Raw genomic sequence first — 72,089 nt, 5'->3', positions numbered from 1 at the left:
CGTTGTGGATTTCTTGCATGGACTGCATCAACACGGCGCCCCCCCAGCTGCCCAGACAGCCACATGGTTTGACAAGCGGCAAGGGGAGAGAGTAGGCGAAACGATTCGCCTGATAAGGGGCTGGCAATAGACTTTGTCCCATACCGCTGGGCATCTGAAGCTAACGTGTGGAACACAACCAACTTCGTTGGGGCATCACTTGTTGTTAGGAGAAACGCTGTTACTACACAGACACTCCATGTGAACTACACTAACCAGCATGCATCTGCTCAGCAAGGTGTGAGCTCAAGGGGCTAGCACACCTTCCATTGGAGGAGGAGTGATGACATCACAGAGGGAGCGGTCTATTTCACAGCTGCATCTTGTTGGACCCCTTTACAGAGCACAGAAGTTCGTGAAACCGGCACTGAAGAGAGCCATTGGAGGCTTGAAACGCGTCTGCCTGAGCGTTTCAGGAACTTTGAGCACTACGCGCCTTTGAAAATAAAGCCTTTGTCAATTTACCCCGGAGCTGTATTGCGCTTTTTCTTCATGGGAGGAAGCTTTGGTTTGGATATATATATATATATATATATATATATATATATATATATATATATATATATATATATATATATATATATATATATCAGCAGAACGCTCGCTCTACTTCTCCTTGCTGAGCTGCTGGAAAAAGCGAGAATGGACCCAATTTGGTGCTTAGTAGATTTTAATATGCAAGCACACCTTCCACCATGACGCGTTTCGGCAGCTCCTCTGCCTTGATCACATGACAGCGCTTACACGGGGAGGATACATTTTTAAAGTGAAATTACATGGTCACATGGTGAGTAAACATGGAAAACATTAAAACATTACAACAATGTGTAATTTTAAAAGACAGACTTATAGGTTTTACAATTTTTTATCGCTAACAAGCCTTTTATAAAATTACCCACTTGTCATGTCAATTATTGGTAAACTCATATACCTTCATATTCATAGAGTTCTATCAAACGATTAAATAATGGCTTAAATGCCTAATACCTATATGTTTTCCGATTGCTTGTATAGATTGTTTTGCATGGGACCTGTGTGAAACTAAAATATACCCGTGTAATAAATGTTTAGAAAATTAGTGAAGGAACCGGTGTTAAAAAAATTATTTTAAGTGCAAATAAGTGCAAAAAGTGCTTAAAAACTTGTGCTGAGGGACTGTTAGACTATATAACCTCCCTCAGCATTTGGTTGAAATAATAGTCACAAGATTTGTTTTCTTATGTCACAGACTATTCGATGTCTGAGCTGACTCTTATGATAGATTATATCGTGGACTGGAGATGTTCATGTGCCATGCATTTGCTGGTTGAGACTGGTGTGGTATTATGAACAGACAACGTATGTACTGTAGGAGATTGGATGACTGCCAAATGTATCAAATCTCTGTTTGGGTATACTTTGACAAAGGTATTCCAACCAAACCCGACTTCTTTAAAAATCGGACACCGACACTGGAAATGCTTTCAGCCATCCGGCTTGGGTATTTATTCTTTTTCGTTACGCGTTTCGGCACAACTGCCTTGCTCACACAGTTTAACGCGAACAAATCGATTACATTTAAACCTAAGTCACAGAGTCACATGATTGGTTCCTAAATGAACATGGAAAACAGACTACTACTTATTTCATGTAATGCCGATTCAACACACAATAATTTTTTTCTTGGCATAGTGCCAAGTTCTCTCTTTTCATGATTTGCTTTAGTTCAAGAAAATCAAATAAATTTGATTATAAAAGAACCTACAATATTTCATATATTTACAATTAATCAAAGCATCCATTTAAAGATAATAGAGAGAGCGACATTATTTGAAACACAAGTGCATTAAAATATTGATTCAGCAGTGCAAAACTCGTATAATCCCATTTTCATAATCATTGCAAAGTCATTATAGGATCTCCTTGGGCGAGTGCCCCTATCCCGAATTCAATTTGTTCATTTTTCATTGTTTCGGTCGGGCAAATCGCAATGACTATTTCATGTCAATCCACTGTTGAGACCTTGACATCCAAAGGCAGAGGAGAAAAAGAGACACATAGTAATATCTTTGTAGGACACATACTTCATAATACAGATTAATTTCATTTCAATAGATATTATAATAGATATAATAAAGTGCTAGTGCTTTGCTCAGTGCAAACATACGTGCAAACTATGCTAAATAAAGTGCTAATGCCTCCTTATATGCAAAGACCGCAGTATAATAACAACAAAGTGCTAGTGCATTACAGTACTTTACCATAGAGAAATCCATAATAAACTTATTATTTGTGTCCTATCAATATTTGAAAATCTCCTTATGACAATGACTTTTCAAATTAATAGATAAAAGAAGCTATCTATTCATTTGTGACTTAATGCAGATTAAAATATTATAAAAAAGCTTAAAAAAAGCTAAAAATGATCGAGATGGATACCTCTATTTCAAATGTACATGTAAATCTTCCTCAACATTCATGCCATGTGGACTTTTAGTGTTAAACATCAGTATATATTTAGACTCCAGTTTCCTTAATTTCCTTTCTCTGTCACCCCCTCTTTGATCCTTGGAGATTTGGTCAATAGCAAAATATACTAGTTCACTAGTATTACCTTTGTGGAATTCGTTCATATGGCGGGCAACTACATAATTTTTGTCATTGCTGCCTATTGCCCTAAGATGTTGCAAAATACGTACGTGAACCATATGAATGGTACTACCTACATACATCTTAGGGCAAGAACATTTCAAAATGTAAACAACAAAGTCACTCTTACAATTTAGAGGTTTTCTTAATTTCCAAGGGCTGTTCAAGAGAGGTGAGGTTACCTGTTGTGTGTTCTTGCCATACCTACAGGCCTTACACTTAAAACATTTATGGAAACCAGGGCTTACTTTGAGCCATCCACCTCCTTTTTTGGTTTCCAAGTTAGTTTTAAACAAGTCATCTCTCATGGATTTGGCACGGTTAAAAGTCACCAATGGCCTTCGTGAGATTGTTCCTTGTAAAATTGGATCCTGTTTGACAAGGTGCCAGTGTCTACTCAGGCTGTCTCTCACCCTAGCCTGGTATGCACTGAAACCAGTGATCATACGGATCTCACTCTGAGTGTGCTTCCTCTTTTCTTCAGCTTTTTTAGTATCTGGTTTTAATAATGCACTTCTTTCCAAACTGTCTACTTTACATTTCGCCTGATTTAGTGTTTCCAACTTATATCCTCTTTGAAGAAATCTGTGTGTTAAAGCTCCCTGGGCCTGTCCCAGAGCAACCGCTTCACTGCAGTTTCGTTTCATTCTTACGTTTTCTGCGTAAGGGATACTCATTTTTAGTTTAGCTGGATGGAAACTAGCCACGTGCAGAATTGAATTTCCAGCGGTTGGTTTCCTGTAAGTACAAGTTTGGATTGAATTCTGTGCAATATAAACCTCTAAATCTAAGTAGGTTACTCTCTCTGTACTTATTCGCTCAGTAAATTTTAGATTTAAGTTGTTTACATTAATACTTTCAATGAACTTCTGTGCTGATTCTCTGGATCCGTTCCATATGATGAATATATCATCAATGAATCGGATCCATTTGATGACATGGTCTCTCCATTCACTGATATAGTCAACTCTGAGCACCTGCTCCTCCCACCAGCCCATGTGTTGATTGGCATAGCTGGGGGCGAAGCAGGTGCCCATCGCCGTGCCCTTGAGTTGTCTGTAGGTGTCACCTCCAAATAGAAAATGATTATTATTGAGACACAACCTACACATCTCCAACAGCATATTAGTATGTTGGTAGAGGTTGATCGGTCTCAAGTTTAAGAAGTGCCTCATTGCCCTTAACCCATCCTCATGGGCAATGCTGGTATACAGGCTCACGACGTCTAGTGTTATGAGGAGATAAGAATCTTCCCATCTTACGTTTTCCAATTTATTTAAAGAATCCTTAGAGTCCTGAATATATGCTGGTAATGCTCTCACATACTGTTGTAGGAATGAATCCAGGTATTTGGAGGTTGGTTCAAAGAGACTCCCTATGGCAGAGATAATAGGTCGCCCTGGTGGTTTATCCTTGTGCTTATGAATTTTTGGTATCAGGTATAATATAGGTACCACTGGTTTATCCACTTTCAAAAAAGAATATTCTGATTAATTAAACCTATTCCTCGCCATCTTGCAAGGTCCTTTTCATATTTAAGTTTAACTTCAACTAGATTACTTTGTGGAACCAATGAGTAACAATCTTTGTCTCTCAATTGTGCGGCTGCCTCACAGTTGTATGCTTCAAGAGACCACAACACCAAATTACCCCCTTTATCTGCCTGCCTTACTACTATATCTTGTCTACTTTGAATTTTAACCATCACAGATTGGTATTTTTTGTCAAAAGCTGTTTCATTTTTCAAAAATTCTTTGCTTGAACTTAGAGATATTTCCTTCAAGTCCTTGATTACCAGGTCAGAATACATGTCTAACGCATCTTCAGGGGTGTTAGGTGTGAAGGTCGATTTTGGTCTAAACATGGTAGCTGAACTATCAAAAACATCAAGACAAAAATGTTCATCTGCCTGACTAATCTGTTCTACCACACTCGCACCATCCCCTTCTCTTATAAGCTGCTGACAATCAAACAATACCTGCATGTCACCAACATCTAGGTTGCCAGGTTCTTCACTGACCACTTGTTTAATCTCGTTTCGGTTGGTGATTTTCATATCAAAACATTTTTTTAATTTGAGTTTCCTTACATATTTGAAGAAGTCAATACGCGTTTGCGTATAGTTGAAGTTTGTGCGCTTGCAGAAAGAGAGACCAAGTGAAAGGATTTTCATTTCGTCATCTGTTAATATGAGATCCGTCAGATTTATCACCGTTGGTGCTACTTCTTCCATCCCTTGCGCTGAAACTGCTTCTTCTTCCCTGATCGCAATTCCATGCCTGCCCCGTCTGTTTTTTCGTTTGCGTAATTTTCTTTTCTTTGAGTTTGAAACGATGGGCGTAGGTTTTGAGTCCGGTCCTGATATAAAAAAACAAATTCTTCAATTACAGACGGGGGGTTTGTCATTACCAATGGTTGTGATGTTCCATCTTCAGAGAGTGAGTCTACATCAGAGCTTGCCAATGAGCTTAGATCAGATACTTCACCTGGGATATTAGACGATGTGTTAATCGTTACTTGCTTGTTCACTGATGTATTCACCTTAGAAAGTCGTTGTTTGCGAATGGTATCAAAACGACGTGCAAATGTATAGAATGCACACACATTTAATTATATATATAATATATATATATATTGTAAATAACTCATTCAATTTTAAAATACATCTATAAAATATATTTATATATTAAGAATAATTATGCAATCATTACATATAAAATATATTTCTAAAGAATAAAACAAACAAAATATATATAAATATGTATATATACATATATTTATATGTATATTTTTATATATATATACATATAATACAAATACACACACATAACCTTAGCTGTGATGTAATGATACCTGAAAAGTAATAAATATAATGTTATTATTTTTTTTACAAACCATCACTTGCCTAACCCTGCCACTTTGACTCCTAGCTGATCCAGCAGGTCCTGCTGCTGGAGGATTATGTCGCCCTAACAGTGTGTCACTTGCTGCTGTGTGTAGAACACCGCAGTGTGGCAGTGGGTGCATGCAGCACCTCATAAGGGACACCTAGCAACGACTAGTTGAACTGCAGCTTGATGTAATAATTTCAATACTTTTGCATTTGACTTGTGAGGGACACCTAGTAACGACTAGTCGAACTGGAACTTGATGTAATAATTTCAATGCTTTTGCATTTGACTCTTGAGGGACACCTAGTAACGACTAGTTGAACTGCAGCTCTTTGTAGAATTATTTTCATATTGGATACCGAAATATTCACTGCCCACTGCTAATCTCGTCCCATAATGCTTTGCAGGTCCTTTGGTTGGGATTGTATTTTTGCCCATAACTGTGCTTGGGGTGGTCTATGAGGATGGGGCCACCACTGAATCATTCAGCATGACATGCTCTTTGTGTTCAAGGCATCTGCGTGCTCCTCCCCCTAGGTTAGGTAGGACCCCAAAATCATCACCTCTCTCATTGCCTGTTATTTTTCATTTTCAAAGTTCACTTTTGTGAATTCGTTATATGCTTTTTAGTATGTAAAGTTATTTTATCAAAGCATTTGTTGGTGCAGTTTAGTAGCTGACTCTGTTACATGGAGCAGGAGTTCATTGCCCAGGGTTACTTAACATGTAAGTGTTGTGCTTGCTCCTACTTCTCCAGGCCCCCCTCCAATGCCAGTGGGACTCTTTCCATCTGACTTGAGAAGGCAACTTTAAAGCAGGACTAACCTACTACCTGTATCTGACCCATACACCATATATGTTGGCCTGCACTTGTGACTTTCACCCAGTCTAGCACTACTAGATAAGTGTGAATGTCACTTTCTGCTCCTTGGTGTTATTGTTACCTACAGTTTCGAAAATTCATGTCCCTCGTTCCACTGACTGGGTTTTTGTCATTCTGGTACTCTATTTTCTTACATTAGTTTGGGTTTTTCTTGTTTCAACTTCATTACTGCAGTGTGCTGAGATAATACTTTACACATTGCCACTAAGTTAAGACTCAAAGATTTGTTCCAAGCTACCTGAAGGTTAAGCATGAGTTAATTTAGTGACTTTTATGATTCACCCTGTCAAAGATTGTGTTTATTACTTGAGTGGGATTTCCACCCCCTCTTAACTAATAACCCAATTTTTATACTGGGTTTCTACAGAGCTTGAGAATGATTAATAGACACAGAGATGATATAATTGGTCCTCCAACATGTAACTTAATGTTTTATATATGAATTAGTATTACCCACAATTATTAGATGTTGTACATATATATGATTTGTATATTGTAGATTTGTATATTTTTAATTGTAAATATTTTTGGATGTGTTTCATTGCAGCCCAGATGAAATACTTTCTAAGGGTCGAAACGCATTGGCTGGACATACACGTTGATTGTAACAAGATAATAGATGAAAAATAAAATCAGATTATTTTTACAACAAATGCTGATCAAAACTTGCTTTATGGACTGAATAAGAAATATCATGTTGCCACCACATCACAAAGATAGAAATGTCATTAATTGTCTCTGGATGGAGCAATCAAGGACTTCTCTCTATTTTTTATTTGTTGTCTCTCACAACCAGTTCTGTGAGCAGCCGCTCTCCAACTGGAATTGGTGCCCGGCTCACTAGCAGGAAAAAGGAAGGGCTAGGCCCAGATGTAAGCTGTATTTGCCTGTGACAGGTAATGCACCTTTTGACATTAAATACGTTTCTGAGAACAGTGCAGATTGCCATCCAATGAGATGGAAAAAGATCTCCCTACATTCAAACAAATGTCACCACAGGGGAGCCGTTAACAGTCAAGTGCACTGAAGACCGACAGAAAGGCACATTTGGCTTGGGCAGGAAAATTATAACTTTTTAAAAGTGTCATTATCAAAATAGTAATATCAAATCTGACTTGCCCATTAAGTCTGATTTTAAAGTATTATTAAAATGAGTCATTTTTCTAGCTACTTTCAAACTGAAGTTAAGTATTATAAAGTGCTATGATATAACCCAGTGTTTTGCTACAGGAAGCCAACGTTGCCACAGTGGAAAATAAAAGTGGAGGTTTTTCACTGCCAGGACCAGTAGCGGCTGATACCGAACAGGGGTGGTGCGGCGGTGGGTTAATTAACAAAAAAAACACTTACCTCAGAACGGCTGGCCGGCTGCCGCCTCCCTAGCGTCCTCTTCATCTTCCGGTCTCCAATCCTGCCTGGCAGCAGCAGCAGGAAGCACCCGGCACACAGGCTCCCCACAGCTAATAACAACGCCTATATTTGACATCACAATATTTTGTGACACAATATCTGTGTCAATTGATTTTATAAGTGATTTTGTGGTGGAATACCTACTGAATGTGTCATAATGGCAGTCATGTAAAAGAAAACTGTAATGCAGTCTATCCAGGCAGATCTCTGATTCGCCTTAATCTTTTTCTACACCTATTACCTCCTTGAGATCCATGAGATTACAGAGTGTACAATTATCTGCCACAGTCAACACAGGAAATTGTATTGAGAACATAAAAGAAAAAAATACCAACACAAAAAGAGACCTGAAGAGCTAATGAGAGCTGCCATCATACCACAAACTATCAACTGTGTGCTTCTTTTTCTCACACTTTCTCATCCATAACACTGCAAAGCCCTGCGTCCCATAATATGATAACTGTACCTAAGTGGTCAACAGGTTTCACATGGAAACACTTCCCATGAAGGCTTAAAGCAAAGACATCACCCTTTCAACTGCACACCCCACATATTGTTGAGTGCTATTCGTGTGAATAAGTGCTTCAGAGTCCCACATAGTGGTAGAAAACACTATACAAATGCTAAAACACACTACAATATATATTTCAACAGGAACAGTAACTCAATCAGGGGCCTGGCCATAATAGAGATTTGTCTTTGACATGCAGGTATGAATACCATTAAAGTCAATAAAAGCTGTGGCCCTGAGATCTACAATAAAAGCAAATAATATGTAAGGGCTCAGATGATGGTGAAGCTATAGAAATGGTATATAGCTTGCAGCACCTAATCTAGTTTCAATAAATAAAGCTTGTCTTTCCTCAATGGGTTGGTGAATTTCACCTGGATATAAAAACATCTGCTAGCTTCCTCTGTGCATTATTCATGGTTTCAGTTTTTAAATATATACATGAATATAAAGCTGCAGTACTTATAAAGCACAGGCTATAAACACCTTCTGGTAACAACAATAAACTACGCTACATAAGAAAACGATAAAAACATAATGCTACTACCAGCTTCAATAATACCCATACATTTATGGTGCGTGTAAGGCAGGTCCCAATAGGCAAACAATGCCGCAGTTCTGCTGGGATAATTTATGTCTCAGCAGAGCCTGCATCAATTCTTTTGTTGCAAGACACATCAGCAGCCAGAGGAGTAGTACAGTAGGCAAACACCCCTCTGGGGGAAACGTTTCACAGTCCTCAACTAATCATATTTACTAACCAGTGACTGGTAGCGATGATTGCATTCTGTGTGAAAGACAAGGGGAGCCATAGTTAGTCTGTTCCTATAGATTGAAGGGCAGTGTACATTGCGATGATATCCATAGTCAGACACACACTAAGGGGCATATCAGCAACACCCGGCGATAATTATCGCTCAGCGCTCTTAGCGTGAGTATAATTTTCGCCGGCTAGCGTGGATTTTTATCGCTGAGATAGCGTGCTATTAGCAACGCTTATCTCCTCAGCGATAAAGATCCTCACGCTAACTGCCTAACGTGAGATTATCGCAGGAAACCCAGCGATAATCTCACGCAATGTGGCGTTAGCTTGCTGATAGGGACTCACAAACTTAGCCATGATATCCACCTTCCATAGGATATCATGGCTAAGTCAGTCCTGTAGCAGGCGTAAGAAAAGTAGCGATAACAGGGGTTATCGCTACTTTTCCTGACGCTATGCTTCATAGCGTGGGGCTTGATGATAGGAGAAATGTCGCTTAGCGACATTTCTCCTGTCATGTTAGGTCAGGAACGACCACTTTGCATTTCATTAGAGATGCAAAGCTGGGGGTTAGGAATCCTGACGCTAAAGCAAGGTTTCACACGTTAGCGTGGCCTTGCTAATTAGGCGATAAAATTATCGCCGCTTTTCGGCTGAAAACGGCCGCAACAGCGGCGATAATTTTTTATCGCCTGCTTGGAAATATGCCCCTAAGAAAGGTAAACACATGCATTCAATTAGTAAGGAATACAACCTAATTAACTGAGCTCACGGTTTTTATTAGAGAAAATTCAGTTGCAGGTCTATTTCGTGAGGTAATGTATATAACGTGCAGGTGATGCAGGGAAAGCCAGCAATGATAAGACTTAAGCTGGCTGCCTCGTATACTTTTCGAATGAGTGCTAGGGAAACTAAACCTGGAAAACCCTCTTCCCAAATCCTGTACACACAGATGCCATATTGGCAACAGTAAAGACACGGGATAGATAGCATTATTTCTGACTGTGAAAATCGTAACAAATACAATAAATTATCTACAATATATTATTTCCAAGATTTACTAAAGTTGCTGCACTGCGTTGGGAGAATGGGAGAGAGCAGAACAGCGCCATATCCTTGGAAATACATGTGTTTTTTTGTCTTTTCCTGTGCTGGTGCATTTTAGCTGTCATGCTACAGTGCTACAGTTTGGTATATTTATTTATCCTGCAGAAAATTAACACACATCATTAGAGTAGTTAAAGTGTATATACAGATTTCTATGTTGAAGCTACACCTCCTAAGGTTTGTGATTAACATTTCAAGCACTTGTTTATAACTTTAGAGGGTCCTCTATTAACTATTTGTGGAATAGCAGCTTCAGGAAATAATTGTTCTCTTTGTATTGATCATCTACACCATTGCTTTGTTGCCTCTTCCTCCCATAAGAGTGGTTTTAGCACAACTGGGGCGTTTCCTGCCTTCTCCTCCTCCTCTTCCTCCTTTAATTGATCTTCACACCATGATGCACTCAACTGGATGTCTTCAATTAACTTGTTGCATGAGCAACCCCTAGGGCAATGAAGAGCAGCAAAAGTCCATGATCAGAAAAAAACACCAGTACATACACTCAAAATTACTTATTTAAAGGTGCGTGTACTTACTGGTGAATGGTACTTCCTACATATGGCAGTGTATCTTCAAGAATTTTATTGACATCTCAAATTTTGACTCATTACTACAAGCAAGCTTTAGTAAATTCATTAATCCTATGGAAAACAATTTTTCATTTGACTGAAGAGGAACCTTTAGTAATAACATGTGGAGCTGCAGCTTCATGAAAGAAATTGAGGTTTTTGCATCTGACTCAAGATGGACATCCAGTGACGCCTTGGGGAATTTCAGCTTCATAAAAGGATTCTGAGGATTTTGTATCTGACGTGAGAGGGACTTCTAGTAACGCCTTGGGAAATTGCAGCTCTGAGAAAGAATTTTCAAAGTTTTGCAGCTAACTCCAGAGGGGCCTGTAGTGACTTGAGGAACTGAAGCATCATGAAACGCTTTTGCATCTGACTTGAGAGGAACACCTAAAAACGACTAATGGTATTGTAGCTTTATGAAAGAATTTCAATGCTCTTGCATTTGACTATCGAGGGCCCTCTTGGAACTGACTCGAAGAGGACAGCTAGTAATGCTTTGAGGAATTACAGTTCTGTGAAAGAATTTTAAAGATTTTGCATCTGACTCGTGCACGACCACTAGTAGCGACTTGGGAAAGCGAAGCTTCAGGAAAGAATGTCAATGCTTTTGCATCTGACTCAGAAGGGATTTCTAGGACCGACTTAATGAAATGTCTGTTTGTGTACGTGTATAACTATATAATAGTATTGTGGTGCTCCACTGACATTGATATTTTGCTTATTTCTAATACAGAATAGGGCAGTATACTTTCATATAAGGGACTGAGATTATTTGCAAATATGTATACTGTAACTCCAAAGCCCGTTTGCTAAGAATAACTTTGAATGCACTTAGATATACTAGTGACTTCTAGTATTTTGTACTTGAAAGCTGACACCCTGATGCTTTACAAAAAAAAATATATATATATATAAGAACTTTTAGTCAACCATCTCTAGCCATTAAATTAACTAGCTGACCACTCCCAGAACAGTACATATCATTAGATGATCCCACTTCTATCATAAATGCATAAAATCTAGGAGGATTGATTATAAAACCTTCCACACCCACTTTAAACATAAACTTCCATAAGAAGGCACATGTATGTACCAATGTGTGCTAGTTCCTACATATGTTATGGTCTCATCACTTACCTTGAAAAAATAAAGATTATTTACATCTGTAATTTTGAATCATTTTACAAACCAGCTTTGTGAAATTAATTTATCCTAGGGAAAACAAGCACAAATTAGTAAAATAGCAAATTTGTGTATGCTATTGTATATGCCAAAGCCACCCACCCTCACTTTGATGAAGGTTATTTGATACAGTTGGGTATGATTTCAGAGGACCTCTAGTGATGAGTTGTGGAACTTCAGATTCATGAAAGACTTTGAACGCTTCTGTATTTGACTGGAGAGTGACCTCTAGTAACAACTTGTGGAACTGCAGCTCCATGAAAGAATTTCAATGCTTTTACATTGACTTGAGAGGGACTTTTAGCAATGGCATGTGGAGAGGTAGATTCATGAAAGAATTTTGAGCATTTTTTCTGCTAAAGAATTTTGAAGAAGACTCTATAAGGATCTCTGATCGAGACTTAAGGAACTGAAACTTCATGAAAGAATTTCTATGCTTTTGCACCTGATTCGAACGGGACCTTGAGGAACTACCTGAGGAACTGTAGCTTCATGCAAAGATGTCAATGCTTTTCCATCTGACTGAAAGAGGCCTCAGGAACGACTTAATGAAATGCGGATTTGTGTGAAAATATCAGTTAAAACATACTGTTTTAAACTAACAAAACCACTGAAATTCGCCAGTTATAGTTGCTATTATTCATGCCCTGAAGCAACTATAACTCACTTCATCCCCATGCATAGTTTTGTCATTAATGATGTAATTCCAAATATTGCAGTAATGTTGTCAATGATGTCTTAGAACATGTCATCAGTGATGTAATGTGTGGGGTCATTAGCAGTGCTTGGCAAAGGCATGAGGTGTAGTTACTTTAGGGCAGAAGTTGGGGAGTCTGGCACCCAAACTCCCACCGGCGTGTATGGCTGAATATGAGAGGTGTCAATTAAAGTAAGATAGAGCTGCTGACTTTGTCAAAGGGTCAAAATGTCAAAATATAAAAATTGGGACTACTGGCTTTATGAAGGGTTCAAAATATCAACATGTATGTACCACATGCATTTTTTTGTGAAACAATAACCAACAATTCTAATGAAATGTATTTTTCATTAATTCATATGGTTCTCTGTTTACTGTTCTCTGTTTAATAAATGTGATTGTCATTAAAAAATGTAATAAACTTAAATCATCACATCAATGAATCTTTGTTTGACCATTTTCAAGCTACAAATTGCAGCTATAGAATTGACCACAAGAGGCGCAGCACTCCTCCTAAACAATATAAAGTTCCAACCAGGAGTGCTTAAAAAGAATATGGTAAGCTTGCCTAGGGTCATTGGTTTACTGACTGAGGAGAATTACTTTTTTTTAAGTCCTGGTGGGCTGCTACGCCCCCCTGCTGCTCATTTTTTTTATTTTTATTATTTATATTTTGGGTGTTTCAATGCCCACCAGCGACACCCAGATATTTATCCTTAGTTGGTTGCTGCGTATGGAGTCCTAGGGCCCCCGTGGTCCTATGTGCTCCCCAGAGTTTGCGCAGGAGCTAGCAATTCATTTTTTTTGTTTGTTTTAAGTAATGGGAAGGTGGCATGAGGCTCCCCTCTCCAAGCCAACTCTTGCCCCATCCACCCCATCCCCCGGGGCTGAACTATATGTAAATGGAAGGGGAGTGTGTTGCCCCCCTACCCGAGTCAACAATAGCCCTGGGACCAAATCCTCAGGGACCAAGGATGAGTGCCAGAGTGCCCACTTGGAGCACCTAAAACACACAATGTTGGGGGCCAAAAGGAGGAAGTCCCAGGGCCCCTGTAGCCCTGCAATCTTCCCTGTATGCACCCATGCTGGGTGCAGTGGGAGCCGACTTTGCTCCTGCCAGGTGGCAGCAGGTTTTCTTCTCTGCTCCTGCTGGGCTGAAGCAATCTCTGTTTCCTTGTGAAAGAATTTTGAAGACTTTGCATCTGACTGTATTCCTGTCCGCGAGTACAGATGGGAGCAAACAAATGCAGCTGGTGCCCACTGCACCAGGAATGGTGCGGGAAGGGGAGCCAGCAGGGGCCCTAGGGTGCTGTCCATGGCCCTAAAGTTTGCATTTGCTGAGGGTGTCCCGGGTGGGAACGTGTGAGGTTCTCAGGGCCTCGTAATGGCCCGCTGATGGGTGCTGCAGGCCCCCATCCACACCCACTCTCATCTTTAAAAAAAAAAGGGGTCAATAAAAGGATCTTTATCTGAATATAAAGATGTGAACAAAAGGATCTTTCACCAAATATGTCTATCTATTGGTTTCTATTTTGCTTCTTCCTACCGTAGCTCATAGCATAACCCCGTAGGCATTTTACTGGCGCACAGAAAAAGTGCCACTTAAAAAACAGTGTCCCATCCATACATTTGAAAGCACTTAACTTAGAGTTAAGAGTGACTGCATGCACCTATACAAACTAGATTGTCTTCACAAGTCTCCCATAGCAATCAAGACATTTATTGAACATTGTGATATTGATTCATCAGAATTTATATATTTACTTATGCTATAGAAAATATGCACAATTTATTGGAATAGCAAAGGTGTACATGTAAGACGCAGCCCCTCAACCTTGTGAAGGAATTTTGAAGCAGTTGCATCTGACTCGAGAGGGCATTTAGTAACACTTGAGTTATTATAGCTTTATGACAGACTTGTTAAGCAGTTGCATATGACTTGAGAGGACTTCTAGTAAAGTGTTGAAGGACTGCAGACTTGTTAAAGATTTCAAGACGTGGCTTCTCTCTCTAGAAGGACATCTAGTATCATATCTTAGCTATGTGATAAGGTAGACCAATTGGCTTTGTCAATGTTGTTTTTATCTGCAGACAATCAAAGTCCATATTCATCTCAATGAGTTCTCACATATAGTCTGAAATTTGTGGCGTACCATTCTACCTAACATCTCAAAGAGTTCTGGTGCTGTAACGTTTTTATGAAGCACCATAGTATGGCATTAGAAAACAAATCAATATTCACATTGAGCTCATCGTTTTCATTTTCTAAAACGCTGAATTAACACATCATTGACAGGTATCAGTATGGGCCATTAACACATTAGGACCATTATTAATTAATCTTGTTTAGAACATAATCACATTGGACTATTGCTATTTCACTAGTCAGCAAATGATGCCCAAGTGCCATTATGATTATGTTCAGTTATCACATTATTACAATTGCCATTGCAACACGTCAGCACATGTATCACATTACAACACATGGGATTCTGTAAACCCTGTGTAAATACATGTCTCTAAGCATCTAATTTCTTCCTAATCTGCGACTAGTGACGCACCCAGTCACCGATTATAAAGAAAAGACGTCAGAACTCTACTATTATAAGTTATTACAGTCAACTTCTAGGATAACAATGCCTCCTGTCATAGCCAGAAGCCGAGGTGTAAGGCTGGTCAGGTCAAGGAGTATAATTAAAGCAGCTGTTTAGTAACAAAAACTGAACACTGCTACTCTTTTGTCTGCTCTTTCTTCTAGCTTACAATGACAAGCAGAGAATTTTTTTTGGGGTGCACCTTATGTAGTTAGAGAAAAGCTAGATTCTTTCTGCATGTTTCTATACATTCCGAGCTACAGAATTATTTTCTTAAATTAACTAATGAACTGTTTCTAATATCTGTGCGCAACAAATATCTAACAGGTTTTTGATGTGTTTAATTTTCAACTACACGTTTTATTTTTCTTCCCCATTCTTACAATCATGCTCTCTCTTCCATATGAAAGAGCTACACACCAAAGTTTGAAGTGGTTTCTGGAAAATGCGATGGTGTAACCATGTATTATACGAGATAAAGTATATGATAAGGATATTGCAAGTCACCTGGGTGTTCCATAACCTTATAAAGTAACTTGGCCTTTAGCCTCGTTTCTTTATATGGTTATGGAACACCTCAGTGACTTTCAATATACTTATCATGTACGACAGGGGGTACTTTGTCCCTTATATAATGATTGCCATTGTAACAAGTTATCACTTGATGACCAAGTGCCTTTGTACTTAGTTACAACATCATTAACAATGCTGGTATAAATAGCCACAGCCAGCAAATCAAGTCCAAAAATCTATTATGCAAAATCATGACCAGTTTTCCAAAGAGTTAACATTTTAATATTCAATAAAAGGAAAATCCTTTATATTTCCACTAAAAATACCTTTATGAATAGATAACAAAAGTCGATGTATGTTTATATATCCTAAGCATTCAGTGTATGCATTGTTTTTAATTCAGCCACTTCATTTTTTATAATTGAGATAGCGCCTACTGGAAAGAACTTAGCAAGTAGAACTACATTTTGAGTGGTTGGTGAGCATGACCATTGAATGGATCTCCCACTACCAGTGTTATTCAGAGACATTTTAATGGAAGATTTCTCAAGGGATTGTGTTGCCCTTGCAGTGTCACCACGCAACACATGGTCCTGCTTTGCTTAGTAAAACTAAAGTAACGCAAAGAAGTGTAAATCGCTGCCTTGCATTACTCTGGGAAGGTGTTCCATGGGTGGAGCATAGGTGTTCTCAAGTGTCCACCCCATGGATTTTGGCGCATTCCCAAATCTAACAAAACACGAGGGGAGCCTGTCTGATTCCACCAATTTGCACAGCCTCATTACTGAATGAATTAAATGAATTAAATTCAAATAGTTAGATCCTTTATTTATCCATGTTTTTTTCTTGTTTTTAATTTTAATCCTTTTTCCACGTCTGTTCAATTCGTTTCACTCATTCCAAGGTTTTACGATGGTATTCACACAAACACAGGAGCACCACGGAGTTCCACATGTCACATTTTTGATAAAAATAACCCAATGCATTTCGAGATTAGAAATCCCTTTGTCAGGGGCATCTACGATATAAAAGATCAACAATAATAATAATTTTACAATCTGTGTTATCATTATAATACCAATGCTACTTGCAACCAAATTACTTCCATTTTGCTCAAATTAACGTTCAATGCAACATTACAAGTGTGGATAAAGGCGCTACATAAAGATAACACTCTCCAAAACGTTGTTTTAATACCAAGCTATGTAAACCTGGGAATGTGTCAAAATGCTACGCCTTCTCAGGGGAGGGGCAACTGGGAGAAATATCTCTGAAGATTGTTTTTTGTGCAGGAAGGTTTCCCTTCCTGCACAAAAACAATTCTGCTTGTAATGCAGGCACCCATGCACCGGGGCTTAAGCATACCTGCGTTAGGGTACGGGAGCACATTGTGTGCCAGCGCAAGGAGGGGAGAGTAATGTGCCATATAATGTTAAATATGGTGCATTCCTGCCCTCTCCTGCAGCGCAGCAAGGTGTCTTGCTAAGTTGTGTTGTATGAAAGTATGAGAAATGTGGCCCTAAGTGTCTAAAGAGATATTTGAAAAATACAAGGAGAAGCGTGAGAGGGGAGGTTTAGACTATAACTTGGTAAAATCCCCATTTTACCACTTTTCAATGCACCTGTTGGACGCAGCTTCCATTGATACAGCAGGTGCAGTGGCACCAGGACCAAGAGGCCTGATGGGCCCCCTGAACACTGATTATTGCTGTATTTCACAGTTCAATGTCCCCCCCCCCCCGGCAGAATTTGGAGAGGGGCCACTGAATATCCAATATATCATTGATATTTATAGACTTTATGGTGAATGCCCCACCCGCGTGCAGGACCTTGCGTATCACCCCCTGGTTTAGAAAGAGTCCACAGTGGTCATTTTGTTCTTTGCACTAGGGCCCATGATGCACTGGCTACATCACTGAATGAAAACAGTCTTTCCTCTCCCCCCAGCAGTTCTGTGAATGACCAGACTTAAAACCGGCCATCATTTCAAACACAATGTTGGTATGTCACTGGCTCTGCTGCGACCCTCCATGCTCCTATCTCAAGGTCAATATCTGCCTAAGAAAATACACAGGGGCGCCAGTGGCGTAGCTAGGGGGGGGCGGCGGGGGCGGTCCGCCCCAGGCCGCACTATTTTGGGGGCGGACAAAGGCATTCAGATAAGGCTCGGCTTGCTTTCGTGGACGTTCGGGGACGGGCAGAGAAGGAATAGGACTCGGGCAATGTCCTCTTCTTTTTTGTGCTGGCAGCTGTCCCCCCCTCTCTTCCTATTATTCCCTCTCTTTCTGTCTTGCTCCTCACTTACTGAAAACCGTAACTTGAAGAAACGGTTCACAACCTCTTTCCTGCTTTCATTTAGTTGCTTCCCTGTGAAATGGATCCAAAAAAGAAAAACACTCTTGCAGGAAATGCCCTTTTTCTGACATTTTTCTATTTCAAAGTGCAGCGGGATGGAGAGAAATAGAAGGTTTTAAATATGAAAAATAAATAAAGCAAGACAGAGTGGTTGCAAAGTGGCCAGATTGGTTTTATTCAAGTCAAGTCAAGTCAAAAAAGCTTTATTTCGATAAAAATTGTATCATAAAAGCATTGACAAACAAACATAAAAGGTACAATTTATCGAAAAAGAAGCATATAAAACAAGTATTAATATCTGGGGATGGACTAACCATCTGATTGCTTTACACCAGCCTAAAATAAGTTGCAGTGTTAGTGACTTCATTAGTAATAGATTTAAAATATGATCATTATAAATAATTAATAAATATCAAATATCATTAAAAAAAAAAAAAAAAAAAAAACTAAAGATATCCCAAAAGCTTTTGTACAGTAAAATCAAGGTTACAAAAAATTGAACAGGATCATGTAATGAGACGGAGGAGTTTACTTCTAATGTTCCATGACCACCCCAGAAATTTAGCCACACCACAGACCAGCACTAGGCTAGTATCAGATCGTAATATTCTTAGTGCCACACGGTAGTTTGATGTGCCCAGCATTCGGCAAACGGGGCCTAGCCATCTACTTCTTGGGTTTTTGTATGCTGGGCATTCAAACATAATGTGTGCCGTGCTTTCCACCTTCCCCCTGCAACTCGGGCAAGTATCTGGGGTCTGGTGGGGAGGCTTCCATTTGCTAGTAAACTCTCGGGTTGGAAGTGTCTCAAGTCTAAATTGAAGATACAATGACCTATCCCTTGGTTTCTGTACAAAGTCTAGGTAGGACTCGAAACTAACAGCTTGTTTGTGAGTGTAAAAAGCATCGGCTAACCCACCCATGTTACTAAGCTCCTGACGGTCGATCCATGCCCAATAGGCTCTTTTAAGGTCTACCTTACTCAGGGGTGCCCCGTGCTCCCAAGCTTCTCTAAAACCTAGCAGATTAAGAGACTTCTTGATGTTACAGAGCCAACTTACTCTATGTGAGCCCAGAGAGTTCATTACTTCTCTTAGGCCCTCAGCATATTTTGCTAGCTCCGAAGTGAGCCAAAGGCGAGCCCGAAATAGCAGAGGGCGTAGCCTTGCCATGTCCTTAATTGAGCGCCTACCCAGGTCGCTTAAAAGGGGTTTTAGTGGAGTACCCCTTGGAAGTGAAACCAGTTCTCTCAAAAATGTATTCTCGGACCTGGAAATTTCATCGAGATTATCATAGTCCCAAAGTTCGGCTCCATACAGTGCCGAACCAACTGCTTTGGCCTGGTAGATAACTAGCGCGGGAGCGATTGGCTTGATCTGCGAGGAGCGATGTTCTTTTGCAATAGCCCCCGTGGCCCGTTTATGGTTTAGCAGCATCTTATCAATATGGGGTCTCCAGCTTAAACTGTCGGAAATTCTGATACCGAGATAATCAAATAATTTTACGTGCTCCAAAGGGGCTCCATCGAACGTGATGGCAACGTTGGGTGATCTACGCGATTTAAAAGAGAGAAGCTTGGTCTTTAGGGTGTTAATGGTCAATCCTCTCAGTTTGCAGAACAAGTGGAATCTATCCAGGGGCATCAGCTGGAATATCTTGCAAAAACTTCACCACCCCATTCACAAATAAGGAGAAGAGGGTGGGTGCCAATACACAGCCCTGGAGAACTCCTCTGTTAACTGGGATCTTTGCTGTTTTCTGGGCCTGGGTTCCCCACCTCACCTGTGCATAGTTGCCCTCGTGAAGACGGACCAAAAGGTCGAGGACAGGGGGAGGTGCACCCATGTCCTTCAAGACCAACCAAAGGCGATCACGAGGGACCAGGTCAAAGGCAGTCTTCAGATCTAAAAAAGCCAAATGAAGACTGCCCCTGCCGATCAGGACCACCTTCCAGTATAGTAGAAGCAGCCTAAAGACCTGGTCGATCGTGCTCGTGTTTGGTCTGAATCCTGCCTGATAGTGGGACAAGATGTTATTCTCATTGGCCCACAATGGGATACGCTCCAGCAGGACCCTGCCAACCACCTTCTGGCTAACGTCAATAAGACTTATTGGTCGGTAGTTGGCAGGGTCCTCCCTAGAACCCTTTTTGAATATTGGGATCACCTTTCCATGACTCAGGAATAGGCGATCCCTTAAGAAATACATTGAGCAGGATGGTAAAATATCCTGCCCAGTGTTTGGGGTCTGATCGAAACAGATCACCAGGAAGGCCATCGGGGCCAGGGGCCTTGGCTGGGACTATTTTGTTAATAGCAATCGTGACCTCCTCCTCCAAAAAAGGGTCATATCTCTCAGAAGTCAGATCGGCCAAAGCGGTGTAAGAAAAGGCCCGAGAGCTTTGAATATCCTCACCAGAATAGAGTTTTGAGAAATGGACAAACCATTCCTGGTTTGTAATGTGATTTAAAATTATGTCGGGGTCTGAACCTTTTGAATTTCTACAGAGATTCCAAAATGCAGTCCCGTCTCTAGCTAAGCTAGCAGCTTTCAAGGCCAATCAGTGAGTTTTCTCCCAGGCACACTTAGCTTTAGCTGATGGCTAAAATTTCCCGGGAATAGCAAAGAACACGGTGAGGCACGTCCTACTTCCTACGAGGGTCTTCCATCCATAGACCATCTTGACCAAAAGAAAAAAAGAAAGGAAAAAAAGAAGATATATACTCCAATATATCATTGAAAGGAGTATAATATATATCAAATCATCTTTTAACCACGTCTCCGCATTTAACCGGAAATCACCGGCGTATTTGTTGCTTCATCAGTCTTTCTCTCAATACGTCCCTTTTACCAAAGAATATCGGCTGATAAAAGCATCAGTCACAAGTGACTACTCTATCAGCGAGCATCATATCTCAACATTTTTCGACCTTTTTACTCCTATTGTTGTTATGAGAAAAATTGTGTGGCTTTCCTGACGAAGGCGCTAGTGCGCCGAAACGCGCGTCGAAGATAATCTATTGCCGCAACTTTGTATATCTTGAATGCTTATATTTTGATTTATCTTCCTTATTTTATATTGTGTTCATTGAATAATTTTTTGATGTTATTGTATCTGCATTTTAGTCTGTATTTTGCTAAGTTTTGTTAATATATTTTTATAAAATATGTGTATACTTTCTTAGAAAATGTATTGTGTTTTGGTCATATGTTGATTTAAATATAAAACACTATTTTATGTTGACAACAATAAAAAAATGATTTTTTAAATTGTATTACTATATGGTACACTGGCTCTTATTAAAAGTCTTTCTAATGTTTTTAGTTCTATATCAATTGACCTAGTGGCTGATATCTGTATCAATTTTGATTGCCTAGGAATATACTCTTCACTGTGTTTGTTGCCCTGTCCTAGGAATTGACCTAAATATTCTACAGGGGGTCCTTGTTACTTCCAAAACACTTAGCTTTAGCCACAGCCTTTCTATAGTCTGATCTAGCAATTTGTACTTGGTGACAATCCCTGTTTTTAACAGCGGTTATAAGGTTTTTCTTTCTAATCTTGCATTCAGAACTATACCAAGAGCCAGAAACTTTGTACCTATTGGGTTTACAGGTGAGAGAGGATGCCAAAAAGAGTGACCCTATCGACTCAACTGTGGCTGTGTGGATGATCCCAGCCCTTAAACTCCCGTCTGGTTCATCAAATGCTCTCTTGAGTTCGATAGTTTTTGTCAACAAAATCTCTTTTATTGTTATAAGTTTTTGCTCATCACAGGAGATTGTTGGCCATTTAAGATATCTTTTGCAATTCGATGGGGTGACTTCTTTGGTGATCATAATAGGGCTAGGGACAAAACTTGGTAGATCGGAAAACCATGGTCTCTTCATAGTCAAGCACAGGGGATTATGGTCACTGTCGATGGTTGGGACTATGACCAAATCCACTGCGTTTCGCCATAGTCTGCGATCGATCAAAATGTAGTCAATACGAGATGGGCTAGAAATTCTGTTGAAAGTAAATGCACCATGGGCATCAGAGGGGAGCCGACCATTGGCAGCTCTCAACCCAAATTCCAATGTTAAAGCATTCAGTTGGATTGCCACTTGCGTCCACTTCTTGACTGGAGGAATTACTAAAGGAGGTATACCCCACCTGGCGTCTTCCTCCTCAACCTCTAATAAATCTTCAGAGGCAAGTGGCTCATAGGTGCAATTCATATCACCTGCCACCAAAATTAATGAGTTTGAGGGACAGGAGGAAAGCTCCTCTCCGAAGGTAGAGACAATCGATGACTTGGTACCACCTTTAGTGCCTCTAATATATACATTAAAGAGCTCAATAGTGGGCCCCCCTTTTGGCCCTCTCATTGTTATGCGCATCACATCTGGTGATACGCTTTGTGTGTGACAGACTCTACAAGCAAGAGCGATGTTCACCCATATTATGAGGCCTCCTGAGGGGCGCCCTCGGCCGTTGGATACTGCTGGGACACAGTAGCAAGTATATCCAGACTTGTACAATGGTGTCAAGCTCCAGGTCTCTTGAAAAATACAAATATCGTGGGTTACGATATAATCATTCCAGTCTGGCAATACAAGCTCTCTCTCAAACCGGCAATGTTCCATGAAATAATTTTGACGTTAGTATTTAGTGCGTGGGGCAATGGAATAACAGTGTCCATAATATACAAATCGGGAGCTGGAAGATCAATCCCACCTTCCCCCTTTTTCTCACTGGGGACGTAGGAGATGGCTGTTAGAGGAAACGATTCACTAACCATATTAGAGGCAACGCAAGAGAATGTGCTAGATTTGGTAGATAAGTTCACAACAGGTGTTAGTCAGTCAATGTGTTCCAAGGTGGATTGGTCCTCTTTCTGTAGATCAGGTGGCACACCCCTCGTCCTAATTGGCTTGGGGAGGGTAAGGGGAAAGCGTCTAAATTGGATAGAGGATGAATCTGGGGAAGATGATCTATATTCAAGAGTTAGAAGACCATCGGCTAATAAATAATTAGCCAAGGTGAGCTCAATGGTGTCCGCAGGGTTGCCGTCCGTTCTTCGTCTAAGGACCCTAATTAGGTCATCTCTAATAAGAGATCGGCAACCTCTAACATGACGAATCCAGTGAGTAACCTTATTTTTTTTTAAAGAATTTCTTTATTATTTTTTTTCAAAACAGCACATTAGCCCCTCACCCCCCCCCCCCCCCCGGGGAACAGGTATCTCATATATTTTCCAAACAGAGAGATTATTTATACAAAAAAAAACCTGGAAGGCAAACAAAATTTTGCGGTATACGACATATCAATATCCAGTTTCCACAGTCAATTTTCTTGTGTCCAAGCAATCAATGGTGCCCAAATCTTCATACCCCTCTTCCTCTTATCCCTCCCTTTATTCTTATAAATGGCAACCTCCAGACTGCAAGTCGCTAATAGCCGAGCTCTCCATTCAAAGAATGAGGGGGGTATTGGATCTATCCAAGCTGAGGCGACACACATCCTAAAGAAGGCCATACCAACAAAAATCAGCCCCTGTTGCTCACTAGATCGAGTGTTGTTGGAAACACCCAACAATACTTCAGTATTCGTAATGTTAATTTTACAGTATAAAATCCTTGATAGAAAGTTAGAGATCTCAGAGAGGACTTTGGTTAAAGCGGGGCATGAAGCAAACATATGTGTTATATCTGCTGCTGGAAGAACACAGCACGGACATAACGTTCCATTCCCCGTCCCCCATTTTGCTATTTTTTCTGGGGTGTAATAAAGTGAAAAAAATGTTTTGAAAAATTGTGCCTGAAGTTTCATAGACATTAAATGAGTTAATGACATATCATAGGCATCGCAAGGGATTTGAGATGTAACCCCCAGTCTGGTCTGCCAGGTCATCATATGTTTGTTCATATCATCGGGTAATAAAACATTTAGTCCTGCATATATCTCCCCGATTCTCGGGGTCTTGACTAGTCTCAATTTTTCTATAATATCACACCGATGAAATTTAATGCGACCGCCCAATTTCTTACATAAGAAATCTCTCACCTGAAGAAATTTAAAAAAATCCTGATTTGTCAAATGGAACTCAATTTTTAATTCATCAAATGATTTTATTCCCCTACCAGAAAAAAAACACCCAAGTCGTTTAACACCTAGTTCAGCCCATCTCTGTATATATATATCATGAAAAATTTCTGGAAGATCCGTATTCTGAAGTACCGGGGTATAGTATGAATATCGACCTAAACCGATTAATTTTTTTATACTACTCCATACTTTGAAAATTCTAGAAATAGTTTTAAATTTTACTTTTTTGAAATAATCATCGTTCATATGGCGCCACAGGCAACCGATACTATCATCACCCAGAATAAGTTCTTGCGGGGTGGGTGTATTGTGACCCATTGAATTCTCCATTAGGAGACTATTGCTATACTTTAGTACAGTGGCCCAATAATATAGTTTAAAGTTTGGTAATGACCATCCCCCACGTTCTCTAGGTAAAGTAATCCATCTAAGTGCTCTACGTGATTTATTGTATCCCAAAATAAAATGTGAAAACATAGAATCGATGTTTTTGAAAATTAGTGGGGAAAATTCAAGACAAATAGTTCTAAAAAAATATAAAAATTTAGGAAAAAATTACATTTTAACCACATTGCATCTTCCACCAATAGTTAAATGTAGATTGTGCAGCCGAGATCATTCTTTTTTAGTTTGGATTATTAGGGGCTGAATATTATCATCCACAATATTTTCGATTTTAGCACTCATGCTTACCCCGAGATATATTGCTTTATCGACAATCCTCATATCATTCATAATGATTTTATTATTTACTACTATCTGGGTTTTGCTAGAGTTCAATTTATACCCAGAAATTCGACCGAAATCCAATGCTTCTTGTTCTATATGTTTCATCGCTTCGGTGGGATCGCCTGTAACAATAGCTATGTCATCTGCATAGCCCAAACATTTTATTTCTAGGTCTCGTATTTTAATGGGAGGTATTGAGGTTTTAAATTTTAGTCTTTGTATAAATACATCGATATAGATGGCAAACAAAAGGGGTGAACAAGGGCATCCCTGTCTTGTACCCCTATGGATGGTGAAGCTATCAGACAATATCCCATTGATCAAAACACGGGCAGAGGGGTTTATATAGAGTTGCTTTATTGCCTGTATATATTTTTCTCCAATCCCGCAGTTTGCCATGGCTGCCCATAGAAATTTCCAGGAGACCCTGTCAAAAGCTTTTTCTGCATCCAACAGTATAAGCGACATAGGGTCTCCTGTCACACCTGTGTAATCAAAAAGGGACATAACTCTTTGTATGTGATCGGTTGTGGATCTCCCGGGAATAAAGCCATGTTGTTCTTCCGAAACAATTCTATGGATAATGGGTGCCAGTCGGGCAGCTAAGATTTTAGAGTAAATTTTTGAATCCCCATTAATCAAGGTAATCGGGCGATAAGAACCCATTTCTTTAACGTCTTTATTTTTCTTCGGGAAGACAATAATTTTGGCATTTGACCAAGATTTCGGTGGGTTCCCTCCCTGAAAGATATGTTGGAAAAGTAATGTTAGAATAATCTTTAATTGTGGGGCAAATTTAGCATAAAATTCGGTAGGAATTCCATCCGTGCCCGATGCTTTTCCCTTGGATAGGCCAGTTATTGCCATTAGTATTTCTTCCCATGAAATTGGACTATCAAGAAATTCCTTGTCATCAGATTGCAAACATTCTGGGGTTGATAGATCTAAATATGTTTTGGGGTCCCCACTATCGTTATCATCTTCATGGTATAATTTCCTTTAAAACTTCTGAAAAGCCATTCTTATTTCAGCGGGTTCAGATCTTAGGCCCATATCTGGATCTCTAATTTCTTTGATTAATGTGGATGAAATTTCTTCTCGAGTTCTAACAGCTAGCTGATGCCCCACAGTTTCATTAAACTCGTATATTTTTTTCATATTGGCGTTAGCCCGAACGATTGCTTTTCCAATTAGTATTTCGGAGATGTAATTTTTAGCTATTGTCACTTTACCCATCTCATTATCTAACACCCTACCTTCCTGTATTGCTTTAGTTAGATCCTCTTCAGCTCTTCGTAGATCTTGCTCTAACAATGCCATATTTTGTTTTTCCCTTTTATTATTTTTTAAAGAGAATTTCAAAGTTTCGCCCCTGACACAAGCCTTCAGTGTATCCCATACTACATCGATTGAAGTAGATCCAACATTATCTTCTAAAAAGACCGGGATCCATGTACTCATTTGTTGACAATATGCATCATTATATAGTAACGCTCTTTCAAATGTCCATGTATTAATGGACATTTGAAAGAGCGTTACTATATAGTAACCTTATTTTTTAAAGAATCTTCGTCCTCATACCCATCAACCTTAGGGACACCAACCATGAAAACCGTGGGCTTGTTGGCAATCGAGGGAGTTTGGGCTTTATGGGATGGGAAAAGTGAGGAGGGGACAAGGGTTCTATGAGGAAAATTAGGCTGCCTAATATTGGTATGGGAGCTTAAGATTGCACAGGGCTTCTTAGCGGTATTGCCGAGAATACTCCCAGCTCCAGACATTGAGTTTGGATCCTTCCTACCATGTGAAGGTAGGGTTTCCAATGAAATCAAGTTGGCAGTGTGGGTTCGATTGAGTGGTTGAGTTCGGATGAGAGGTATTTGTGGGAAAGGAGTACCAAGAGGAGAATTTGATAAGTGCGGGTTTGGCTTTTGGACAATCGACAACAACTCCAGTACCAATTTCTTTAAATCACTGATTTCTTGTCTTAAGGCCTTGATAGTTTCAGTGATTTGCCCTGCACCTAATGATACCCCTCCTGACTGCTCTTGATGCACCCCTGCCCCCTCTATCACAACCCTATTTCGATTGTCTGGTCCAATACATAGATCTGGTGTTACAGAAATATCAATAATATCAGTATTATCAACATTATCGGCCAATACCTCAAATCGATTATTACAAACAATAACAATTGGGTCGAGAGGTACAGGATTGACGACAGCAACAGTAAGGCCTTGTTCATCTGCATTTAACATGGAATTGTCTATGTTTCTCTGCCAATCATTCCTTTCGGTTAGTTGATTATGGGAAGACTTTTTACTAAACATTTGGGGAATGGTAACAGCACCGGATCGGATTTTACTTGGTGACACATTCTCTGAAGGGGATGTGAACATGACATTTGGGGCTGAGTCAAGAATGGTTGTACAGTCTTCGACCAGTGTCTCTATACGATCCAGGGTGGCAGGTGAAGTAGATTTCTTGGAGATCTTCCTGGCCTTTTTCCTTTTGGCTGCCCCACCGGTATTACATACAACCCCCCCGTTGGCGTCCAACAGTTTCCTTTTGCCCATCGTGGACCACACACTAGGTAAAGTTTAAGATGGCAGCAGAACTATAGAAAAACCAACCGGTAAGAGCTGAGATAAACTGGTAAATATAATAGCCCTTAGAAGTGATAACACAGTACCTTAATCTGGTTCCAGCAAAGCTGTAAGCATCGGCTACAATATATGGATGGAAGAGAGTTGGGCCAGCCCGGCCTCCTCTGGCCCCTGACGGCCACAGACGGCCCGCCCTTTGCCCGGGTAGCCTGTCCTTTTTCTGCGCCTCTGGGCGCGATGGTGGGCGGAAGTGAGGCTATACCGCTAGGCAACCTGGGAGCTGTGGTCTCCCCCAACTGCGGCCAGTGGTCTCAATTGGCGGCAGAGGAGATCCACAGCGTTGCCGTCCCAGTTGCGAATGTCGGAGCCCAGGTAGGTACGAGCTCCCAGTCTGACCTCGCTGAGTTTGACAAATGCCCCCGCTCCACCGAGGGAGCCTCTCCTTTTTCTGCGCCTCCGGGCGTGATGGTGGGCGGAAGTGAGGTGATACCGCTAGGCAACCTGGGAGCTGTGGTCTCCCCCAACTGCGGCCAGTGGTCTCAATCGGCGGCAGAGGAGATCCACAGCTTTGCCGTCCCAGTTGCGACTGTCGGAGCCCAGGTAGGTACGAGCTCCCAGTCTAACCTCGCTGAGTTTGCAAATGCCCCCGCTCCACCGAGGGAGCCTCTCCTTTTTCTGCGCCTCCGGGCGCGATGGTGGGCGGAAGTGAGGTAATACTGCTAGGCAACCTGGGAGCTGTGGTCTCCCCCAACTGCGGCCAGTGGTCTCAATCGGCGGCAGAGGAGATCCACAGCGTTGCCGTCCCAGTTGCGACTGTGAGAGCCCAGGTAGGTACGAGCTCCCAGTCTGACCTCGCTGAGTTTGACAAATGTTTTATTCACATCCAAACACATCAGCCTCACTTTACAGACTTTGCAGTGAAGCGCTACTGTTGTTTTCTCGTCTTTTTTTGAACAGCATTGTTGTCCCCAGGTGGGGAAGTGCACCATTCCTGGAGGTACTGCAATACCTGGTTGATGGATGGATTGGAAAACAAAATGTGTACCATGGCTCTGTTTATGGATGTGGTCTTTTTAAACCATACTGCTTACGTTTATTAAGGATATAAGCAATGGACATTGAAACAGTTCCCTTCAGGGCCCTGTAGTCATGTCCTTAACTTTTCAGGTAAAACCACTCGCTGATTTCTGAATAGTGAGTGAGAGATCGTTAAGGTAACCATGTTTCTGCTTACATTTCACATGCTTTACTTAATCTTGCATTCCCTATGAGTGTTTGCTGTCACATTTTTTTTAGGCAGCATATTACTCTTACCAAGTGCAAAATTTGAATTGAGCCACATCCAAGTGTTTATAGCGGGCCACAGTTGGGTTGTAGCTGAAGGCAGTGCGAGTTTCTCTCAGTGGGGCAGTATGGTGTTCAGTGGGGGAGAGGATGTGGCACTATGGCCAGAGCTGTCGAATTTGGAACTGGGGACCTAGGTTCAGCCTTCATGACCAGTCCACCAGACCACTCTACTGAGGGAGCCTATTCCCATGCTAGACCTTACAATGCCCCACTAGACCTTAGAAGGCTTGATGTCTTAGCACAAGCAGGTGTACCCTAGTGGTGTCAAATGTGAGTTAACCTTGAAGGCCTGTCCACCACAATCCATACTGAAGTTCATCTCCAGTCTTGTGGGCAGGCCTACGAAGCAGCACACCCTAGAGCAACAGTGATCCAGTCACTGTGACTCTGTCACCGAGATCACTTGAACCTTGAGCAGGTTAGGGCGGTGCAAACGCTGTGACCGCACTGGGTACCTATTTCGGGTGGGTGTGTAGTGTTTGCAAGTATATTATGGTTTAAAAAAACTTGCTGCCACCTTCCTGGCCTCCAGCAATTTTCAGAAACAATAAAAATGTCATGATAACTTCGGTGATTAATGTTCTTCCTAGAGAGAGATCCGAGTTTTGTCTAGTTGAAGGGTTGACTCCTGGAAAAGTAGCACAGAGGGTTAATATGCCTGCTGCAAAGAACATGTACCATGCAGATCACAAAGTGCACTGCTCTAATGGGGGGACCATGATGAATGGTCATTTAATGTCAGCTGTAGATGATGGATCCCTGAACAGTGTTATGTATGTGCATGTTTGCATTGTGCTGAGGGGATTACCAGGTAATTGTTCACACTGCTCTCTGATGGATGTCACATGGGGTTTTTCTGAGTGCCCAGATAGATCATGCAGTCTGTGTGTTCTCTTTTGTACTGCCAGTCACTGCCAGTCACCGGTGTATTCAACTGTGTAGCCTTGGACCGTGTCATGTATGCGCATGTAACTTGCATGATTGAGGTAACTATTAGCGCCGATATTACGTGTCTCTCGGTCCTCTTTCAAGTGCTTGCAGTCCTTTTTCCCCAGCACCCCCCACCTCCAGGGGCGGCAATCTGAGGGATAGCCCCGGGCGCCACAAGCTCTAGCTACGCCGGTAAGGGACGCAGCTATTAGAGGTGCAGCTGGCGCAGCGGGGCAGGGGCACAGAGATGTGAGAGGGGCCCAACCTACCCAGTACTGGCTGCAGGCAGACTACAAGTCACCCGTTCTGATTATTTAAGCAAGGAAGATGGGCTGGTTGGAGGAATAAAGGAGGAAAACATAAGGGAGAAATGGAGAACAGAGAGGAAAATATTGAAAGGAAAGGGGGAAGATAGAAAGGATAGAAACAAGTGGCAGAACCAGAGGAGATAATGAAAATAAAAAGGATACAGGAAAGAGGAAGAGAAGAGGGGGCAGAAATGAGGATGTCAGGGAAAGAACAGGAGGAAAAAGATGGAAAATTGTAGAAAAGTGAAGACAAGATATAGATGTGAGAGAACGGAGGGAAGGAGGTAGAGAGAACACATGCATAAAGAGGAGATTGTAAGAAAGAAGGGTAGAACAGAGATAGAAGAGAGGATGTGTGGAATAAACAAGGTAAAAGGAGAGCAAGGCGAGGAAAAGTGGGAGAAAGGGAGGAACACGATAAGGACAAGTGAGGGACAGAAGCGAATGATAGACAGTGGCGTAGCAGGGGGAGGAGGTGGTCCATCCCGGGTGGCACAAGTATTGGGGGCGGGATCTCCCCCCCCACTCTTACCTGCAGCCGTCACGGGCGGCAAGTGCAGAAATCACCAGCAACCCCCCCCCCCCCGCTCCCACACCACTGACAAGAGAGGAAAGACTAGAGGAGAGAGAGGGTAAAAGGGGATGGAAATAAAAGAGTGTCAGAGATAGTTTGGAAAGAGATAGAATGAGGAACGTGGTTCCCCTTAGCTACAGCAGATTCAGTAGCCCCGATGTCCAAGGGTGTGAGGTTCCCACAGAACTCTTTCTTGTACTAAGACCCACTACATTATCCACAACTACATCACATGGCAACTACATATTTACTATTCTTAACTCCACAGAAACTTACCCAGGCTTACTATGTGATGTAGTGATTATGTTCTTGTAATTATTGAGATAAATATTGTTCTCATGCGATATATCATATGTGATATAGTGACCCTGTGCCCACCTACTGACCACAACCAAGCATGATGTGTAACTGCTCATGCCTAGTCCTTACCAGCCATTCTGATGCCCCATCTGTAGTAACGTAGTGCACGCTGTTAAGATGTTGATAAGACGGTTTATTGAAGTCGATCATAATGTAGAGTAGATCCAATACAACAGCCCCACCAGGAGCAGCCTGCTAGCTGCTCAGCCCATCCACCAACTGTCACCACTCACACCAGTCACCCAAGCATTCCACTCATGGCCCACACACCAACATTCCACACAGAACACTCACACTGGCTGATCAAATAGAAACAAGATAACAGATAACATTACAACAACATGAAGATACTACATTATCCCCTTCCTATAAAATAGAAGAATAAAGAAACCAAACTTTTAAAAACTGTAGACAACAAAGTACAACATAAGTCAATAGTCCATAACGCAGGGATGAACGGTAAAAACCACATGACGAGTGGGAAAAGGACTACACAGGAGGAAAGATACATACGAAATACCCATCCTCCTCTTTTAATAAAGAAAAGAAAAACACAATGTGTATACTCCCCATACATGACGATACTTCACCAGCCTCACAGAAATACTCCCAATTTAGTGCAGGATGACTAGTACAAGCACAGTACTGGGCAGGCATTATACCAAAGCCAGACACGTTCCACCGGCCTGGAATTGTTCTTTGTGCTGAATTTACAGAGTAGCAATTTCTTCTGACACAAGGTTAATGCCAGGCACCCACAAGGAGCCAGTTCTCCCTTGAGCATGAAAAAAATGTGATCCAAACCTCCCAGGTCTCAGCCAACTTCAAGCACTAGAGACCTTATGCCGTGGGAAAAGAAGACCCATTTCCAAAAAATGGGATCATCAAAATCCTCACATGAATGTTTGAGAAAAACACATGAAGGTGAAGTCCTTTGACTAAAACTCAGTACCAGTGGATAATAACTATATTCAAAGATAAGTATTGCACAGAGGAGTCCTGCACGCACGGTCCCCAGTGACTAGCAGGTGAAGATACTCATTTATGACAAATTGATAGCTGTGGGAAACCTTATTATGAATAAAATAAATCTGATGTGGACAGAATGAACTTGGTGTAAGATATAAAGAATGGTTGACAGCTTTTTTCTGCCCTCGTGAGTCTAACAGAAATGTTCAAAAATACTGAAGAGGGGGGTGCCTTGATCACTCCCCCCATCGATATGCATACATTTGACAGGCCATGGAAAAGTAAGAAAGAGATAATGCTACACATATTCTTGCACAACCCAAGAGAAGTAATTTATGTCTAAGGAACCACATCCTTTTCCGCCTCCTTTGGTGCCTTCTCTTTACTCTGGTTGAGACAAGCATTTGTGCAGCAATAGTGGCGGAAGCTCAACGTCATCCTTGTGGTGTCAGCCGAGGTTCTCTATTGCCCTCTTTCTGGATCTGTTTTTGTAACTAAAGAAGATTCTGCATATCCTTTGTCACTGGCATCCTGTCCTGAAACTGTCTTGTGGGAGGGGAGGAGATTTTCATTTTTTAACTCCCCCACTCCTCCAGTTCCCCACACTATTCGTGAACTCCAATTAAAAATGGAGCAGCAACATTTTAGCTCCTCCCTTTCAAGTCTTTACTATGCCATATATACATGCATGTAGTACCATATATTTGTGAGCTTTAATATCATTAACGTAGAACGGTGCACTTGACCCAAATGCTGAAGGTGCACCTGCTGTATAATCTAGACATTTACATAAGTGTGCATACTGTTTCCTTTTAGTGGTACCAAATTGCAGTTTTCATATATATCTGCATTTGTGTAGTTTGAGTAATTGTGTTAACTCTTATACACTCATGTATTCACTTGAATAGTATCCTGCATTTATTTTATAACTGTATGTGTATCCATAACCATACATTTAAATGTGTATTGAAATGTTTTGCTACGTTAACTTGACCAAAGGGCTTAAGCATATGGACTTTTATGTTTAACCTTCAACGTGAAAGTTTGCTTGAGTTGCAATGTTTTCTTCTTCTTTGCAGATGCATTCATATGATCTCATAGTTAGTGAAAAGCACATTGTGTATGGCAGATAGTAAGGCTTGGGAGAAGAACTTCTGGCAAGGATGAGAGTCGCTAACAGACAAAGGGAGGATACCTATTCATGTTATGTCTAGAGACAGAAGGACTCCAAGGACGTCCTGATGTTCAGTCCATAAGATGAGAGTATCAAATAAGGTTGACAAGTTTTACTGTGAGAAGGTGGAAAAGTACTGGAACACATTATGTGGGATTCTCGAATATTCTGTGGAAGTTTGATTGGTAATCACACTTTAGCTGTAGTCAGATTCCTTTTAGACTCAAAATGGTACACACCTCTACGCTACATTTCTGTTGTGTGGCTTTATGCTATGCAATACTCTTGATTTTGGAGAACTTCTACAGAAGTCTCTACTATGCTGACACATTCCTGCTTTACTGGATCTACTTAGGGTTTCCCCAATTAATGCTACTTAGTTCAGGCTCAGTTTAGGAAATTTAGATTTACTCATCTATAGGCAAGAAGACCGAAAATCATATACTGATCACCAGATTTTGTTGATTATTTTCTGCATTGCTATTACTGAATTCCTTGAATGTTTTATGCTTTTGAGACTGAACTTTGTTAGACAATAAGGACAGCCAGTAGTGATTTTGTAATTTTACAAAATATTCTTGAGACCTTTATTCATCAGTCTGGCTTTGAATTTGTAAGAAACCTACATTTAATCCAATTATTTTACTTTTGGGTCCAAACTGTGTGGCCAAATAGGCTTCACTGTAAATTGAAATTTTGGATGATGTTAACTCCTCTTTATTTATCAGGCATCTAAAAATATCTATCGCAGGTGAAGTAGAATATTCGGCTTCGTGCTTTGGCAGTTGGTAGCAAAACAAGGATGGTTAGATCCTGGAATAGCAGAGTTAGAATACTATGCGTTAGAGTATTTCAGATCAAATCCCAGCCCTAGAGCCGATGTTTTGATTTTGAGAATTGGCAGAGTTCCAGCAGTTCAAGAAAGTGTTGTAACAGTGGAGATGTGAGTATTAATAGGGTTGTGCATTTTAACGGCTTATGCCTAGCTGCGGTGTTTATGGAGATTGCGTGGTGTTTGGTAGAGTTGTTTTGAATATTGTGTGAATGTGACACTTAACGTGGAGAAGCTGAAGTTGTTATCAGGTCTGACATGGCCTAAGATTCCAGTATGATATGTGTAGAAGACACTGTAGTGTAATTGTCTGCTAAAGTTTTGTGGTGCCTGTCCTCAGCCGTTGTCGATAGCACAATTGAGATAGGGATATTTAACTTTTGTGTGTGAAAGGGAGGTGTGATTTTTGTGGTGGACCGTTTGCTCAGGGGGAAGCTGATCCCCTGCAGGTCGAGGTCGCATTCAAATGTGCCTGAGTAGGTCAGAAAGTGTTATTCTGAGCCATTTCATGTATGATTTAATACTGTTGATGTCTTTATATAACAGACAAAGATATTTGTCGCAATTTTTTTGTATTTGTTTTGCATGCGTATTGTTGAGGAGAGTGCATTTATGAAAATTGTGAAATAGTAGGGTGAGCTGCTGTAAGGAGTGAGATTTACATCACGGTGTGTCATGCTGAGATTGGTCGGTTGTGGGTAAACCATTATTTTCTGCTCTTAAAGTAAATTCTGTTGGTGATTTTTGATGTTTTGCTGGAAAATGAAATGTTTTAAAGTTATACGAGATTTTTTGAAGGGAGATGTGACAATACCTATTAGGGAGGAAGAAGAGGCACCACCTGAAGACACTGAAGGTCATTATATGGCGATAAATGTAGGGCTCCATATATGTATTTGTCTTAAACATTGGGCACAAGATCACAGAAAAAGAAGGTGCACTGTCGTTTCCATCCATTGAAATTTGGAGGAGGATATTATATAAGATGAAACCACAGTCTAGACCTACACAGTTTGAAGTGCTCAATGCTTGGGAGCAAGCAGCTCATGCCTGAGAAAAGGAAAGGTTTCAGGGAAGAGTTAGAAAAGCAGAACATACTTACACTGACACAAGGTGGAATGCAGAACAGAGGAAGTGGAGAACAGACATGATCGAGGGAGTCGAATTATACCCAGCATTAACAAGTGAAGAATTTGAGAAAGGGAAGGAGAGGAAAAGGTCAGAAAAAGGGACAAGTCAAAGGAACCAAATGAGAGAAGTGACAACAGTGACAGTGATTCTAGCGATAGACTTCTAAATATGTTGCTGTCAGAACGACCACCTCAGTATAATGAGACCCAGTTAATAGGAAGTGGAGGTGCTAATGAGAATGGAATTTCCGGAGTGGCTACCACGGATGTATGTTGTTACAACGCACACTTTTACAACGCATGCACTTACAACGCATTTTTTACAACGCAAAATCCATTACCACGCATTCCATTACATAGCATGACACTACAACGCATTTTTAAAAACTACCTTTACAACGCATTCCATTACAACGCATACTACCTTTACAACGCATACCATTACAACGCATAATATTAAATTGCATTTAAGGTATTAGATAGTATAGGGGTAAAAATTACTTTTCTAACTCCAGGGGGTGCAACAGTAGGGTAAGTGTTGGATAGTATAGGGGTAAAAATTACTATTCTAACTCCAGGGGGTGCAACAGTAGGGTAAGTGTTGGATAGTATAGGGGTAAAAATTACTATTCTAACTCCAGGGGGTGCAACAGTAGGGTAAGTGTTGGATAGTATAGGGGTAAAAATTACTATTCTAACTCCAGGGGGTGCAACAGTAGGGTAAGTGTTGGATAGTATAGGGGTAAAAATTGCTATTCTAACTCCAGGGGGTGCAACAGTAGGGTAAGTGTTGGATAGTATAGGGGTAAAAATTACTATTCTAACTCCAGGGGGTGCAACAGTAGGGAAAGTGTTGGATAGTATAGGGGTAAAAATTACTATTCTAACTCCAGGGGGTGCAACAGTAGGGTAAGTGTTGGATAGTATAGGGGTAAAAATTACTATTCTAACTCCAGGGGGTGCAACAGTAGGGTAAGTGTTGGATAGTATAGGGGTAAAAAATTACTATTCGAACTCCAGGGGGTGCAACAGTAGGGTAAGTGTTGGATAGTATAGGGGTAAAAATTACTATTCTAACTCCAGGGGGTGCAACAGTAGGGTAAGTGTTGGATAGTATAGGGGTAAAAATTACTATTCTAACTCCAGGGGGTGCAACAGTAGGGTAAGTGTTGGATAGTATAGGGGTAAAAATTACTATTCTAACTCCAGGGGGTGCAACAGTAGGGTAAGTGTTGGATAGTGTAGTGTAATATTATGCATTGTAATGGTATGCGTTGTAAAGGTAGTATGCGTTGTAATGGAATGCGTTGTAAAGGTAGTTTTTAAAAATGCGTTGTAGTGTCATGCTATGTAATGGAATGCGTTGTAATGGATTTTGCATTGTAAAAAATGCGTTGTAAGTGTAGTGCGTTGTAAAAGTTGCGTTGTAAAGGTTGTTCCCCAGCTACCACACCAGTAAATGTGAGCCCTAATGTGATGAGAGCCACCCCTGTGAATACGAATCAAAATCCGATGGGAGGGAATCCAAGGATTTGTGCCCCTGGTACCTCCACAGTTCTTCATGCTCCAGATACTCTCACTGTCCAGGTTATCATTGGCTTTGTGGTTCCCAGTACAAACCAAGTTCTGCAGGAAATGTAACAAACAATTTGGCTGTCTCTGCCAAGCTAAATGCCCGAGGGAATGCTCCTACAAGTTTGAACATGGGAGGATTTGTTCCCTTAATTCAAATTAATGCGAGTTTCCCCTGTGGTACGAGTGCAGATTCAACGATTAACCAGACCGGATTTAGACCTCTAAGGTCATTCCCAGGATTGCCAGATATAGGTATTCTCACCTGGGAGCCACCCCTAAATGCATATGGTAGCACACTCAAAGAGAGGGCAGTAACTGAAGCCCCTGGAGTGCAGCCTAGGCTTAGCCCTCAGAAAGTAGACAAATGGTTGAATGTTCTCAATGCCACTTCGAATGAAAGCAGACGCTCAGAATTGAGTCAAGGAACAATTTAGTCATCATTAATAAACTTGGTGGATATAGCCAAATTGAAACTAGAATTAAACGATATGATAAATGGAAGCCTTGAATTGGCCCAACTAGATACTTACCCAGAAAATGTACTTTTGTTTATGAGAAAGGACATCACCAGAAGCAAGTCTATGATGAATTATCTGAATCAGCTCTGAAATATGAGGTAGATCTGGATCACACTAAAGCCTTACAGAAAAGCCACTGACTCTGTTTTAGTGATAAGGACCTAGAATATATGAGAATACCAATAATGAAATAGCAAATTCAGGAATTGGTTCAAAACATTCAGATTTGGAGTGCGCTTGGTAAGTGGGAAGGTAGATGGGCAAAAAAGAAGGTCCAAAGAGATCTGTGGGAGAAACGCCTCCTCCTGTAGAAGGGGGAGCGGGTACTAAAAGTTTCCCCTTACAGGAAGTACTCAGCAGAGGTTATGTCCATGTGCTTAGTGTGAGTAAGAGTGATCTTGCGTTATTCACAAACAACTTCCCAAGATTGAGAGAGAAGCCTGTAGAACAGTACAAACAATTTGAGCGGTTTGTGAAAATCTCAAAGGTTTTGTGGACTGATCTGAATACCTTGTTTGATATTGTATTTGCAAGTGATTTGTGGATAGCATGCAAAATAGCCACGGACTGGCCAGAAAGAGAGCCTGTAAGAGATCCATTGACTGTCATCCACATTAATGAGAAAGTAATAAAAAAGTATAACCAGGTGATGATGGGGTCAAAATTTAAGGACTTACCCTAAGATATTGACTGGGTTGATTAATGCATATTATAGGAGACTGTTGCAGGCATTTAGGCAGTGCAGTGGGATGGAGATGCTGGCGACCAAGGAAATGGGGCCTTTTGTGACCAGGTTTCTGACGGGATTGAGGCCTGAAGTTAGCATGATGATTCAGCAGCATTTGATTTGTTGGAAGAATAAGCTGGGTGATGTGATTATGAGATATGCAAAGTACTGTAATGATGAAATAGAAATGAGGCAAAAGGAATTGAAGGAGAAGTAAATGGCTCAAATGAAGGCTGCTCAGAGAGGAGGTCAGAGTCAGCCTTTTGTAGGAAATGTTCCTCCTATCTATGCAAGGAGTGTATTAGCAGGGAGCTCCTGTGATGCAATTGACCTGAGCAATGGGATTGATGTAGCTACCTTGAAGAAGTCCAACCCCTGTCCCTACTGCAATAAGGTGGGGCATTGGAAGCAAGAATGTTGTCTCAATCCTGCTAATTGCGGTCAAAATTTAGGGTTTTCACAGCCTCAGAATAATAGCCCTATGCAGTCACAAAATGTGCAGAGACCAAGGTCTCAATATTTTAATGTACCCCAAGCCGCAATGATACAAGTTCCACAACCCCGATGCCATACCAAGCTGCTAATGGCTAGATTCACTTCAACCCAAGTTCCAAATATGAATCAGAATGCTTTCCAGAATAACATTTTTTTCCAGCAGTATCCCCTGTTTGATGTGGTTGAAGATTAGGGCTCCAATCATTCCACCTGACGGTGCCTGAGTGGGGAGGAAGATTAAATGCTTGGCACAGTCTTGGAGGTAGACCAGAGTGGTCCATTTATCGATGGTGAGGTAAATGGCCACCCTGTATAATTTCTGGTTGATACTGGGGCTATGCGCTCTAAGGTTAGAACAGTGGAAGTCCAAAAAATCCAAGCTGTGGAGTTGCAAATAAACAAATGTCAAATCCCATAGCCGAGGATGTACCTGTAAATATAGGGAATGTCAAGAAGAATCACCAATTTGTGGTATGTGATTCGGTCCTGTGAGTTTGTTGAGACAGGATCCGTTGTGCAAGCTGAATTGCTCTATTTATTGCACCCCAAAGGGTGTGGAGTTCCAAACTCATGATGAAGATGATATTTTCAAATTGCCTAATCAAACCCCAGAAATGGGCGGTTCCCTATGATGACAAGTGAAGAGTTACCCCTGGATCTCAAAGATACAGTGAGATTAGAAGTTTGGGATTTTTCAGAAAAGTACACTGGACTCATCAAAGGAATTGATACTGTCTATTTACAGTTAAAGCCTAATGTTTAGTACCCAAGAAACCCACAATATAATCTGACCCCTGAAACGTTTGCTGGAATTACTCCAGTAATTGAAACAAAGATCCAACAAGGTATTTTGAAGGAGATTATGGGGACCCCATGTAACTCACCCATTACGGATTTACAGAAGCCTAGCGGTAAGCACAGCATTGTCCAAGACCTCTGAAAGATAAAAAATATTGTGGTTCCCTTGTCCCATAGTACCAAATCCTGCTGTGATGTTGTTTCAGATTCCATGTGAAGCTGAGTGATTTACTGTTATTGATCTTTGTCAGGCCTGTTTCTCTATACTGTTGCATGAGGACAGTCAGATCCTCTTTGCATTTCTATTCGGCAGTCGTATTTTGGTATGGTGCAAAGTCCCACAATGGTATACGGAGCGGCCATGCATTTTCAACCACATTCTTAAAAATAGACCTGGAGTCCTTGGTTAGGCCCTGTAACTTGGTCCTGTTGCAGTATATTGACGACCTGTGGGTTGCATCAAATACTTAAGAAGCTTGCAAGACTAATACCATTGCTTTTTTGAACCACTTGTCCCCCCAATAAGTTGCATTTTTGTTTGAAAGAAGTCCTGAATTTCGGTCATCACATTGAGAAAGGAGTCAGGAAGGTGTTGCAGGAAAGAATCTCGGGGATTCTGCAAATGAGCAGCCAACAACACAGAAAGAAGTCAGGATGTTCTTGGAAATGGTGGGCTACTGTTGTCAGCGGAAACTCAATTTTTCCCTAGTGGCCAAGCCTTTTCAGAGGCTGACACACAAGGATGTGTTGGATCCGGTACCTTGAGATAACGACTACCTGGCTGCCTTCCTAGAAATGAGAGAAAGTCTCTGCTACGCACTAGGAGTGCCTGATTACAGCAAGAACTGTTTGCTTTTCTGCAGTGAAAGGTAGGTTTGCCCTCTCTCAGTGCTTACACAGACACATGGAAGTGCACGTAGACCTGTCACTTATTTCTCTAATATCCTTGGTCCAGTAGCTGCAGCATTGCCTGGGTGGCTCAAATCCGTGGCTGGTGCTGGTGTCTGCATTGAGAGGTGTGAAGGCATTGTTATGGGTCATCCTCTAACTGTGTATGTGTCCCATTCTGTGGAGATATTGTTGACGTGTACTCGCACTCAACAATTGACAAACAACCGATTGACCTGGTATGAGCAGATCATGCTTGCAACTGAGAATGTACAGTTTTAAACCTTGCAACCTTGTTGCCCCTTCCTGAGAGTGACAGTGATGATGGTGAAGGGGAGTATGACTATCTAGATAATATTGAACTGTGCACCAAGCCAAGACCAGATATACAATATGAGCCACTGCCTAAATCGCATTGTTTGTGGATGGCTCATGTTCATGAGACCATGGAGGAATTTAAGAGCTGCCTATGCTGTCTGTACAGTTTCAGGAGTATACAAAACTTCATGGCTCCAAGAAGTACTTTCTGCACAAGTGGCTGAATGAATTGCTCTTACAAGATCATGCTGTGTCTCAAACCAGCAGTTAGTGACCATTTTCACTGATAGTCAGTATGGCTTTGGGGTCGTTCACGATTTCAGAATGTTATGGTCCCAGAGGGGGATTATGACCTCTTCGAGGTCTCCCATCTGGAACAAAGAACAAGTGAGAAAGCTTCTTGAGGCATTACAACTGCCTGCTTGAGTTGCAGTCACAAAATGTGCTACTCATTGCATGAAGGGGCACCTTCCTGCACAAAAACAATCACTACAGTCATTTTCCTTTTTCAATGCGTGCTGTAGAATACAGAACACTTTGAAAGAGGAAAAAACGAGGAGAAATCAAAATATTTCTCCTCGCTGCGCCTCCTCTGGGGAGGCACATTGACACGCATTTCCAGATTTACGATTACTCGTAAATCTGGAAATGTGTCTCCTTCCATGGGTGTTGCGTGGGAAAACCCACAGAAATACCCATGGAACGCCCCTTCGACGCAAAGTGCTGCATGTGAAGGGGTCATATTTACAAGGAGAGGAAAAGTCACGCAGGGTGGCTTTTCCTCTTCTTGTAAATATGTAGAAGTGAAATGCGCATCCAGTACATCACAAAAAGTGACGTAATGGTGGCACAGGGGGCTCGTAAATCTGCCCCTTTGTACATAATCTTATTTTATATTATTTGAACTTTGGTTTTGTCCTTTGGACAGGTGGAAATCAACAGAGAAGACACCCAAAGGTTCAGTTTTAGAGAAAATGATGGAAGCCAAACCTAATATTAGTAGACGTAGATACATAATAACAGTCACACTAATACTTATAGTTGTAGTACTAATCATTTTTCTTGTTGGATATCCATCTACATCTAATTCAGTTGAGATTAAGTCCACACTTATTCCCAAATCCTCACACCCTAGTGTTACTAGCTTGTACTCATTAGATGAAACAGAGTTACACGTAGATACATCTATTCTTATTTTAAACTGCTTTATGAGTATATTGACACTATGGATACTATGAAGTGCTGCATGTGCACGCAATTGCCTGCATCAGCTGCAGAGGGTATAATTTATCACGATATACCTTTGACTTGCGGTGTTACCTGTAGTATTTTGATAAGCCTTGTGTATGGAAAGGAACATTTTGAATATTATTTTTCCAATCAGAATTTCGTTTTTCAGAAGTCCCCATACTTGAGCACCTAAATCGTCACATTGATCCCAGTGCTAAGTAAGAATTAATAAAATGTTCTTTAAACCTATCAGGACAATAGACACTGCCTATGCTCATTGAGACAGTTTGACTTGCCTTCTAACAGGGGTTGAGAAGAAATGTCTACAAGACAGGAAGAGAAGTATGGACTCTAGGTCAAAAACAGACAATAACATTAAGAATCAACATAAGTGAAACTAAGGAAGAAATAGAGCATCTAGTGGCAGGAAATCAAGCAGCATTGACTCTAGATTGAAAACATAAAGGGAAATTGTGTATATTTGTGGAGAGATCTTCATTTGGCAATCATTTTGAGTGAGTGCAACTATATATTTGAAGTTAGGGAAATTGAAATGTATTTTTGATAGGTGATGATCCTGTTAATGCTGGGAGTCTACTATATTTGTGGAGGACATGTTTACTTCACATTGCCCAAAGGCTGGTATGGTACATGCTATCTAGGTGTAGTCTTTCCAAAGTTTCATCATGTGGAACATCTCAGTGACAAAATGGTGACTCGCACATGCGAAACACAAATGGGTTGCACAGCCTTCTGCACATGAGTGTTCATTTTTATTCACTTCAACCATAGTAATCCAATTTTTTCCTTTTTATTTCACAAATAATTTTCCAAGTTCATCCATCACGCCAAAGGAATGAAACTTCTATATATTTTAGCATATTATATATTCCAGAATTGCCAATCCAGGCCTATTCATGAACATTAGAAATTTCAAATCCTCCAGATAATTACGAACATGTGGCACCCAATGCATTTCGGTCCTAGTGTGACCTTCCTCAGGGGTATCTGCAATTTTATATAAAAAATACATATATCAGTCCTCTTTTTGATGAACTCACAATGATTATCACACAAATAATAAATCATAAATCGTACAGTCTTCCCAACACCCCAATCTGTAATATAACAAAACGAGTGAACTGCCCAACCTCTCTGTGTACTAAACAATATGAAATTTTAAAATGTGATAGAAAACGTGACCCCACCAACCCTGTATTAACCACACTAAGCCTGTTATATCACGGAGTCTTGTGGATGTTAAAGGTTCAGCAATGCTGCTCCTACATTCCTGACATGAGTAAGGAGTTGAAGACGTCTATCAAGAATATTTCTGACTTGCACAAGGATATTGTAGGAAAGTAGGATCTGCTTCATATGGTTACACGTTTTTTGCTGGATGTAATGCTGTTTTTTAATAGTCTGACTGGGATCCTGCTAATCAGGACCCCAGTCTATCTGCTTTCTCCCTAAACTGTTATGCATGTACTTAGGTACACCCCAGATTGGATACAGGGGTGCCCTTGTCAGTCCCTAGTATATGGTACACATGTACCCAGGGCAGAGGTACCCCAGAGGTCTCCCATGGGCTGCAGCATGTATTATGCCACCCATGAGAGACCATTCAAAATGGAACTACAGTCCTGCCATTGCAGCCTGTGCAAGTTGGCGCATGCACCACTTACTTAAGATATAGGTTTACTATATCTAAGGGTCACTGCACTTAAAACCTACTAGTCACCCCTATAGCAGGCCTCTACAATTCTGAGGGCAGGGTGCTCTGTTCTAAGTGAGAGGGTGCCCCTGCATGAGCAGGACACCCCTGCAGCCTATGTAGTCCATTCTCCACGGTTGTCAGTGAAGTAGCCATATACTATATATAGAGGGGCATTACGCAAACACGTGATGACCATCTTGAAAACGGCTGCAACCAACCCTATTGTGTATGATGTCAAACATGTTGGAATTATAACCCCACACCAGTAACCGGTGTGGGATGATTCCACCCACCAGGAAGGCCCTTCATAGGGCCCTCAGTGTTCCCGGTACCAGCCTTCAACCTTCGGACAGCACAAAATGGTTGCTGCTGACCAGAGAGACATTTCTGCCCTCCTGCTGCCGAGCCAAACTCGAGCAGGGGAAGGCAGAACAATAGGTATCCTGTCACAGGGAGGTGTGACCACCTCCCAGACAGAATTTAGTGTATTAGGGCTGTGTGGGTGTGCTTGCCAGCGCCTGAAAACCTGCAGGAGGGGCACATTTGGTATCCCTGTGCATAGTCCAGTTCAAACCAGTCCTGGGAGCAGCCGGCGCGAAACTGGACAAAGGACATGGGACTAACCTCCTCCCTGTCCAGACCCTCCCCTGAGAGGGCCCCTAAATCTTTCCAACCCTCTCCTGTGGGTACTTAAGGGCTTACCTGGTTGTAAGATCTTAGATTCATCGTGGAAAAGATTCAGAACTGAAACCACTGCACTTCGACCGTCTGGGCACTCTGGACTTCGCTGGACTTCGTTTGGGCTTGACTTCGTCTCCCTCTCAGTCTGGTGCATTGTTTGTGCCTGTGCACCATACAGGATCCGTGTAGGACCTGTGGAGCATTCAAGACACCTGAAGATAATCTCCCTTGGAGTGAAGAAGTCACTCCCCTGCAATCGCAGGCACCACAACACTGCTGACCGGTCTGCTGATCCCAAGCTCCTCCAGACTCTGAAAAGTGCAGCAACACAGGAGGTGGGTTTTTATGTTCCTTGAGGCCCGAACTGCCCTTTCACCGAGTTTGAGGTCAGAATCCCTTGTGGGGGCTGCAATACCCAAACGCCTGTGCGCCACGTTCTTTTGCAAGTGCCTTGCTTGGTAGCAATCCTGTGACAAGTGCATTGGGCTTCGAGTAGCCCCAACCTCTGGCACTATTTTCTACAAAGATCTTCACCCACCTCACACCGTGTGCCCCGTGGCCTGTTGTTTTGTGAAAATGCCAGAGGTTCTCTTGCGACTCTTGTGCCTCTAGTCTGTGGGTCCAATTGAGGGTCATATTTAATTTCCTTGGGCTCCTCTGATTGATCTGGGCTTGCCATGACTCCCCTGCTTGTGGAGAGTCTCCTGGACCTTGCTGGTCTGAATCGTACACTTCCTTGACTACCTACATGAGTTGCTTTTGTCAAGGCTTGTTGACTCTCCCGCCGGACACCGACCCCACAGCACTCGACATCCTTTATGGGACAGCTCACATCCTGGTCATCCTCAACATTGCCTGGTCCCCGCAGGTGCAGAGTCAAGGTCACTGTCAACTATCCTGAAGCCCCCGACACCGGTCGGCATTCGTCTACCGAGCCCCTGGTCATTCTCAAGTGAGGTGTCCAGAAGGTTTTTAAAAGCAGATGCAATTGTTTAGGTATTCTGGACGGGCCCGATTCACAGAACTAACTTAAGACAAAATCCTAAACTTACTACCATTTTGGTATTCACAGAAGGCACTTACTCATTTTGGTATTCACAGAAGGCACTTACTCATTTCGGTATTCACAGAAGTTAGGAGTCCTAACTTTAGGACTCCTAAATGCCTTCTGTGAATACCGAAAGTCTTAAAATTAGGATTTTTCTCAGTTTAGTAGTAGTATAGTTAGGACTCCTAACTTTAGGACTCCTAAATGCCTTCTGTGAATACCGAAATTCTTAAAATTAGGATTTTTCTCAATTTAGTAGTCCTAAGTTTAGGACTCCTAACTTTAGGACTCCTAAATGCCTTCTGTGACTACCGAAAGCCTTAAAATTAGGATTTTTCTCAGTTTAGTAGTAGTATAGTTAGGACTCCTAACTTTAGGACTCCTAAATGCCTTCTGTGAATACCGAAAGTCTTAAAATTAGGATTTTTCTCAATTTAGTAGTCCTAAATCTAAACTTAGGACTACTAAATTGAGAAAAATCCTAATTTTAAGACTTTCGGTATTCACAGAAGGCATTTAGGAGTCCTAAAGTTAGGAGTCCTAACTATACTACTACTAAACTGCGAAAAATCCTAATTTTAAGACTTTCGATATTCACAGAAGGCATTTAGGAGTCCTAAAGTTAGGACTCCTAACTTCTGTGAATAACGAAATGAGTAAGTGCCTTCTGTGAATACCAAAATGAGTAAGTGCCTTCTGTGAATACCAAAATGGTAGTAAGTTTAGGATTTTGTCTTAAGTTAGTTCTGTGAATCGGGCCCGACCAGTCTTATGCAGTGCCTTGAAAGTATGAGTAAGGAGTTTGAATTGTGCTAGTTTGTGTATGGGAAGCCAATGGGGCACCTTCGGGTGTGGAATGAAGTGAGTGAGGCATGGGAGGTTGAGAGTGATTTTGGTTCACAGGTAGTGAATAGTCTACAGCCTTCTAATGAGTTTTTTTTTATCCCTGCATAGAGGTTGTTCCTGTAGTCCAGCTTGCTTGTGACCAAGGCATGTAACACAGTTTTATAGGCGCTGATTGGAAAGCATTTGAAAATATTCCTCAGCATCTTCCGAGCATGGAAGCATGAGGCAGTGACAGTGATGACTTAGGTGGTAATGTCACGTTTGTTGTTGATGACCATCATGAGAATCTTGGCTTGGGTGTGGGTGCTGGTCCTAGCTCTGTTGGGCACCAGGTGGAGTCCTGCAGTGAAATGGTCTTCCTGAAGATCATGGTTTCAGTCTTGTCAGTGTTCAGCTTCAAACAGTTGGTCTTGATCCACTGTGCGATTTCAGTCATGCAGGAATTGTACTTGATCCGGGGTACTGGTTGTCTTGTCTATTAGGGTAAGAATGAGTTGTGTGTCGTAGGCATAGGAGAGGACATTGAGGTTGTGAGAGTAGATGATGATTGCTAGAGGGATCATATATGTGTTGAACAGGTTTGGTCTGAGGGAGGAGTCTTGAAAAACTCTGCAGATGAGTTTACTGGCGTCCAAGGTGTTCAGCACTAGGATGACTGACTGTGCCCTTACAGTCAGAAAGGAGCAGATCCATCCGAATGCATGTCGTTGGATTCCGATGTTATGTAGGTGCTGTGATGATGACGGTTTTCATGCCGCGGTTGGGTCTGAAACCAGACTGAGTGGTGTCAAAAAGTTGGTGGTCATTGAGTTATTCGGTAAGGCATCTGTTGATGATTTTCTCTAAGACCTTGGCCGAAAATGGTAGCAGGGAGATCAGTCTAAAGCTGTCCTTTCTGAAACCGAAGCTTTGCGCCACAATAAAGAGTAAACTCTGTAATTCCTCAGAGAAAACAAAGATGCATCATTAATCCACATGATTAAGGGCACACTGAAAGCATTTCTGAAAGCTTAGTAATATTAGGATTAGACATTGTAGAATGCTTTAATATGTGATAAACAGATCCAGAGAGATTTTAAACTTATTTACGGCCAATCTCACAATGCCATGGCACTTCTACTCAATTCTCCAAATAAAAACATTCTAGCCAAACTCTTCTACCCAAAAATTCAAACGATCAGGGAGGGGCGTGGGGGGGGGGGGGGAGGATTGACTATTTCTCATCCAAATCCGTACTGAAAACAAAGCACTCTCTGCATCTTGGTTCTCCTTCAAACCTATTCAAGAAGATCACCTGAAATCCATCATATCTAAAACTAGCTTATCACCCTCTTCTTCTTACCCTTTGCCACTATCCACTGCCAAGGAACAAGCTGACATCCTTACATATGGCTTTTCAGACACCGCAAAATAGGTTATGGGTTGTGTGTCAAAACACTGAGAACAAAAATATTGTGGGGCTTCCATTGAATCATTCCTGCTGGAACCAGCGTGAAGTTACTTTCTGTTGATTTAGTTTATAATAATGCAATTAGATAACAAAAACTGATATTGCAGTAAAGTGCTTGTGAGAATCTAATTGCTGTCTGCACAAAAGACTCAGCTGCATTGTGAAATGTGAATAATGGTCGACATTTTGTACGGTGCAATATTAAATCTAGGCTGTAAGTCCCTATACCAACTGAGTCACTGGTTGATCATTTTCAATTAATTTGCAGCATTATAAAGTCTTATAGTTCTCATAGAGACATATTGAAGAGCAAATAGTTTGAGTTTCACTTTTACCAAAGTTATTGATGCTTTAATTAATACGCCCTCTGGCAAAGTACTTAAACCTCATGGGGTCCTGATGGATTTTCAACACAGTCTGGACTTGTGGGTCTCTCTTTAGGAAAATGCTTGTTCTGATAATATTCTCAGTTATCGTTCCAAATCCTTTATTTTTCCTATCTACAATAAACAACTTTGTGGAGGTAAAATTTTCATAATCAGATCTCAGGACTTCCAGGTTCTAATGGGATGGGAAAGTGAGCATGGATTTAGATCACGACTTGGCACAGTGGAACAATGCTCTTGTGAAAGTGTATGTGTTCCCAGGGTGCTCACTGCTATCATAGTTCTCACCTCAGTCTTCAACCGAGTTATAGATTGAACGTTGGATGATCTTAGTTATGGGTGTAGAAGATGCTATGAAGTCTCTCTATAGCAAGTTAACAGCTTGTGTTAGATTACACCTTCACAGTGAAGTCACTGTAAGTTTTGAAGTAGCTAGAGGTTTGCAACCCCCTTTTATTTATTCTTTAAGCAAAGTTGCTTGAGGGAATTTAGGCAGGGCACTTCTAGATTGGGCTGCAAATCCATTCCAGTTTCTCTATTTGCAGATGATGCTGTTTTGATATCCTGAACTGTGTATGGTCTAAAGAAATTGATAGAATGCTATGTAACATTAATGGCTAACATAAATCTTTGATACAAACATCTCCAAGACATTTATTTTAATCAATGGTCAAGTCTTGAAGAAAGTGCCCTTTTATCTTACTTAAGTGTCTCCCTCCTTTGATAATTCAAAAAATAGGCAAATCTTTATAGCTTAGGGAGCTAAGTTTACACAAACTATGAGGATGATTTCTCAGTTTTCCTCTAAAATAGGAAATAAACCTACACAATGAATTAGGACTATCATGATTAGTACATTTATCTCAGCTGCCTCCAATGGTGCAGGTGTCTCAGCTACAATGCATGTGTCACGCCTACAAATCTACTTGTGTTGTATGGCCTTATTTTAATTTAGTTTTTGCAGTTTATGAATGGAATCTTTTATCCATGTTTAGAGTTAGTATTGTTCACCATCTGTTATCATTAACTAAGGGGTGAGCATCAGACCAAATATTAAAATTACTCTTCTCTGATAAATTATCCACTCAAACCCGATCCATTAGATATATTTTGTGATTTCTGTAGACCAGCAAGAGTGTATGTGCCTTTATTGCTGGAAGAGAGACAGTCACTAATTGTTCTTTTTTTTCATATTGACAAATTCGGTCTTTAACTCTAACCTGTTATGGTATAGAGTGATTTTTAAAGAGAGTTGTTACGGTGAGGTCAGTTGAAAGAGATTCGATATCTAGTTATTGTTTTGTGAAATTCACATTTTGAAATGCCTATGGAGGTCTTTTGCCTAATATTTTTGTCTTATTGTTTTTGAAACAATGTTTATGAAATGTTATTTGTGATTCGATTAATTTATTTTGTATTGCTGTGGTTTTTTTTAACCCAATAAAACAAATGATTGATTGATCGGTACTGTAGTAACCTAATTTTGGCTTCTTTTTTAATAGTATAATAAAAAAATTCTAAAAGGACTCATTGAGTCTCTTACCGTACCCTGTACTGCAAAAGGTGATTGGCACATTTGTTGTTAAGTAAAGATATATTGAAATAACAATATAGGACTATAATAAGAAGTATATAATGAAAAAATGAGAAGAACTTTCTAAGCTAATACTTAGACAAAAGCAATTTTAAGATTTTAACAGAAAAGGGGGAGGAAAAGGGGAGGAGAGAGGAGTGGGTAAAAGAGAGGGAAGAGAAAGACAAGGGGAAATAAAAATCGGCAGCAGAATATTCATGGAAAAATCACATTAAAGAAGAAACTGAACATAATGATATTAATCATAATGTTATTAAGACGGTTCTTAACAATATTAATGAAGAGTAAGTCAGATGGGTAACCTGGAAAGAAATGTAGTGAGTGGTGAACAAAGTACATCTTTTTTAATCAGTAGGGATGTAGAGGTGGCAAATGCACGATCCAGTCTGTGGTGATGGCATAACAGGTTCCACCAGGCTGGATGTGAGATTTTAGAAGTGTCTTTTCAATTGACGGTGATACTCTGGAAAGTAATAGATAAAAACAAGTCAACAAACTTACCTACGTTTCTCTGAGCGTTCCAAATAGGAGAGGAGCAGTCCAGAAAAATGTGTACAATTTCAAAAGGAACATTGGTGGATAAAATCTCATTTAACTTGTTGCAAATGAGTGACCAAAAACTCTTAACCATAGGACAACAAAAGAACATATGAAAAGTAAAGATATTTAATTCTACATTTCCACTACATTGTTGTGCCTTAGTAAGTGATCCTGTGTTGTATCCCCCAGCAAAAAAATGATGTTCGTAGCAGAATTAAATGAACCTATGATGTAGAGTATCGAACTAGTTCTCTGACTACAAGAAGGAGTATAGATTTCATTGGTGCAGCAGGTGCAGTGACACCGGTGTGCCAGAGGCCTGAGGGGCCCACTGAACTCTGATTATTGCTGTGTTTCGCAGTTCAAACAGTGGCCAGAGGGCCATTTCCTTTCTTCAACCTGGGCCCAGGGCACACTGACTACGCCACTGAGCATTAGTCAAACTGGTTTGTATACACTGCCTGCAACGCTATGCCTCACACTCCCTTCAAATTAAGCTTGCATAAAAAGAGATCCAGACACACACAGATATGGCCAGTGCTTTAAATGGGCCGGTACTTGCTGGTACTAAGTACTGGCACTTCCCAGTTTCCTCCCTTTTAGTACTTGCACTTTTTCTTGTAAAAAGAGAGTACCTGTACCCATCAAGTTGGAACAGGGTAAGGTACAGGGGGTGTGGAAGGTGATTATAATAAGTGGGCTGGTGACTTAAAGTGCATTAAGGGACTTATAGTTTTTAATTGCTTTTAAATTAACGAATATTTGTATTTATATCACAGATTCACAATGGATTTGTATTTGATTTTATGTGCTTTTATGGTCTATTTCTAGTATACTGAATAAAGATTTTATTGATTGAAGTGGGCTGTCAGAGCAAAGCCTGCTGTGCTTCTCTCTGACAGTTGTATCCCTGTGCTAGGCCCGACTGAGCCACAGTTGAAATATGCAGCAGAGTCTGGCTTTCATAGTGGCAGGGTGGCTCACTGATTAGGGCACTGTAAGCTGTGCATCACACCGATTAACAGCACAGTGGCCGAACAAACCCTCACACTGTATGTATGATGTGGGGTGTGCTGTTTTCGACCTCATTTGACACACAGCCTACACTCATACTTCATGTTAGTTTATAGAGTGTTTGTCATATGTGCTGAATGCTATTGACATGTGTGAATACATCTACATGTGTACAAGTGCTAGTGAGAGACAAAGCGTGTGCTCTTGGTTTTTGTCTAGTTTTCACTCCTGATAAAAAGATGACAAAGGCCCAGATATTCAGCGCAGATATTAATATTTTTTATGTAAATTAATATTTTACACTACATTAAATGTAACAATAATAAAAACGTTGCATAGCGTAGGGAATAAAATTAGTATTCACACTCCAACAAGTGCAAAAGTATGGAATGTGTTGGAAAGAGGGTGGGTACAAATTACTATTCCCACTCCAGTGAGTGGAACAGTAGGGAAAGTGTTGGATAGCGGGTGGGTAAAAATAACTATTCCCACTCCAGCGAGTGGAACAGTAGGGAAAGTGTTGGATAGCGGGAGGGTAAAAATGACTATTCCCACTCCAGTGAGTGGAATAGTAGAGAAAGTGTTGGATAGCGGGTGTGTAAAAATTACTAATCCCACTCTAGTGAGTGTAACAGTAGGGAAAAAGTTGGATAGCGGGTGGGTAAAAATTACTATTCCAACTCCAGCGAGTGGAACAGTAGGGAAAGTGTTGAATAGCGGGAGGGTAAAAATTACTATTCCAACTCCAGTGAGTGGAACAGTAGGGAAAGTGTTGGATAGCGGGAATGTAAAAATTACTATTCCCACTCCACTGAGTGCAACAGTAGGGAAAGTGTTGGATAGGGGGTGGGTAAAAATTACTATTCCCACTCCAGTGAGTGCAAAAGTAGGTAAAGTGTTGGATAGCGGGAGTGTATAAAAATTACTATTCCCACTCCAGTGAGTGCAACAGTAGGGAAAGTGTTGGGTAGCATAGGGGAATAATTTAGTAGACCCACTCCTACAATATAATTAAAATTAATTAACAAATAATTAATTAATTAATTAATTAATTCTTATTTACCTCCCACTATTTTCCCCTATAAACGTCACCTTCAATAGTGTAAAATATTAATAAATTAACGTAATTAATTAACAATTAATTAGTTTGCTAATGACAATTAACAATAAAATGAATAACCTTCATATCTAAATTAATTAACACAATTAACACTATAAATTAACTTTGAATAAATATTATATAAAAATTAATAAATATTGAATTTAATTTAAATTAATTCCCACTCTACTCACCCATGAACACTCAACACACTCCTAATTCCTTTTACATAATTAACATATTACTAATGTATTTATTAATAAATAATATTTAATTAATTACTAATTAATGAAAAATACACAATTTACATATTAATTAAATTAAAAACTTGTATTACTCACTTTTTAAATATTTAATAAAAAATGAATTAACTTAATTAATAATAGTCATTATTAAAATTAAATTATTAATTAATAAATTATTAATTTGTATAAATAAATTAAATTAGTTCCCACCCTATTCCCCTATAAACCCACAACCCACTAATATACACAAAAAGTAATTAACAATAGTAATTATTAAACACTAAATTATTAATTAATAAATTATTACTTTTTATAATTACAATTAAATTACTTCCCACCCTATTCCCCTATAAACCCACAACCGGCTACAGAACTAAAAAAAAATTGTAACATACATTAAAAAAATATTATATACTTTTAACACATATGCTAACAAATAATGCAATTTAAAAAAAATCGATATAATTAAATTCGATATATTGACATTCTATATTACTTACCTATATGTTGATATTATTTTCAACTAAATTATGTCTATTCTATATTCTGTCCACTCGATATTTTGTAGTCGATATTATGTCCTTTCGATATTAAAAATTCGATATTTAGTCCGTTTACAATTCAGCCCTGCCTCTAATAATAGAGGCACACCATTCCAGGGATCACACCCACATGGGTTCTGCTGGTAGCCTATGGCTGTCATCTGCAGGCTCTTGCTACTGAAAGCCACTGTCTTCAGGACCGGTTTGAAAAGATCAGGGTGGGGGATAGACAGCAAAGGAGTTCAGAAAGTATTGGGAGGAGAAGCAGTAGAGTCACTCCAATCCTCAAACAGTCCAAAAGTCCAAGGACCTTTCTGACATTTTGGGGCATATGTACAAGCCCCTATCACCACCACAACGTCACTTTTACCGCTGTTGTGGTGGCGATAGGGGCTGCGCCTTATGTACAAGGCAGCGTTAAGCCACTAAACGTGGCTTAACGCTGCCTTGTACATAAGGCCCCCTTTCACAATATGGTTAGCGTGAAAGGGGCATGCAGTGGGTGTTGTGGTGGACATTCCACCGCAACACCCATTGTATTTGACGCTGCCCCGTATGTACAAGGGTGGCGTATATAGTCGGCTGCGCCAAAATTAAGACCAGTAAAACCCTGGTGTTATGTTGGCGAAACGAGGAGAAATTTATTTTTTCTCCTCGTTTTTGCTTCTTCCATGTGTGCTACCTTGTGCAGCACACATGGAAAAAGCAAAATGCCATGGTTTGTTTATTTGTAGGAAGGTGTCCCTTCCTGTACATAAACAACCTTTAACCCCTTCCCCGCTCATGACGGAATCGCTCCGTCATGAGCCACGGTTGCCGTGTGCTCATGACGGAACGGTTCCGTCATGCCTCGACCGTTGGCGGCCGCGCCGCCCACGCGGCGCTGTTTCCCCGCCTGGCCGGGGGGACAACGCAACTGGGCGGAGTCATGACGGAACCGCTCCGTCATGAGCACAGCTCAACCGTGGCTCATGAAGGAGTGGCTCCGTCATGAGCACAGCGCCACCGCGCTGCCCCCCCGCATCCCCCAGCGCTGCGGCGGAATTCCCGCCGCAGCGAAAGGGTTAATACACATGCCATTTTTTCACTTTCATGTGTGCTGCATGAAGCAGCACACATGAAAGTGACAGAATGGCATTTTAGGATTGTTTATGTGCAGGAAGGGACACCTCCCTATACATAAACAATCCTCCCCTGCATGCAGACCCGCTTGCACTCTGGTACAAGGGTGTCTGCGTGGGTGCTAAGTTGCTAAACTTAGCGCCATTGCCGGGGGAAACGCAAGGCTGCATCACATTCTTGTAAATATGGTGCAGCCTTGCGTCTCAGAAGTGGCGCAGCATGTCGTTAAGCCAAGAAGGCTAACGACACGCTCCGCCACTTCCTTGTACATATCCACCTTTGACTTCTCACCAAGAGCACCACGCCAGCAAGGTGCGAGACCAGAGCTCACCCAGAGCCCTGCATGTCTCACTTGTGAGTCTGCCACTGACTCTCTGTGTGTGACCTGAGGAGAGTCATTGACCCCCCTATGTATCCACCTGTTATGATAACTCAATGACTATCTATATGTGCCTGACTGAGCCTTTCACCCTGGGGGTAACGTGAGCAGTAAACTACCCTGGTTGTCCAGCTCCTGAGTCACTGACTGTGTGACTGAGGAAACCCACACGTTAGGACCCACCACTTACAAAGAAAGATCTTCAGTCAACACTGAGGCATTCTTGAAACTCTGATCCCGTTCAGTCAATGCCCCCTTCCTGGCCCAGCTCTAAGCCCTGCCCCTAAACTCACTGAAAACCCCGCCCCTATCACCACGCCTACCCAATTGGAGGGCATATTATCAAGCACGGCGTTAAAATTATCGCCGCTCTGCGGCAGAAAACTACCGCTAAATCGGCGATAAAGGGCTTGATAATATGCCGCAGAGAATTCCAGCTTCTATGGGAATTCTCAAGGGCATATTATCAAGTCCATTATCGCCGCTTTAGCAGTAGTTTTCGATAATTTTAACGGTGTTTCTTGATAATATGCCCCTGGGTGAGTACCTGCACTTTTCTTTTCTTAATTAAAGTACTGGATCTGAACACGTGCAGCAGTAGCGTAACGTAAATGTGTGGGTCCCCCTGCCTGAGTCTCCGACATATCGTAGATATTGATTGGCTTTCTGCAGAATGGGGTACCCTTGCCAGTGTTCGGGCTGCGGGGGCATGCGTTACTCCCCCCGCGTGCCGAAATAATTATATGGATACACGTGGAGTTATGGTCATAGGCACGAAAATGGACATACAACACAATATGCTTCATTTTTCTCTCGCACGCTGTCTATTGCTCTAATTTTTTTGTGTTCGCTTGTTTACCCATCTCTCTGCGCCCTTGCCTCTCCTTGACCTCGCTCTTCTTCCCAATGTTGTCCTCATCTCTTTTTCTTCTCCACCTTCTTCAGTTGGTTCTCTCCTCGTATCTCCCTAATTATTCCGTTTCTTAACCTTCTCTATTTCGCCAGGGTCTCCCCAATCCCTAGCTGTTCTCTCTCTTCCATGCTTTAGTGCTTTCCACTTTCCTTGTTTCCTAGCCTCGCTGTGTAGTCTTTCTTTGTGCTGCATCGTGATACAAGTGAATTTTAAATTTTAACCACTATGTAGAAGTTCCGCTCCTTCGCCTTGCCTACAGTGACATCTAGTGGCCATATAACAATATGCAGAGCTCTGTGACTATCACCCGGCGATGAATAAAGAGAGAGAATATTTGCATGGAGCGAGTAAGCCTACTGAATAAACTTGAAGATGCGACAAGCGGCCCGTTAATAGCACTTTCGATTCAATATACGTACGTAAGGCATGTTATTAATGTTCGCGCAAGGAAGCAATAACTTTAAAATATAAATTGGTATCACCTAAGTATCGCGTGCACTGGCGCGAACGCACCCAAGCTCTTGGAGCCCTGCCTGGGCTTGAGGAAGCAAATGAACCCTCATCAGAACTTCCAAGGCAGGTGGGAATTGGCTTTGTGTCCCTGCTTGCTCTCGGTGAAGGCAGGCTTGGAGGCAAGGTCCATCGGACAGGGCTGGGAGGCAAGTGTGGATCTGGGCCCCTGTGGTCCAAGTTGGTGGACCCGGGTCCTGCCACCACCTGGCTGTGAACCACTGGACCGCAGGGGGTTTTGGAGTACCCTGTCACTTGTAATCCGGAGGAAGGCTACCTCCATTTCATGTAATCTGTGCGCAACAAGTGACAGAATGGACTGAAGTACCAAATGCACCCGGAACTCCTTGAGCCCTGGCTGGGCTTGAGGAAGCATATGAGCCCTCATCTGGACTTCAAGGGCAGCCTAGCCATCTGGACGTAAAAATGGGAAGCATTGCCCATGACCAGATGGCCGAGGGGCTCGGTTCATCCAGATGGCTGGGCTCAATAGACGAACATCTGGTCACGCTGTGCCTTGACGAAAGGGCTTCGGCTTGTTGTTGGAGTGGATGGGGACTCTGCAAAAGAGGGTTGTTGACCTTCAATCCATAGTCGTTGATGAACAGGAGCTTACTTGGGTAAAGTGCTTTCATTCAGGTATGGTGAGGTGTGTGTCAGACTTCAGAAAGAATTTCTACATAAATACAGACAAAAATGCTCACACACAATCTGCTGCTCAGCTATGAAAGTCATCAAAAATGTTTATTTTGCAAAATATTGTTTTCTCTCACCTAGGGGCATATTTGCAACAGGCAGCGATAATTAGCGCTGAGCTTGTATACCGCATTTTTTTCTATCGCTGAAATATTTCGCCAGGCTAGCGTTGTATTAACAACGCTTAGCACCGTGGCGATGTAAATTCCAGCGATAGCACCCTTTTCCATGGAACATCGCTAGTTTTCCAGAGATGTTCCATGTAAAACGGCGATATGCTTGATGATACGACAAGAATCCACCTCCCATGTTAGGTACGCCTTAGTCAGGAATTTAACAGACGTTAAATTCCTGCGTTAAGGCATACTTAGCGCAATTAAAATAATCGGTTCCCCGCTTTGTAAATGCCGCGAAGCTGCCTTCACAATATTTACCCATGCTGTTTCCACAGACACGCCTACTATGCATCTCATTAGTGATGCGAAATTAGGCGTGCTGGAAACGGGAGCAAAATCAGCAAAACACGCGATAACGTGTCTTTGCTGATAAGGCGATAAAATTATCGCCGCTTTTCGGGTGAAAACGGCCGCAAAAGCAGCGATAGTTTTTTATCGCCTCATTGTTAATACCCCTACCTGGGCTTTAAGTGGGATGACAAAACTGGGGGGTCTCTCAAAGGGGCGTGGCCAATGTAATTAAGGAGGTGGCTTAAAAACACGTAAGCGAAAAATCTGTGTTCAGCACAGTGTGCCGCCCGACTTGTATTTTGCTGTTCCTGTCATTGCGTCCAGCTATATGATACAAGTCACATCATACCTACAAGTAGGACTATTGGCTTTGTCAATGGTTGCTAGTTGCATAAGATTAATAAGCAGCAACTATGGCTTTTATATAATATTGAAAAAACGTCCACTTAAAGCCCTGGTGACACCACGACAATGTTGCTGCTCCTGAGTTTCAAAAAGAGAAGGGAAATCCAGAGAGAAAATGACTCTCTTTAAAGGATTTCCCTTCCCCTATAACGCTCACCACGCGCACCTCGATGTGCCTGCTGTCCGTCACTAGAGTCCGGGGGAAAAAACGGATCGCATGTTTCAGGGCACAATACAGAGCCTGATAGAGACCCGTTTCGAGGCCCCCTTAAAAACACTGCCGGTGCTCAGACCCGGTGAGAACCGGCCCACTTAAAGCCCTGACCCCTACCAATCTGCGTTCATCGCTCTCCACTGACCTGCTTGTCGTTTAATGTAGTTTAACATTATATACCAGCGTGATTATTAGAAAAACTTAAGCTCACACCCCCCAATCTTACTTACCAAGCTACACCCCTGTTTATGAACATCATCGATGGCGCTTTTGTGTTGGGTTTAGCTCTGCTGGTGGGGCTATTGGTAATTTCATAAAAAGAGAACTCTCTACTCTCTTTACTTAGAAAAGAGAACTGTACGCAGTTTGGTTGAACATCTGGGTTTATTACCTCAGAGCACAGAGAAGGCCAGGAATTCATCCCCATTAAGATCAATTCAGCTCCTGTCACATCCCGCAATCATAAAGCACCCCCAGGGCAACTTACAGTCAATGGGCGCCTCACAATCGCCACCCTCCAACTTAACTCCCACCGTGGGCTTTCCACTCAAACCCAGGAAGGACCTAAGACTTATTTCCTGGAATGTGTCAGGCCTGTCCTCCAAGTTCTCTGATGAATGGTGGTTACAGTTTATTAAGTTGTTTAAAATGATTTGCTTGCAACAAACATGGGAAGCCAAGAATAATGTTTTCCTAGAAGGGTATAAGACTATTTTTTGCCCAGCGATGGGCTCTAGTGCGGGCAGACCGAGGAGGGGTCTCATCATTTTTGTTGCTCTTGAGTATTGTGACACTAGACAGATTATGAAGTGGGACTCCCAGGCATTCCAGGGTGTAAAATTGTGCACTGGGAGAGCTCTTTCCAATGTGATAATTAATTTCTATAACGCAGAAAGAGGGCCGGGTTGGACTTCTAATTTTAAAGCCTTAAGTAGTGCCTTAGATTCACTAAAGGGGGGAGGGCCTCGGGCAGGAGAATCTTATCCTGGCAGGGGATTTTAATTGTCATCCGTGCCCAAATTTCATAACGCCTGTTACCCAATGTATAACCTTGCCCAATTTCGGAGGGCTTGCACTTGGAGCATACCATGGAAGGGGAGGTGATAAAAAAACTTCTTACACACGCACAATCTGGTTTTTACTTTACATCGGTTGTTAACCCGGCCTACTTCTTAAATCCCTCCGACATACAAAGGAAAGGGATCCGCCACGATCATCGATTTCATTTTTGAATCTGCTTGTGTGGGTTGGCCTCCTGTTTCTTTCAATATTTTATATAGCCCCTTCAGTGAACATAATCCTCTGACCCTCTCCATGGAAGGGGGTGGGAACCAACCAGAGGGCACCCAAAGCCCTGGATTTGTAATGACAGTATGCATGTATGTATGTTTGTATGTATGTATGTATTTGTATTGCGCGAGCCCAGCTGAAATGCAGCAGAGCGTTGTTCAGGGTCAAAGGCAAAGAAACAGTGAACAGGTAATTGGAGGGGGTAGTGGTATTCTAAGAGTGAGAGATTGGACTATTACTGGATTGAGACATAGTGCTCAATAAAGAGCTGTGTCTTCAGTTTTTTCCCAAATTGAAGTATTGTTCGGGTAGGATGAAAACTGGGATGTCACACCAGATCACAAGTGCCTAGCTGGAGAATGCATGTTGCCTTTTTGTCTTTTTTGCACTTCTTCAACTTCAAGCTGATTTTATCCTAGCTGTGGGCGTGAGAAGAAACAGTGAAGATGATGGGCCTGTCAGCCATTTATATATATTTTAGTCTGACTCAAGTATATTTAGTTACACTTGAGTCAGAGGTTCCATAAGAAGAGTATTTTTGTTTTGCTAACTTCAGTGCAATTTGACAAATCTTCATGACACTTTCCAAAAATGAAGTTCATCCACCTCTGCTCCTTCCTGTAACGTTTTAGGATGGTACGACAAGTGGGGGCTGAGAAAAAGGTGGCCACAAAACACTGTTTCCCATAGGAAAAATTAGACAACGATACAGAAAAATGGCAGAACAGAATTACACCAGATTTGGCAGAAAGCTAGATCTTTACACAGGAAGTGTGCCTCTTGTGATGTGGTGCAATTTTGTTCAACTGTTTTAGAGAAATTAAGGTTAAAACATATTGGATGTCCACCATATGGCAAAATTAGGCATTTTCATTGGCTTGATTCATGAGGATCTTGCAAGACCCCGCAATGTTATTGGAGACCACAACATCAATAAAAATGTTGTGTTCGCCATTTTTAAACTGAGTGACTCACTTTTCAAGTCCTGAAAACTTCTAAAACGATACAGAAGGAGCCAGGGAAGGGAACCATGCCCCAAAAGCCCTTGTTCGGATCCCAGGGGAATCATCCCCCCAAAGGGCTAAGTAGAAAAGAGATGTTTTGCACAGTTGTGGACCCGTGGGAGTCCCGCAGGACTCAGCACAGTCTCTTTGGTCCAGAAGGACAAAAAATCACTGTAAATTTTGTTTTAAAATGATAGCCAAAAAACAACTTGCCCCTGTGGCAACTGCCCTCCCTTACTCCTCATGGGTGAATGCTATGCGTACTGATATGTCGGCGTACGACCTGGACAGAGACCAAGGCCTGCATCAAAGGCCATGCATGGTGATGGCTTGAGTGAAGCAGTCAGGCACGGCATTCAACCCACCCCCACCTCACTGTGATGCACTGCTAATGACTTCACATTTTACATCACTGATGTCATCTGAAATCTATGGCAGTTAATGTCATACTTATGTAAGTTACATAAACCTGGCACATTTTCTTGCTTTTTGGCTTTAAAATGGTAGCCCCTTTGCAGGGAATTTCTAAGGTTTTTTTTAGCATACGTTAAAAAGTTACTATTTTTCCCCACATATAACTCAACTTTAACCTTTTTCAGGGAATATGGGTGTGTGTATGTGTGTATATATATTATGTGTGCACTACACACTGGGGGGCAGATTTACAAGCCCCTTGGGTCATTTTTGTGCTGCGTTGCATCACTTTTTCTAAAGCATCTAGGGAGATGCATCACGTTGTAAAGCCCTGCATCACATTATACCTGCGTCAGGTATAATGTATGCAAGGTGGGCGTTCCTAGGCAAAAAAGCCTTGTAGAAGTGACGCAGTGAAATCTACTAGATTTCACTGCACCACTTCTAGGACACCACTGCGTCAAAACCTTACGCCTGCTAGGAGCAGGCATAAGGAGTGACACAGCACAATGAGGATAGTCCTCCCCATGCATTGCTGGAGTTGCGTTGTGCTTGCGACATGACTCCAGCAATGCGCGACTTTTGTGCCAACAGATGCTTCAGAATTTCTGACGCATCTATCAATCCTTGCACCATGGTGCGCCATATTGTAAATAGGGCGCATCCATGGTGGCGGAAGGGTTTCTCAGTGTGACGCACGGAAAGGGACGCATCTTCCGATGCGACACTTTCTTATAAATCTGCCCCTGGAAGTTGTCACGATGTAGTTATAGTTAGGTCAGAGTATCCATAGGAAGAGAGTTTTTTGTTTCACTAATAACTTTGGCAATTTTCGATGAATCATCACAAATCTTTCCCCAAAAAGTTCCTCAAGCTCAGTTCATTCCTGGAAAGTTTTAGCGCAATCTACAAGGCGGCAGCCAAAAAAGAAGGTCCCTAGATGCATTTCCCTCATGAAATTTCTTTAGGGAATTTTAGACAGTGCTACAGCCAAAACGGCTGAATGGAACATAATTACGTGAAGTTTGGCAGATCTTCACCAAGAAAGTGGGGTTTTTTGTTATTTGGAGTTATTCTGTTTGGTAGTTATTAAGAAATTAAGGTTAAAAATGTATAGATATCTGAATTGTTGGGTTGAAATTCAAGCCTTCTGATTGGCTGGGGGTGCTTTTTTAGAGTAAAAAACACTGATTGGCTGACCACAACATGAAAAGAAATGTTGTGGTGCCTTTACAGGATTAGGGGACTTGGTTTTCTGCACTGAAAAGGTTTTTGAAAAAGGACATTAAGGGGCAGGATTGGGATACCCTGAACCTTATCCGTTGTGGTGGTGGGTCCTAGTACCCTGGTCTCATTTCTCTTGCACTCCCATGAAACTTCGGACCAACTGAGACTACACAGTGGCGGTTATATATATATATAATTTCTTTTAAAATAATGTCTCACTTGTTAAGATCTGGGGTGTAATGTACCTAACAAGCGTCTGCATTGTAAAGACTGCATGGTAAAGGTGGGGTAAGGGTTAACAGATGCTTGATAAAGGTTACATATGCTTTGTAGCTGATTCATCTGGTTCTAAAGATGGTGTGACTGGCAAAGGGAGGGAGTGGAGCTCCATGAGGGCAGGGATATATGTATCAATCGTAAGTGGAGCGACATGACGTTCCTTTCCCGGACGCACAGCTGAAATCCTTTAACAAAAGGAAACTTCACTTATCCATTTTCCTTTATCTTTTTATTGCCAAATAAATCCATTACTTTGCACAGTTAAAGTTTGTTTTAACAATCACATGTGCAACGGTAAATTTATTTCCAACATTTCAAATGTTGCAGTTTGCCAATACAGGCAGGGATATATGAACATATTTTGTCAAACCTTTGCCAAAGTGTGCTGTGGGATGTGTAATATCCTAATGGGTGATAGCGTGAAGTCTGCCAGGCCATTGAGCATGTCATGGGCACCATCTAGAGGTAAAAATATGAGGGCTAGAACAGCAGTTCTAAAGTTGCTTTTTAGTGGGAATGGCTCGCTTTCTTCAGTTGAAGGAGTAAGTACCAGGCCATCCTGATTTTTGTGGTTATCTGTTCCTTTAGGGTGTGATGAATGTCCAGGATGAACCTGTGAGACTTGTCCATCATGTTCTGAGGGTGATACTGTTTAGTTACATTCTTGTTATGGATCAAGTTTGTCCAGATTCATGTCCTTGGCCTTGGACTAATGGTTGGTTGTTTTTTTTGGCCAACAGAAGGCATTCTGTTTTGGTGAAGTTAAGCTTCAGGTATGTGCTTCTATACTATAGTGTCATCCGTAGCCAGATTGGTAGGTGTGCAGAGGATGGGTAGCAATGAGCTGTTCTTGAAGTTGTGCATCAACTGTTTTTCTGATGATTACATTGGAGAATGGTAGGTGAGAGATGGACAGTAGCTAGCTAGGTCCACATGGTCTTTGTGCTTCTTCAGGAGTGGGATGATTTCGCCTGTCATGAGAGATTTTTGAAAGATTCCTTGAGTGAGGGAGGTATTGACAAAAGTGAGTAAGGGTGAGAGAGCTTTTCCAAAGAAGGCTATAATGAAGGACAAGTGTAAGACACAATCTCTATAGTTCGTGGCGTTGTAGTAGTTGAGGACATCAGTGAGGTCTGCTCAAGACAGGAGTTTGAAGATTAATAATTGTAGGCTGCAGTGCAGCAGTTTGGGTATTAGAGTAGAATCATGGTTAGTGTTGTTAATGTGTTGTCTGTTCCTCTGTATTTATATTTGAAGAAGGAGATGATGGTGCTAGATTGTCTTGAAGAGCACTCACCTTTGGTTGATGGCTTGAGCTCTCTGCTTGAGGTCATCTGTAGTTCTGCTTTTCTTCCACTTTCCTTACTGACAGTGGATAGAGAGGCTTCTGTCATTGAGGTCTATGATGTACCTGTGTATAAAGTGCTCAGCTTGCATCTGGGTATTTTAATTAGACTGTGGGTGTTCACATGATTTTCCAGAAATATGTTGAAGTTATTTAGAACTGTCGGTAATGAGGACATCTAAGAAGTGCAAGAATATGGATGCAAGCCATGTTTTATTATGAGGAGTGTATCATAGTTGTGATGGATCAGGAGGTGTTTGATGTCAGGAGCATGTAGCACTGGAGAATATGTATGCATGAAGTGGAATATATGTTAGTTATTTTAAAGGTTTATGAGGTTTATTGCATATGTATGTAGTCTTGTATATGTGTTATGAAGATGTGGTATGAGTACTTGTATGTGCTCGATCTTGGTGTGATTGTGGGGATATATTGCAGTGAAGCAGGACTTCTAGACCTAACGGATCCTTGCAGCTATCACTTTTGGTTGGTTGTGCCCTTCACTGTGGATTCCCTTAGAAGTTGATTGAAGTAGGAAATAGGCAAGACGCGTGTCACTTCCTGTAGTGGTGGGCTCTGAAAACTGCAGTGATGTCACTTCCTGTGGAAATTGATACAAAAGAATGAGTTAAACATATTGGGCTTCTAATTTAAGGATGGTTTTATCCAGAGGGCTGTCATGACATTTTAATAGGCAAGAAGTTTGTCACTTCCTGTAGAACTGGGTGGTGGGAACTGCAGTGATGTCACTTCTTATGGAAATGGATCCAGGAGAATAAGTTAAACTTATTGGGCTTCTTTTTTAAAGATGGTTTTATGTAGAGACCTGGTTTGTCACTTTCTGCAGTAACTGATGGCGGGAAGCACAGAAATTCCACTTGCAACGGAGATGAATCCTAGAAAAAAGTCCACTTGTATGTTAAAGTAAATCTGACCAGATTAACCCTAATTGCAACTGTCGTAAACATGAGAGGGCGTCTAAATGACATGGTGGTTCTCATTGTATACATTTGTGTATTTAAATCCCACCAATAACATTTATAATTTCAACTTGTATGGCCAAAGACTTAAAACGTATTTGAGCTTTAACCCTTCTTACCAGCTGAAGGATGTTCTTCATTATGAAGAGCTCATACAGAAATGAAGTTCAGTTCCTACCTATAACCTGACCCATGCCAGGACCAAAAGGAACTGCAGATCACATCTATTCAACCTGCTCTGAATCATCAACACCACCTGCTTCTATCTTTTCAAGAACCCAAAAACATGCATTGTTAGAATCCGGGTTCTCTGGTTGGCACAGGTAGGTACTTGTGACAAGCAGGGAACCTTTCCTCTAGTCAGGGTAAGGGGTTACACTCCTAAAATAACCCCTGCTCACCCTCTAGGTAGCTTGGCGCGAGCAGACAAGGCTTATCTCAGAGCGTTATAGGTAAAGCATTTGTGAACACATACAGTAACCAAGTGACAACACTACAAATGGACACCACACAGGTTTTATATTAAAAATAAGGATTCTTTATATAGAGTTACCACAAGACCATTAAACGACAAAAAATACACAATACTGTTACTTTAGATGGTAGAAGTTTGCTTAGTTCTCTTAAGTTCTTAAATGCGACACTTTAAGTCAATGTACCTTAGATGCGACACGCAGGGCAACGAAAGTGTTGCAATGATGCTGATGCGATGAAGTTTTTGGTGCAAAGAAATAAAGACGTGAAGATCTTCCAGATGCGTTACGCTTCTCCGATGGTGCGAGAAGACTCGACTCGATGCGTCAGCTACAGCGGCGTCACCCCTTTACGCGATGCGACGACAGCGGCCTTGGCAGCGGCACTCTTCTCCGACGTTTGCAAGACGCTTCCGCTCGATGCAATGCTGCAGAGGCGTCACCCCTTTACACGATGCGACGACAGCAGCTCCGACGGCGGCACGCTTCTCCGTGGATACGAGGCGCTTTTCTTGATGCGGTGCAATGCGACAACTACGATGGCTGCGATGGCGACACGCTTCTTCCTCGATGCGAGACTCTTCTCTTGATGCGGTGCAATGCGTCAGCTGCGATGGTTGCGATGGCGACATGCTTCTTCGGCGTTGCGAGACACTTCCGGAATGATGCGAGATGCTTCCGCTCGATGCGATGCTGCAGCGGCGACACCCTTTGCGAGATGCGATGACAACAGCTCCGACGGCGGCACGCTTCTCCTTCTCGAGTCGCGCTTCCAGCTCCTTGCGACACGCAGTCCCTCAGAAGGCCCAACAACAGCAGCAGGCACTTCCAAAAGACTCTGGAGAGCTGGGGGTGAAGTCCACTGGTCCTGGGACTTCGTTCAGGGGGCAAGCTCAGCACAAGCCCTTGGAGATCTTTTAAGCACAAGTTGTAATAAAGTCTTTGTAGTCTTTTCTCCTCTCCTTTCAGCAGCAAGGCAACCACTGCAGGCGAATCCCCCAGGTCAGGGACAGTACTCCTCCTTACAGCTTTCCCAGTTCCTTCTCCTCAGGCAGAGGTTCTTCTTGTCAAGCAGGATCTAATTTCTTGGGAGCAGGGTCCCAATACTTATACCCCTAATTCCTTTGTTCCTCTGGGGTAGAGGAGCCTTTGCCCAGTCCAAACCAGTTCTTGAGCACTTTGTTGACATGACTCTGCCTTTCTATTCAGGGTGCAGGGCAGAGACATCAGGCGCTCCACAGGAGGTGGAGCCAGCATTGTGGTGGCAGAGCACAGCCCTATTCAGAGTCCAGATGTACTGCTCCCACCCATCTGGATGTCAATCTCTACATTCACCACCAGGCTACCTAGCCCTGCCCCTCTGGGTTTCCCCAGCCCTGTCACTCACACAAACCAGACAGGCAGATACACATCATAGCAGAGGCGGGCTGAAATGGTTAGGCAAGCAACTACCAACTTTCTAAAAGTGGTATTTGCAAACACAGAATATTAAAATAAACTTTACTAAAAGATGTATTTTATTATTCTGAGTTCAGGCATACTAAACTCGATTTTCTACCATGTTCCCTGGGTCTGTTAGGATCATAGGATGTAACAATTCTAACAGCCCATTCTGGCCTATGGAGAACAGGTAGCCTTACAATAGTGAAAAACGAAAATGGCTGTAATTCACTATTAGGACATGCCACACACATCAGGGCTTGTCCTACCTTATGCTTACAATGCACCCTGCCCTTGGGCCTACCATAGGGGTGACTAATATGAAGTTAAGGGAAGGTTTAGGGACTGGGAAGTGGGTGCACTTGCCCAGTCAGCATGACAGTACCAGACTGCACGCAGGTTCTGCAATGGCAGACCTTAGACACATTTTACTAGGCCACTTCTGTGGGTGGCACAACCAGTGCTGCAAGCCCACCAGCAGCATTTGTATTTACAAGCCCTGGGCACTTCTGGTGCACTTTACTGGGGTCTGATAGTAAACTAAATAAGCCAATCATGGAATCCAATCAACATATACATTTTAAATAGGGAGCACTTGCACTGTGGCACTGGTTGGCAGTGGCACAGTGCTCTGAGCAGCTAACACCAGCAAAACACATGAGGCACAGCGACAAAAAGTGGAAGGGAGACTCACGCCAAGGTGCCAGGTCTAACATGCATCAACCACAACCACACCAACCGCAGTCACAGCCCACCCTACAGAAAAACAATTTGATCTATTTAGCTTCACCACAATGAGTGTTTCAGGCATTGCTCAGTTTGGAGCTTCTTTACAATTGGGCTGAATCCAAAATGTATGGTCCTAGCCAGTCCTATTTGTCTACTGTTGCTGTGCAAGTGCCAAATCATGAAGTATTCAAATAGATGGTGAAACAATAAAAGAGAGTGCTATTCAGTTCATCCACCTCACAACACTGTACACTGGGTCTCCTTCAAGGGAGACATGAAAAGGCTATCCTCTGGTCTCACTGTTCAGGATGCTTTTCAAGGCATTAGGTGGCATGCAACAGTTGCAAAGCTCTCCTTGAAGAAATCCCATACAGATGTCAGCATTTTGGTACAATTTAATACCAAAGTATACCAGTGGTTTCATCCCAGAGGTCTCAGCTTTGGATTGTGTGCCACTGACAATGGCATTAATATTTTCAAAGCCATAGCTGAGGAAAGATACTTTAAAGCTCTATCCGTAGTGCATTTCATCAACTTGATTGTGTAGGACTTTAAAAGAAGTAGTAGTCAACAACATATTGGTCACCTGTTTCAGGATTTTCACTCATTTCTGTCATTCTTTCAAAGGCCAGAAGCAGTTGTGATTCATTCAGCATGCTAATAGAGTTCCTGTTACAGCCTTCATACAGTAGGAACCAACTACTTTGAACTCCAACTTCTACATGCTGCAACGCTTGTTTGAGCAGTGCAGGTCTGCCAATTATTATGTACTACAAAGGAGGGGGGATGCAAATGCCAAAGCCATGATGACAGAGATTGACAAATGGGAACTAGTAGAGTACCTGATCCAAATATTAGTGCCTTTGGAGATTTTGACATGGGAGGTCATAAAGAAAGCCAGTACCAGGAGACAAGGAATCCATTATTGTATATGCTGCAGGAACAATTGCAAAAGGTGGAGCAAACATTTACCAAAGTCAATGAAGAACTTGCTGCTTGGCTCAACAGTGCAATCCTTCCTGTGAACACATTTCAAAGGCTGCAAAAAGAGATTAAGAGATTGTGCCCTCCAAAGAGTACATCTCTGCCACAGAAGTAGATCCACAGTATAAGAAAACCTCTGCTCACTTTCATTCTTTTTTCAAAAGTGAATCTCTCAATTGACAATAATTGGATCGACAATAAAGCTGTTCAACTAGAAGATGAAGGATTTCAAATTCAATACTATAGCAGGACTGAATTGCTGCCTTCAACTTCTGCAGCATACAGTGTTTGTCCAGGAACAAGATGCATGTCACAAATGCAGCAGCAGCACCCACCAGTGATAAAACCACTGCCTGTTACTAAACATACAGGACCCACAGATTCACTTCCAACATCTGCAAGGAGTTGATTTATGAATGCGGCAGGAAATAAGTGCATAGGCAACGCCAAAACAGCAAGTGTCAATAACAATGACACAACACAGGTCTACTTGGATCAAGACCCTTCAACCTCTTGGCATGGGAAAAAAGGAACAATAGCTAGAACTCAGGAGGCCAGCAAAAAATATCTAGCATGTCCTGTAGCTAGTGTATTTTCTAAACACACTTTCAGTGCAGCAGGGATACATGCCACTGTCAGAAGGACCAGCTTCTCTCCTCAAAACATGGAGAGACTGGCAATGAGCAAAAATTCATACTCCAAAATTCAAAGACTCCAGGAGATATAACCATAGTTGAGGAAAGTTTCCTGGACATCACAAGTATGGCAAGTGATCATCCACCAGATGACCTCCCTGAATTTTAGGATGAACTCTACTTTCTAGATTATAAATGAAACAATTACACAACAGAAATGTCTGTAAAATGTGTGAAATGGGTTTTATGTTTAGATTTGGTGTGCAGCTATTTTAAATTAACCTAACCTACATGTATCTGTGTTTGTGGCACACATTAACAATCATGAAGGGCACAGTTATTTGGCCTCATGACAAATTGGTGAACAGTGCAAAAGAAAAAAACTGTTTCAACTGAATGGTAGGCTTTATAGTGAGAAATGAATGGCATCTAACTGACCAATAGACAACTCCAGCCCTTTTCCTGAAAAAACAAGATGTCTACCTCTCATGGCTCTCTTGCCTAACCCCACATTCACACACTCAGCTGTAAGTGAAGATGCAAAGGACTGAACTGCATGGATTATGTATGTCTCATCCATGGCAAAAAAGAGACACATAGATAGGTAGATCAATACTGCACTTACAATAAGCAACTTGCATCATGTAATTTTTTTTTTGTAAATATATTTATTAAAGTTTTCAACAGATCACAATAGCCCTAATGTTAAAACAAAACACACACAGTCGCCGGCAGGCTTAACGCAAAGCCAAGTCAGTTACAATCAGAGAATATGTCATAATATGAGAGAGGCACAGTGGGCAATATTAATAGTGGCCACATTTCCAGCAAAAGGAAGACCCTCCTTGGACAGAAGGGGCGGGCATCCCGTAAAAGGGGGGCATATAGACAACAATAGCAATTGGGCCAAGTCAAATCCCCTTGCAAGCACACCACTCACACCCCTCGGCAACTGTCTATCGCAGCAAGGGTGAGGAAGCAGAGCAAGGGGACCAGGGAGAGATAAGCACCACTGCCTCAAGCCAGCATCAGCTAGGACTGGTGTACCATCATCCGAGTCTGACACGGAGGCTCCAGAAGTGGCCTCAGTCAGAACTATCCAGCCCCCTCGTTCCACACGCAGACTAACAAAATGGCATCCCAAACTGTCTCCAGACACCTGCAGACTCCATGATGCACCCCAAAACCGGTGTAGGCCCCACCTCCAGAGCACAGCGTAGGGCCCTGCTGCCCCCCAGTTCAGCACTTCAGCAATGACCAACAGAGGAAATGTCAGCATCCAGATATCAGAGCCCAGTGGGCCCCTTGGGCAGTGGAAAAACAAAAAGAATAGCCGTGGGGATAAAGGTGGACCCCCAATTAGGTACTGCAGTGTGTGCAGGGTCCAGGTCAAAAGTACAAGGATTTGTTGCCCCCAGCTCAGTCTTCTATAGGCCAATAAGGAGAGGGCCAGCAGTAATGCACTGGAGCTCCGGGACCCAGGGGCAGTGAGACGTGAGGACAAACCACTTAGGGGACCTGCCCCATCAAGAAGAGCGTAGGGGTACAGGGCCCACAGAGCAGAACCCACTGCACGGCCACAGGCAGATTCCAAAGTGGCACTGTTGAGCTGGGTGGGCCATAGGTGTCCATCCGTTGCCGACTGCCATAGAGCACAAAGCAAGATCGCGGAGGAGGGCAAGTCCACAGGCCCCTGCAGAGCTCCCAGCAAAGGGGGACTCTTCCCTACAGCAATTCACCACCACGGCACTTCACAAAGCAGCCTCCAAAATCAATGCAGGCCGGCATTCTGGAAGAGTGCGTTGGTGATGCACAGAAGATCGCGGCAGCCCAACGACTTGGAATCACCGCCCCGGGGTGCCGCAACCAGATATCCTAGGTCTTTAACTCCTTGGGCAGCCTTCCCCGTGTAAAAGAGACGGCAGGGGTTGCTGTGAAAGGCCAGGATGATCACGGGCAGCGGGGTTCTCTGTTGCTCGTGTCTTCAGGGCATGCCGGCTGGCTCTGCCACCCCCCAAGTAACTTGCATCATGAATGCCAAATTATTACTCCTGATGATATCTCATGCTTAGCATAGATATGCTTGGTTGATAAGTTGATTCAAGAGGAATGTTGGGAGTGTTACTTAATTAGCATTTTGGTAATTTACAGGCCAGACTCTTTTGATTCTTCTGAAATTTCTCAGTTTAACAATACTAGACTAAGACTAAAATGCTTTTTATTTTCTCGTTCTACAGGTCTGTCTTCTTTCGGAAGAAATGCAATCTGAAAGTCTCAAGAGCAATATGCAGAAGAAAGACCAATACCTATCTGCTTCTATGGGATGCAAGAGGACTCAAAGAGACCTACCCCTGTGGACCTAAAATGAGAAGGGTGAGTAATTTATAATAATGCAGACTAGTGGCTTGAGTGGCAATCCCTAAGAGATTGTCAACTTGTGGTGGACATGATGATGCTAGACATAGCAAACTATTTTGTTGTTTGGTTGGTCAGTCATTCAGGGTACTTGCAGCCAGTTGTCCAGGATAAGTAGTACTAAGTTTAGCCTCAGTTAATTGTATTCTAGCTAATGCTCTTCACTCTGATTCCTTGTGTACCATGCTTGCGCTGATTCTCACACACTGTAATGTTTTTTTCTCATTCTACATATTTTCTCCTCTGCAATGGCCATTTTGGGTGTCAGTCCAGACAACTATAGCTAACTTAGGAGTCTGTTGGCTGCTAATGACTGAATAGGTTTGTTGGACCTGGCCTCTTTGCAGGACCACTCCCAAACCTTTTGCCTTCACCTCCTGGTCTGATGAATTTGTTTTTGTTGGCCATAGGAATCTGCACTACACGACTGATAACCAGTGGTAAAGTGATTGTGCTTACTCCCAAAAACATGGTAAAATCAATTTACACCAAATTGGCACACTTTATTTACTTATTAGTCCCTAGTAAAGTGTTATACCATATACCTAGGGCCTGTAAATTAAATGCTACTAGTAGGTCTGCAGTTCTTATTGTGCCTCTCACTTCAGTAGTCCCTTAAAACATGTCCCAGGTCTGCATTGCCGTCTCAATGCAGTTTTAAACTGCTAATTCAACTTGCCAAAATAAGTTTTAAAATCCTAAAAAGAAGGAAAATATAAAGTGTTTTTTATAAATGATTATTAACCCACCCACAACAGACCCACCCCCTACATAACTCCCTCGGAACCCACAAAACTAAACTGTACTAAACTGATTTACTCCATTCGTAACTGTTGCCACCCACTCCATCTGTGACAGACACACCTCTCTAACTCCATCAATGACCAACAAAACTAACCTATACTAATCTAATGTTACCCGTTCCCAACTATTCCTACCTCCACCTCTCTCCCTGCTCAAAACACACCTCCAAAATTTCAAATCTTTGCTTAATTTCCCTTTGTCCCTCCTTTAATTCAACAATGCCTTTGAGGGCTTTTTGGAGGAGCGCCTCTATGGTTGAAGGGGTAGTAGTGGTGGCTGCCCTCTGGTACGACAATCCACTCAGCCGCCTAGGATGGCTGGGGCAATGAGCCTTTGCACTCATTTCCACTGGCTGGGAACTGGAAGTCGGAGCAACTGCTGCTCCCTCCTCCTCCTCTAGTATCACCAGCCGGGGATAGGCCTCCATTTTTCAGAGGCACAGCCAAGAGGCTACCTCC

Source organism: Triturus cristatus, chromosome 3_1 (assembly GCF_964204655.1).
Source record: "Triturus cristatus chromosome 3_1, aTriCri1.1, whole genome shotgun sequence".
NCBI classification, from domain to species: Eukaryota; Metazoa; Chordata; class Amphibia; order Caudata; family Salamandridae; genus Triturus; species Triturus cristatus.
The sequence above is the reverse complement of the archived record's forward strand: the minus strand, read 5'-3'. Positions refer to the sequence as shown.